Source organism: Lepidochelys kempii, chromosome 3 (genome assembly GCF_965140265.1).
Source record: "Lepidochelys kempii isolate rLepKem1 chromosome 3, rLepKem1.hap2, whole genome shotgun sequence".
Classification (NCBI taxonomy): domain Eukaryota; kingdom Metazoa; phylum Chordata; order Testudines; family Cheloniidae; genus Lepidochelys; species Lepidochelys kempii.
Window position 1 is genome coordinate 177,489,662 of NC_133258.1, and position 72,089 is coordinate 177,561,750.

General features: G+C 43.2%; 1 protein-coding gene across 2 annotated transcripts; it reads left to right on the top strand.

The window, feature by feature from the left end:
- The first annotated feature begins 5,115 nt into the window (after positions 1 to 5,115).
- On the top strand, positions 5,116 to 53,067 carry SOCS5 (suppressor of cytokine signaling 5). 2 transcript variants are annotated; one of them, XM_073339136.1, is made up of 3 exons: positions 5,116 to 5,268; positions 44,900 to 44,943; positions 48,873 to 53,067. In XM_073339136.1, the coding sequence occupies exon 3, from the start codon at positions 48,885 to 48,887 to the stop codon at positions 50,493 to 50,495; it is 1,611 nt and encodes a 536-aa protein (XP_073195237.1). In that variant the 5' UTR covers positions 5,116 to 5,268; positions 44,900 to 44,943; positions 48,873 to 48,884; the 3' UTR covers positions 50,496 to 53,067. The 2 variants fall into 2 exon arrangements, with proteins under 2 accessions (XP_073195237.1, XP_073195236.1); XM_073339135.1 differs by lacking the exon at positions 44,900 to 44,943.
- Positions 53,068 to 72,089: the final 19,022 nt, after the last annotated feature.

Below are 72,089 nucleotides of genomic sequence, written 5' to 3' on the forward strand. Positions count from 1 at the left end.
CTGATATCAACTGTCGTAACTGTTCCTGCTGTACCAGGTTGAGCTACTGGCCTCTGGCTGCCGCCTCTGGCTCTGCCGGTTCATCAGCCAATGGCCCCAATTCAGGTTCTGGAAGGTACGGGGTGATCATCAGGCCTTCCTGGTCTCTCCAGGCCTTGAGGAGGTTCACATGGTATACCTGAGTGTCTTTCCTTCGCCCTGACACCCAAACTTCGTAGTCGACAGGCCTATTCATCTGGTCACCTTGAAGGGACCTTGCCACTTTGCTAACAGCTTAGATTCAGAGGATGGTACCAACAAGAGGACACGATCCCCAAGCTGAAAACTCCTTATCTTTGCCCCCTTATTATACTGAGCCTCTTGATGACGTAGGGCCTGCACCAGGTTCTCTCATGCCAAGGCTCCCAACTCCCAGAGCTGCTCTCGTAGGTGGAGGATACATTGAATGGATCCTCTGACCCGGTCTCCTGTTCTTCCCATGTTTCTTTTAGGAGATCTAAGATTCCCTGGGGTTTCCTCCCATAGATGAGTTCGAAGGGGGAAATCCCTGTGGAAGCCTGTGGCACCTCTTGCATGGCAAAGAGGAGTGCTGGGAGCAACTTATCCCAGTGCCAAGGGTAGTCTTCCACGAACTTTCTCAGCATGGCTTTCATGGTGCCGTTAAATCTTTCTACCAATCCATCTGTCTGAGGGTGGTAGACTGAGATCTTAAGGGCATGGATATTTAACAGCTGGCATAGCTCCGCCATCAACCTAGAAGTTACGTTAGTACCTTGCAAAAAGAAAAGGAGTACTTGTGGCACCTTACAGACTAACCAATTTATTTGAGCATAAACTTTCGTGAGCTACAGATCACTTCATCGGATGCAGTGAGCTGTAGCTCACGAAAGCTTATGCTCAAATAAATTGGTTAGTCTCTAAGGTGCCACAAGTACTCCTTTTCTTTTTGCGAATACAGACTAACACGGCTGTTACTCTGAAACCTGTTAGTTCCTTGGTCCACCAGTATCTCCCATGGCAGACCGACATGAGCAAAGATTTGCAGGAGCTTATTGGCGATGACCGGGACTATACCGCCTCTGGGTACTGCGTGGCATAGTTGACCACGATGAGGATGTACTTGTGGCCCAAACTGCTCTTTTACACGGGCCCCACACAGTCCAGGCCAATCCACTCGAAGGGTGTCCCAATCACCAGCAAGAGCAGAAGGAGGGCTTTTGGTACCCCATTTGGCCTGGCCGTCTGGCATTTCGGGCAAGAGGCGCAGTAATCCTGCACCTCTTGATGGATGCCCGGCCAGAAGAACCTCTGGGCCACCCATTGCAGCATTTTCTCCCTCCTCAGATGCCTGGTCCAAGGCACTGAGTGAGCCAAGTGGAGTAAGCTCCTCTGGAACCACCACGGGACCAACAGTTGGTGCAGGTCAATTGTGGTTCCTGGACCACCTGATAAAGTTGTTATGGATCTCAAAATGGGGGCCGTGCTGTCGGTGTCAGGGTGGGTCTTCCTCCTCTGGGGAGTCCGTCACCTGCTCCCAGGCCCAGCTGAGGGTGGTGTCCCCCCTTTGCTCTTCTAGGAAATCAGCATCTGCATCCAGTCATCCCTGGCCCTCCCTTGTCGGTGCCTCGGCAGGAGTTCGGCCTCCTTCGGCTATCTTGGGATTCTCTGAGGGCTCCTCCAGGGGGCCGTCCAATGCTGGTTGGCCCAGTAATCCACGCCTCTCGGCCCGCACCCGTCTTTTCCTCGCAGGCCGGGTACCCCACTCCTGCAGGAGCTCAGCGAAGCCCAGCCAATCGCATCCCAGAATCACTGGGTATGCTAACTTTGGGGCCACCCGTACTAGGCACCGCCCGCCTTGCTGAGTAGTCTTAAGCTGCAGCCAGACAGTGCAGTAGGGTTTCATGTCCCCATTAATACACTGCAGGCCTATGGGGGCCATGGTGAGGCTGGTGGGTTCTACCAGCCCAGCCCGGATGACGGTCTGGCTACATCCTGAGTCCACCAAGACCACGGTAGACATCCCATTCACTTTCACTGGTACAACAATCTTATCCAGCTCCCACTTCTGGTCACATTGATCGGCGGCCCAAATCTGTTCATAATTACAAACCAGGTACGGGCAGTCCCTCCGGATATGCCTTATCTGTTTGCACTTGTAACACCGGTCTTGCTTTGCTTCTCCGAGTGAGGTGTTTCGGAAGGTAATCTGCCTTCTGCCTTCCCGATGAGTCATCTTGGCCCAAAATGAGGTTCACCCTGTTGGATCCCTTGCACTGAGAGCTGGTAGGGTCCCCGATGACAGGGTATACAAACGGGGGCTCCCCCCTTCTACTACTTTGCACGCCCCCCATGCCGGGGTTGGGTTCCGTTCACCCGAGTTCCCCAATTTGGAGCTGATCTTCTCCCCTCCCTCCACTGCCATGTAATCCTCCATTAGGGAGGTCATGTCGGTGAGGGTCCTCGGTGGTACCGCTGCACCCACTCCTTCCCCCTGGTAGGTAGGGTCTGGAGGAACTGCTCTAGGGCCGCGGTCTCGACTACTTGAATGCTCATCCGGCATTCTGGTTCTAGCCATCTTCAAGAGAGGTCACGGATTTGCTGAGCCATGGCTTGTGGCCCGGCCCCCAGCGGGTACTGCTCTCGATGGAATCGCTGGCGGTAAGTCTCAGAATTGACGCCCGTTTGGTCCAATACGGTTGCCTTGACCTGAGAGAACTCCAGTGCCTCCTGCGGATTGAGGTTGCGATATGAGGATTGAGCGGGGCCAGTTAAGTAAGGGGCTAAGATAGTGGCCCAATATGTGGCGGGCCATTGGACTGTGGTTGCAACCTGCTCGAAAGTCACGAGAAAGGCCTCGGGGTCGTCCCCAGACTCCATCATTGTTAGGTGCACTGGTAGTCCTCCGAGGTCATCCCTGGCCCCGCCCCCGGCCGAGCCTGAGGGAGGACTTGGTGCGTGTATTAGCAAAGTTGCCATCTGTTGAAAGAGTCGCCCCTGGTTTGCTGTTGTTGGGCAGTCAGCTCCCGAATCAGCAGCTGCTGCTGTTCTTGCTGCTGTGCCACCTGCAGTTGCTGTTGTGCTGTGAGCTGTTGGAGCAACTGTGCTTGCTGCTGCTGCTGCTCTTGCGCGGCCTGCTGCTGTCGGTTGTCCAGCAGCCATTTCAGCAGCGTCTCTGGCTCCATCTTGGGTGTCTGGGTCCTTCCTTCAGGCCCTGATCGTTGCCCACATTCTCCACCAGTTGTGGCAGGCCTGGCACCTTACCGCTCCTTTGGGGCAGGGAGCGGGGGAATGGGGTGTCGGGACCTCGCCACTCCCAAGTTCGCGGGCTCGCCTCTCTGTGGGTGGCTCGATGGCCTCCCTCCCTGCAATCACACCTTGGTCAGGGTAGTGGGCCCTAGCAGCCGGAGTCCATATAACTTGCTCCCAGCATCGGAGGGGTGCGGCCCCATGGCCAGAGTCCATAGAATCATAGAATATCAGGGTTGGAAGGGACCTCAGGAGGTCATCTAGTCCAACCCCCTGCTCAAAGCAGCACTGATCCCCAATTAAATCCCCAATTTAATCATCCCTTGCAGGCGGGGTAGTGCGGCATAGCAGCCGGAGTCCATGTAACTCGCCCCAAACATCAGGGCAGTGTGGCCCACTGGTCAGGGTCCATGTAAATCACTCCCAGCGTTGCAGCAGTGCGTCTCAATGGCCAGAGTCCATATAATCCCCCTTGCAAGCCGGGTTGTGTGGCCTGGCAGCTGGAGTCCATGTGGCTCATCTCAAGTGTCAGGGCAGTGTGGTCCAATGGTCAAAGTCCATATAATCCCCCTCACAAGCAAGGTACTGTGGCCTAGCAGCCGGAGTTCATATAATCACCCCTCACTGGTGGGGTAGTGTGGCCTAGCGGCCAGAGTCTGTATGATTCCCGTGCTAAGCCACCCCCATGACCCGGTGTTGGCTGGAGCCACCAGGGTCCCTTTTCTACTGGGAGTTCCAGTAAAAAACCGGACACCTGGCCACCCTACCAGAGTGCCCTCCTGCTCCCTGAACCCCTCATCCCTGGCCCCAGCCCAGAGCCGGCACTCCCAGCAGGAGCCCTCCCCCTTCCTGCACCCAAACTCCCTCCCAGAGCCTGCACCCCCTCCTGCACCTCAACCCCCTCCCCCATCCTGGACCCCCCTTCCACACCCTGAACCCCTAATTTCTGGCCCCACCTTGAAGCCCACACCCCCTGCCAGAGACTGCAGCTCCTCCTGTACCCCAACCCCCTATCCCATCCCGGAGTTCCCTCCCACACTCCCACCCAGCCGGAGCCCCCATCCCCTCCCGCACCTCAACCCGCTGCCCCAGCCCGGAGCCCCTTCCCACACTTTGAACCCCTTGCCCCATCCCCCTCCTGCAGTCAAATCCCTCATCCCCAGCCACACTCCAGAGCCTGCATCCCCTCCCGTACCCCAGCCGCCTGTCCCAGCCCCGTGAAAATGAGCAAGTGAGTGAGGGTGGGGGAGAGCGAGCAAAGGAAGGGGGGATGGAAGGAGTGGGAGGAGCAGCTCAGAGAAGAGGCGGAGCCCCAGGACAGGGGGTGGCGCAAGGGTGTTCAGTTTTCTGCCATCAGAAAGTTGGCAACCCGATCAGGGCACCTGTACCAGATGCAATGGTTATTTTAGTCTCCAGGCTCTGCTGGGCACTGCCGGCGGTTTCCCAAGGCATAAGGTTGGCCAGGCCTCTCCTGTCAGCTGGAGGCCAGGGAAGGCCCTTGATGCCCTTTACTAAAGATTACTTCCTACCAGACCCAGAACCAGGCCATAGAACATTCCAGCTAACGGTTTCCTCATTTAATTTTACTCCCACGTGATCAATCCCTTTGGCTGGGTTTATTGCCCGAATCCAAAATGGCCGCTGACAAGACCACTCCAGGACTGGGCAATCTGCCTGAATCCAAGATGGCAGTCAACGGAGGGTCGCTAGAGCGGTTCTAGCGGGGCCAGTACGAAAGCAGAGCTCCTATAGGCTGGATGTGGCCCCACCTCGATGCCTGTACTGTTCCTATTGGGCCTATGAAGGTACAGGTCCCCTGTGATTGGTTGTGTCCTTGTCACTCCCCCATCCTTCTCCGCCCCTGGGCCCGGGGAGCTATTTTCCATTCGGTGGGGGTTCTGGCTGGGGTGCGCCGTCCTTGCGAGGCAGCGGGAGCCGGCTGGGCCCGGGAGCAGATGATGCTGGGGCCCCGGGAGGAGCCGGGACGGGGCTGAGATGCGCCGGCCCCGCCGCAGCTGAACGGTAGGAGTCTCCCGGCTGGGGCTCGGGCTCCCCCGCCTGAGGAGCGGGGCACTGGGGGGGGGGCCTGCTCCGCTCCCGGCCGCCGAGAGGCGACCCGCCCCCCGCGGGCTCGCTCGCCTCGGCCTGTCGGAGGCCCGCTCCCCCAAGGGGAGGCGGGGAGCAACCGCGGCTGCCGTCTCCCTTCCGCCCGCGATCAGCGAAAGCCGAGGGGAGCGGGGTGGGGGAAGGATGGGGGCAAAGGGGCTGGAGGGTTGCGTGGGGTCAAGCTCCACTGCCAGGTACAGTGCCCAGCCCCGTCCGTGCGCGGAGGGGTTGCTGCAGGGCGAGCAGATCTGGGGGTGCCCTTAGAGCCCGGCGCTGATGGGAAGGGTACCTGGCTTGCGGCGTCTGCTGGAGGAAGAGGGGCCTGCTGGAAAATTTTATAGTTTAGAGAGTGGCCACTTTTGCGGAGGTGGGCAAACTCGGAATTGACACTTCCACCAAAAAGTCAGAGCAGATCTTCTCCTGTCTTTAACTTTCAAATTAACCCACAAACTAAGTCAGACAAGAATCATATACAGTATGTCAAATTTTAAATGTCTAGGTAGAAAGGGAAAATTGACTTGCTAATACCATATAGTTAGATTTAGCATAATTCAGAAGCTAATACAGGTTATTGATGGTATTTTAGAAATTTTATATACATGTCTGTATGTAATATATACACATATATTAGCTTTGCAAAATTGTGTCTCAGATGTTTACTATCTACTTGCGCGAATGGTTATAATGGGGAAAAAAGATGGTTTACTTGCCCCAGGCATGTGGATGAGAGAAATTTTGAAAAGCTGATTTATGTGTGCATTATTATGAATACTTCCTTGGAATTAAAGAGGTAATGCATAGCTCTGTTTCTGCTGTCACAAGCTTTTGTAATTTAATACTTGCACTGACCCACAATAGCTTGCTCCTATGGTGTACATTTGTATCTGCGATGTCCATATTTATTTCAGGGTTTTGTGTTTCATCTGATCATTTATATATATTCATACCATATAACAGTCAAGGTGTGGGCAGTTTCATCCCATCATTCACTTAACTGCAGAAGGCTGCTCTTTTCATCTGCTCATTGCATTTTTTAATATGATATGTAGCCTTTGAAGGAAATTGTAAACCTATAGATTAAATAACTGTTTTAATGGTAGATGATTTGAATAGAAAGTAACTTATTTAATAGTAATCTTGTATTTATGTAACTTCATTTTAAATATTAATAAATAAGACCCTGAAAAATTGCACAGATGGCTTGGTCTTGTTTTAAGTTGATCCATGGAAGCCAGAAGAATGGTGAGCTAGGGATGTGCTCTGAATAGTGAAAAGAGAAGTGAAAATCCTGTGAGCTTTTTCATGACTTTTGAATGTAATACATAAGGCTAAGAACAAAGTGCCATTTTCTACTTTTAAGGTTTATCACAGTACTGCAAAGCCCATAAAATTTATGTTAATATTCTCTACTGTTCTTGAATTGATATTTAATCATAGTTAAAGACAGCCTTTGTTAATTTCTTCTTTAAAGTTGGCATTTTTAATTTAAACTCTACAAGACAAGTTAACTACATTTCAAGGCACTTCTGTGTATTTCTGACATTCTTCCTATAAAACCCACAGTTACATATAATACAGTATTTCACTAGATTATTGTAAATCGTACATTTCAAATGCTAACAGTTTGTGTGGTGTTTTGTTTTTGTTTTTTTAACTTCACTAATCAGATACATCTTAAGGTTGGAATTCTCTTCTTTTTATGTATTGAGAAACATTTTTCCAATTTGTCTTCAGCCTTTAGGAAAGGAGTGATTCAGATGTCACTATTTCATTGTTTATTTAAATGCTCAAAAATATACTTGGGACCCGAACCTGGAATGAAATCTGCCTGGGCACAGGAATATACTAGCATGAAACTCCTTGCAGGATGAGGTTTTTAAACCATCTCTTAAAATAACCTCAGAACTTGTGTGTGTAGTGTGGGTTTGTTTTTTTTTTTAAATATATCAAGAGGTTTCATAATCAGTACTATGGTTAACACTTTCCTTTCGTATAAAATTAGTTACAGTGAAGTATAAGGACCTTGCATCAAGATATAGTACTTGATCAAGCAAAAAGAGCCTTCTGGCCTTTTTTTATTTTTTTTTTTCTGTCCCTACAATATGTTTTCACACAACCTTGCTCTAGTAACTTACAGCCATCAAAATTTCTGAGTTGAACAACTTCTTGTTAGAAGGATACTCCTGGGGGCATTCTGCGCCTAAAAATTCTGCAAAATTCTGCAAATTTTATTGTCAAAATAACACTATATAATAATACTAGTTTCAATTCTCTTGCAAAAAGGAAAGGATGCATCCGATGAAGTGAGCTGTAGCTCACGAAAGCTTAAGCTCAAATAAATTTGTTAGTCTCGAAGGTGCCACAAGTACTCCTTTTCTTTTTGCAAATACAGACTAACACGGCTACTACTCTGAAATCTGTCAATTATCTTAGTAATTTATTTCAAAATACCAATCGGCAAGTATGTTTGTAACCCCCCCCCACACACACACACACACATACACACCGGAGTAGAGAGTTAAAGAAACCCCTACGACAACCCAGTTCCTGTTTCTCTGCCTCCTCTCACACTGAGCCCAGCGGGGGTAGGGGGACAGACAAAGACACACCTCTCCCCTCCCCCCCAGAGCCCGTCTGTGGGGTCTTCCCAGGCCAGACTCTCACTCCCTATAGGCCAGCTGTGGGCCCCTCTCCCCAGCCCAGACACTCACATTCTCTACCCCCCCAGAGCCCAGGGATCTAGAGGGAGAAACAGCCTCATGATGAGTCCCAAGCTTGCATGGAGTTTCCTTTGCACAGCTGCCTCCTTCCTTCCTTCAGGGCATGCTGGGATATGCAGCTGCTGGGAACCCTCCAGTTTCCTCCACCTCCCCCGACCCTAGTCTGCTATTTGTGCGCTGGCCTCTGCCTGGTCCAGTGGCCCCTAGTGGTGGCCAGCAGCACTGTAGCCCATTTTGGGGTGGGGGGAGGAGGGGCGGAAATTCTGCCTTGCGCAGTGCTGCAGAAATCCCCCAGGAGTGGAAGGAGAAGGGAATGTCCTTTCATAAGTCAGCAGTGGGGAGGGATGTTGGGGATGTGTTGCCATACAATAGCCATATAGTAGATCATATCTACAAAATGCAATCGGTCTTCTCCAGTAGGAGAGACTCCCAAGTTCTCTCCTGAATTTGACTTCTGGCATATTCTGCAGTCCACCAAGATAACTGTCTTAAAGTTTCCCTGATTAAAATTGTTTAAAGGCCCCATAGAAAGAGTGAGTTCTTAAAGTGTGGCTCATCTGATCTCCTGTGACAGTGAATTGTGCAGATGAGGACTTTCCACTGAGAAATGTCCTATTCCTCTCATTTTGAGCCTGAGCTCTTCCAGCTGTAGCATCCATGTTCAAGCCAGGTTTACACTAAAAAGTTAAGTTGATCCAGTTACATTACTTAGCTGTGTGAAAAATGCACACGGCTGAGTGACATACTTAAGCAGACCTAACCCCTGGTGTAGACTGTGCTAATGTCAGTGGAAGAATTCTTCTGTCAACCTAATTAATGCTTCTTGGGGAGGTGGCTTTGGCTGCAGAGAGCTGTTACACTGTGGTGCTGCAGCTGTACCGCTGTAGTGTTTTAAGGGTAGATGTTACTCCTAGTGGAATTCTGCCCCTCAAAATTAAAAATTCTGCAAAATTCTGCATATTTTTAATGTGAAAATAATGCAGTATAATCAAGCTGATTTCAATTATTTTGGTAATTTACTTAAACTACAATACAATGGATGGTGAATTGGAGTGGGGAGCATTGGGGGAAATCACCAAACCCCTTCTGCCTAATAGTGAATGGGAGCTAGGTTTGACCCTTTATTTCTAGTTATTAGTCAACAAATATATGCAGCCATATGCTCAGTGTTACATCATAGGAAAGTGAGGAGCAACTGAGGGCTGGGGACTCAAACTCTCAAATTTATACTGGCTACTGACCGTCTCCAGAAAGGTCAATAGCAAATAGTTCACGGAGCACATTTTGATAGGAAATTTTTTCAATCCAAAAATTTAGACCTGTTCTAATCACTAAAGCACCATAAGCATTACTAAGACCATACTGTCCTTTACGCCGCTCTGGCAATGTAAAGGAGCCTTAACATTTTTACACCTCTTTTATACTCCTGGGGGAATTCACTAAGAACAATGGGAACAATTCACTGAGCAGGCAGGTGGCTACAGTCTCCTCCACCTGAGGGAACAGAGCCTGCCCTGTGCCTACCTCTTCAGAAACACCCCAGAGCCCTGCCTCCTCCATGCCAAGCATGCTGCAATAGTGAGCAAGAGGGACAGAGTGTCTCTCTCTTCTCATCCCCCATGGTGATTTACATTTCTACCAGCTGCTCTGGGTGCCCAAACTGACCTGCTGCACTGCCAGGAAGGGGGTACGTGACCGCTCTTGCGACTTCACTTTGCTTTCCCTTTAGAAGTCATTTTTTCTGCGGGGAAGCACAGAAATCTGCATGGGCCATGAATTCTGTGTACATGCAATGACGCAGAATTCCCACAGAAGTAAGATATAGCCTGAGTAAAGAGTAACAGCCTCCAGGTTAACCAGGCCCTAAGGCCCATTCAGGAGTTTATAGATAAACATCAGGACATTGAAATGAACCCAAAATTTCAGTGGTAACCTAGGTGGGTCTTGATGCAATGGTGTTATGTGCTTTCTGATATCATCAAAGGCTGGAAGGTAGAGTGTTGCATGTCAATCTCTCTGTAGTTTCTGGATGCCTTCTGTGTCAGTCCAAAGCAGAGTGCAAAGAACAGATTCTGGGGTCTAACAGACTGAGCTGCTGAAATTCTGTGACTGTTGGAAAATTATACCCACAATGTTCTATTCCAGCTGAAAAACTGAATTTAAAAAAAGAGGATTTCCCTGAAAACTACCCAGTACCTCTGAGTTTCATTGGACAAATATATTGAAAACATGAGATATGACATCTGTGATCACAAAACCTTTGGAGGCTTTAGTTACTAGGTATTCTAAATTCTTGCTCATCGTAGGTGCCAAAGAAATGTTGATTTGGGGACGGAAACTTAATGGATGCAATGTTACCATGAATAGAAGTATTTATATCACTAAATGTTACAGTAATGCCCAGAGGCCCCACTCATACTAGGCACTGTTCAGACACCTAGAAGGCCTGGCTCCTGCCCCACAGAGCTTACAGTTTAGGAAACAAAGTGACATGAGCAACAACATTTAGGTTCTTTGAAATGAAGGGTAATGGGAGTTGCATACCATTGTTCATTTATCAGAATGTGGCTCAAAGTTTCAGCCATATATCTTTGGCCAAAGTTTCTAAACAAATCTATAAAATTATCCTCAGCTTGCTCCATTATGCTTTGGTATTGCAACACATATACAGTAACAATAGCCTCTCTGGATGAAATGACTTAACTTTCTAGAAGTTGCTGTAATATCACTTCATATAGTCAGTAATGCTGAGTAGAAGTTACTCCTGGGGGAATTCTGCACCACTGTGCAATGCAGAATTTTGCAGAAATTAATGTGCATGTAGAATTTCCACACACCCCCAATTGGCTGCCACTAGGGGCCTCTGGACCCTGCAGAGCCCAGCTCACACATAGAAGACACTGCCCTGGGAATGGGATAGAACTAGAGGATTCCTGGCAGCTGCAGTTCCCCGCATGCCCTAAGGGAAGGAGACAGCAACGCGCAGGAAACTATACAAGCCTGAGATCCAGCATCAGACTGTTTCTCCCTCAGGATCCCTGGGCTCTGAGGGGTAGTGGAGTGGGTATCTGGGCAAGGGGGAGCGTGTGGCTGGGCTCTGGGGGGGGGGGGCAGGTGTCTGAGCTGGGGGGGGCAAAGCTGGGCTCTGTCGGGGAGGGATGGGTGTCTGGGCTGGACTCACCCCACAGTTGGGCTCTGGGGGCAGGGGTACAGGTGTCTGGGCTAAGGGGGAGTGGGTGCTGTTATCTGGGAAAGTAAGGGGGTCTGGGGGGGTGAAGAGGTGTGGTCATCTGGGCTTGGGGGGACCCTGCAGCTAGGCTCTGGGCGGGAGGGGATTTGGGTGTGTTAGCTGGGGGCGGTGGCATGGCTAGGTTCTGGGTGTCTAGCCCCCAGGTTGGGCTCTGCGGGGGGCATGGAGGCAGAGGAACAGGAACTGGGTTGTCATAGGGGTTTCTTTAACTCTCTACTTCTGGGGGAATTCTTGTTCGTCTGTATTGTTACAGACATACTTGCCGACAGGTATTTTGAAATAAGTTACCAAAGTAATTGAAACTGGTGTGATTATGTAGTGGTGTTTTGACAAATACAATTTGCAGACTTTTTAAAATATTGTGTGCTGAATTTTTAATTTTTTGGTGCAGAATGCCCCCCAGGAGTAAGAAGTACAGTTTGCAAAAATTACCAGAAATAAGCTTAGTTCTGTGAAGAACTTACTTTTAATAGCCTCTGGCTGATGAAGCTTTGATAATCAAAATTCCATATTTCAGTTAAACTAACACTTTAAGGGTCAGATTTTGCCACTCTTACACTGAGGAAGATTTTAACACCACAAATAGTACCATTGAAATGCAGTGTATTGAAATCAGTGAGACTTCTTGTGGTGGCAAGGCACTACTCAACATAAGGCTGGCACAAACAGGCCCTAATCAAGCATGTTTAAACATAAATACTAGGCATTTGTTTTTGTTTTTCCTTAAATGTAGGAACTAGGTTTGAGTTCTCCCGCCTCTCTTCTTAGTAGAGGGTGTGTCTATCTCTGTCTGAGACAGACAAACACTATTAACCTGCCTTGAAAACAAAATGAATTTAAAATTGGGGAAAAAACTTTGTGGATTCTGAAATCATAAACTTGGATGGATAGTTGATGCTTCATTTGCATAGCCCCCAACTTAAGTATTGCCAACACTAATGACAGTAGGGCTAAGAGATGTATATAAATATACACGCACACGCTATTTTGGAATTCTTTCGTGAGCACTGTTGTATAAAATATTGATGTAAACAGGTTAGAAATGATCTTTTGCTTGTTTACACTTAAAATTGTGTGCTAGAATATTCATTAAGTGTACATAAACAAGTTCTCAGTATTTTCTAACTGGTCTAAATGTCTTAAATCTGTTTTTGTATTTGTTTGTTTTCAGAATTGCAGTAGTAGTTTAGCCTCTTGGCATATCTTGTAGTGTACAACTGCTTGCCATAGCTTCGTACACCTGATGACATTGGATACGTGACTGTTCCAGTCCCTGGAGGGTTACCTAGGGTTTCACTGTTACAGCCATCAAATGGCTACAAGCACAGCTAAGAAGAGCTGATTGGGGTGGGGGACGGGATTAGGAAGAAACCATTCCCTATTTACAAGTTCCTGCATAACTATTCATTATGGGTATTTTCACCTTCCTCTGAAACGCTGCTGCGTCTCACTTTTGGAAACAGGATGTAGATGACCATTAATCTGGCGAGGTATAGTTGTTGCTATGTTCCTTTAACTCAGGAGTAGTCAATAGGTGGACTGTGGGCCAAATCCAGACTGCCAGATGCTTTTGAACAGACTGCAAAGTCTTTTATTTACTTATCATTATTGCGGTGTGAAAAATGCTTCTCCAGAGTCTGGACCTTGACTGTATCTTGACCAAGAAATTTGGACCTTGACAAAAAATGACTACCCCTGCTTTAACCTGTGAATAGTCCACAGTGTTATAGTTCATTTTTCTGAACTCATACATTCTATTTAGATTTTATGTAAGATTCATATTTTATATATCCCTAGTCAAAAGACTAGGAAAATGAGTATGAGGGTAGTTTACTGTGAATGATGCAATCCTATTAAAAGAAAGCCATAAATCTTGCTACCTCTGTCCATCATGCCCTGGTACTTAGCTACTTAACTAGTTGAAGTCTCTGAAGCTTTTGTCTGTGTCTTAGGGTATGTCTACACTACGAAATTAGGTCGAATTTATAGAAGTCGGTTTTTTAGAAATCGGTTTTATATATTCGAGTGTGTGTGTCCCCACAGAAAATGCTCTAAGTGCATTAACTCGGCGGAGTGCTTCCACAGTACCGAGGCTAGAGTCGACTTCCGGAGTGTTGCACCGTGGGTAGCTATCCCACAGTTCCCGCAGTCTCCGCTGCCCATTGGAATTCTGGGTTGAGATCCCAATGCCTGATGGGGCTAAAACATTGTTGCGGGTGGTTCTGGGTGCATATGATCAGGCCCCCGTTCCCTCCCTCCATGAAAGCAAGGGCAGACAATCGTTTCGCGCCTTTTTTCCTGAGTTACCTGTGTAGACGCCATACCACGGCAAGCATGGAGCCCGCTCAGGTAACCGTCACCGTATGTCTCCTGGGTGCTGGCAGACGCGGTACTGCATTGCTACACAGCAGCATCAACCCATTGCCTTGTGGCAGCAGACAGTACAGTACGACTGGTAGCCGTCATCGTCATGTCCGAGGTGCTCCTGGCTACATCGGTCAGGAGCGCCTGGGCAGACGTGCACAGGAACTAAATTTGGAGTGACTGGACCAGGTCATTCTCTTTAGACCTGCAGTCAGTCCTATTGAACCATCTTATGGTGAGCGGGCAGGCGATACGGATTGCTAGCAGTCCTACTGTATCATCTTCTGCCAGGCAGGCAAGAGATGAGGATGGCTAGCAGTCCTACTGCACCGTCTTCTGCCGAGCAGCCATGAGATGTGGATGGCTTGCAGTCCTTCTGCACCGTCTGCTGCCAGCCAAAGATGTAAAAGATAGATGGAGTGGATCAAAACAAGAAATAGACCAGATTTGTTTTGTACTCATTTGCTTCCCCCTCTTCCCCATCTAGGGAACTCATTCCTCTAGGTCACTCTGTAGTCACTCACAGAGAAGGTGCAGCGAGGTAAATCTAGCCATGTATCAATCAGAGGCCAGACCAACCTGCTTGTTCCAATAAGAACAATTACTTAGGTGCACCATTTCTTATTGGAACCCTCCGTGAAGTCCTGCCTGAAATACTCCTTGATGTAAAGCCACCCCCTTTGTTGATTTTAATTTCCTGTAAGCCAACCCTGTAAGCCATGTCATCAGTCGCCCCTCCCTCCGTAAGAGCAACGGCAGACAATCGTTCCGCACCTTTTTTCTGTGCGGACGCCATACCAAGGCAAGCATGGAGGCTGCTCAGCTCACTTTGGCAATTAAACATTACACGCATTATCCAGCAGTATATGCAGCACCAGAACCTGGCAGAGCGATACCGGGCGAGGAGACGACGTCAGCGTGGTCACGTGAGTGATCAGGACATGGACACAGATTTCTCTGAAAGCATGGGCCCTGCCAATGCATGCATCATGGTGCTAATGGGGCAGGTTCATGCTGTGGAACGCCGATTCTGGGCTCGGGAAACAAGCACAGACTGGTGGGACCGCATAGTGTTGCAGGTCTGGGACAATTCCCAGTGGCTGCAAAACTTTTGCATGCATAAGGGCACTTTCATGGAACTGTGACTTGCTTTCCCCTGTCCTGAAGCGCATGAATTCCAAGATGAGAGCAGCCCTCACAGTTGAGAAGCGAGTGGCGATAGCCCTGTGGAAGTTTGCAACGCCAGACAGTTACCGGTCAGTTGGGAATCAATTTGGAGTGGGCAAATCTACTGTGGGGGCTGCTGTGATGCAAGTAGCCCACGCAATCAAAGATCTGCTGATATCAAGGGTAGTGACCCTGGGAAATGTGCAGGTCATAGTGGATGGCTTTGCTGCAATGGGATTCCCTAACTGTGGTGGGGCCATAGATGGAACCCATATCTCTATCTTGGCACCGGAGCACCAAGCCGGCGAGTACATAAACCGCAAGGGGTACTTTTCAATAGTGCTGCAAGCTCTGGTGGATCACAAGGATGAACCAACGTGGGATGGCCGGGAAAGGTACATGACGCTCGCATCTTCAGGAACTCTGGTCTGTTTCAAAAGCTGCAGGAAGGGACTTTATTCCCAGACCAGAAAATAACTGTTGGGGATGTTGAAATGCCTACAGTTATCCTTGGGGACCCAGCCTACCCCTTAATGCCATGGCTCATGAAGCCGTACGCAGGCAGCCTGGACAGTAGTCAGGAGCTGTTCAACTACAGGCTGAGCAAGTGCAGAATGGTGGTAGAATGTGCATTTGGATGTTTAAAGGCGCGCTGGTGCAGTTTACTGACTCGCTTAGACCTCAGCGAAACCAATATTCCCACTGTTATTACTCTCACAGATATTGTGGAGCACACAGCAAGCAGTAAGGTGGAGACGTTTATGGCGGGGTGGGAGGTTGAGGCAAATCGCCTGGCTGCTGGTTACGCACAGCCAGACACCAGGGCGTTTAGAAGAGCACAGGAGGGCGCGGTACGCATCAGAGAAGCTTTGAAAACCAGTTTCATGACTGGCCAGGCTACGGTATAAAAGTTCTTTGTTTCTCCTTGATGAAACCCCCCGCCCCTTGATTCACTCTACTTTCCTGTAAGCTAACCACCCTCCCCTTCTCCCTTCGATCACCGCTTGCAGAGGCAATAAAGTCATTGTTGCTTCACATTCATGCATTCTTTATTCGTTCATCACACAAATAGGGGGATGACTACCAAGGTAGCCCAGGAGGGGTGGTGGAAGAGGGAAGGAAAATGCCACACAGCACTTTAAAAGTTTACAACTTTAAAATTTATTGAATGCCAGCCTTCTGGGTTTTTTGGGCAATCCTCTGTGGTGGAGTGGCTGGTTGGCCGGAGGCCCCCCCACTGCGTTCTTGGGCGTCTGGGTGTGGAGGCTAAGGAACTTTGGGAGGAGGGCAGTTGGTTACACAGGGGCTGTAGTGGCAGTCTGTGCTCCAGCTGCCTTTCCTGCAGCTGAACCATACACTGGAGCATACTGGTTTGATCCTCCAGCAGCCTCAGCATTGAATCCTGCCTCCTCTCATCATGCTGCTGCCACATTTGAGCTTCAGCCCTCTCTTCAGCCCACCATCTCTCCTCCTGGTCATTTTGTGTTTTCCTGCACTCTGATATTATTTGCCTCCACGCATTCGTCTGTGCTCTGTCAGTGTGGGAGGACAGCATGAGCTCAGAGAACATTTCATCGCGAGTGCGTTTTTTTGTTTTTTTTTCCTAATCTTCACTAGCCTCTGGGAAGGAGAAGATCCTGTGATCATTGAAACACATGCAGCTGGTGGAGGAAAAAAAAGGGACAGCGGTATTTAAAAAGACACATTTTGCTGTTAACATTACGTACATAGCACATGTGCTTTCATTACAAGGTCACATTTTGCCTCCCCCCTCCCTGTGGCTAACAGCGGGGAACATTTCTGTTCAGCCACAGGCAAACAGCCCTGCAGGAACGGGCTCCTCTGAGTGTCCCCTGAAGAAAAGCACCCTATTTCAACTCCAGGTGACCCTGAATGATATCCCTCTCTCCTGAGGATAACACAGAGAGATGAAGAAGGGATGTTGTTTGAACGCCAGCAAACATACACTGCAATGCTTTGTTGTACAATGATTCCCGAGTACGTGTTACTGGCCTGGAGTGGTAAAGTGTCCTACCATGGAGGACGCAATAAGGCTGCCCTCCCTAGAAACCTTTTGCAAAGGCTTTGGGAGTACATCCAGGAGAGCCGCGAATGCCAGGGCAAATTAATCCTTTCACATGCTTGCTTTTAAACCATGTATAGTATTTTAAAAGGTACACTCACTGGAGGTCCCTTCTCTGCCTACCGGGTCCAGGAGGCAGCCTGGGTGGGTTTGGGTGGTACTGGCTCCAGTTCCAGGGTGAGAAACAGTTCCTGGCTGTCGGGAAAACCAGTTTCTCCATTTGCTTGCTGTGAGCTATCTACAACCTCATCATCATCATCCTCTTCTTCATCCCCAAAACCTGCTTCCGTGTTGCCTCCATCTCCATTGCAGGAGTCAAACAACATGGCTGGGGTAGTGGTGGCTGAACCCCCTAAAATGGCATGCAGCTCATCATAGAAGTGGCATGTTTGGGGCTCTGACCTGGAGCGGCCGTTCGCCTCTCTGGTTTTCTGGTAGGCTTGCCTCAGCTCCTTCAGTTTCACGCGGCACTGCTTCGGGTCCCTGTTCTGGCCTCTGTCCTTCATGCCCTGGGAGATTTTGACAAAGGTTTTGGCATTTCGAAAACTAGAACGGAGTTCTGATAGCACGGATTCCTCTCCCCAAACAGCGATCAGATCCTGTATCTCCTGTTCAGTCCATGCTGGAGCTCTTTTGCGATTCTGGGACTCCATCATGGTCACCTCTGCTGATGAGCTCTGCATGGTCACCTGCAGCTTGTCATGCTGGCCAAACAGGAAATGAGATTCAAAAGTTTGCGGTTCTCTTCCTGTCTACCTGGCCAGTGCATCTGAGTTGAGAGTGCTGTCCAGAGCAGTCACAATGGAGCACTCTGGGATAGCTTCCGGAGGCCAATACCGTCGAATTGTGTCCACAGTACCCCAAATTCGACCCGGCAAGGCCGATTTAAGCACTAATCCACTTGTCAGGGGTGGAGTAAGGAAATCGATTTTAAGAGCCCTTTAAGTCGAAATAAAGGGCTTCATCGTGTGGACGGGTGCAGGTTTACATCAATTTAACGCTGCTAAATTCGACCTAACGTCCTAATGTAGACCAGGGCTTAGTTGATGTCATGTAGCTTTCACATAAAACAGAGGGCTTTTCTGCCCTTAAAATGCTACAGTGGTGCTGCTGCACCACTATAGCGCTTCAGAGTAGATGCTGTCTTTGCCATTGGTAATTTACCTCCCTGAAAGGCAGTAGCTAGTTGACTGAAGAATTCTTCTGTCAACCTTGTGCTGCCTACACGAGGATTTAGGTCAGCTTAACTATGTCACTTGGGTGTAGATTGTTTTACTCCCCTGAGCAATGTAACTGGCTCAACCTAATCTTCTAGTGTAGACCAGGCTATACGCAAATGTATTTAAGTTTTGGTCTTCCATTTAATTATTAAACTGGTGATGTTTACTGTTTGTTTTTGTTTGTTATATATATATAAAATATGATTTTCCAGGTAGCAGAGAGAAGTATCAAATCTAGAAGTTCTATTTTTTTCCACTGGAAAGCTTGGAATCATTTAAGTTCGTATGTCTGATAAGTAATTTTGGAGAATGATCAAAACAATTCTTGACACACAGCTTGGTCATAAACTCATAAAAACCTTCATTAATTGTACTAGGATTAACGACTTCATATCCAAATTGTCATAGTGTTATGAATAATACATGCTTCTGCTTCACCCTCCCTCCTCCCCAGTGCTATGCTTGGTGTCTCTCTCCACAAAGGTCAGTCTCTAAAGGAAAGATGACTTTTTCTTATTTTTTTTATTACTTAGAATTACTATTGCCTAGAGGCCTCAACTAGGCCATGTGTCCTGTTTGTTGGATAGTGTGAAGTACATCCTTTCTAAATATTTTAAGTGATATTGGCATGCACTGATTGTTCTCAAAGACTAATCATCAGTGGTTCACTGTCAAAGTGAGTCTGTATCAAGTAAGATCCTGCACAGGTCTGTCCTATGTCTGGTACTATTCCATGTTTTCATTAATGATTAGGATGGTGGAGTGGACTGCATACTTAAAACAAAACAATCAAATAAACAAAAACAACGTGCAGGTGACACCAAGCTGGGAGGGGTTGCAAGCATTCTGGGGGACAGGATTAGAATTCCAGGTGCTCTGGATAAATTGGAGAATTTGTCTGAAATCAATAAAATGAAATTTAATAAAAATGTGTGCAAAGCTCTTTACTTAGGAGGGAAAAATCAAATCCACAAATACAAAAGAGGGAAATAACTGGCTAGGCAGAAAAGGCTGGAGGTTGTAGTGGCTCACAAATTGAAGGGGTCAACAGTTTGATACTGTTACACACAAAAGAGTCCATCTGCGATTGTATGCACATTTTATGTAAGACATGGGAGGTAATTATCCCTCTCTATTTGGCACTGAGGAGGCCTCAATTGGAGTACTTTATCCAGATTTGGGCACCACACTTTGAGAAGGATGTGAAGAATTGGAAAACTCCATAGAAGAGCAGCAAGAGGTTTGGAAAACATGGCCTTTGAGGAGAGGCTGAAAGAATTTGGCTTATTTAATCAAGAGAGGGCTCAGGTTGGACATATTTCTTCAAATATGTGAAAATTGTTATAAAGAGGACAGTGATCAATTGTTCTTCATGTCCATTGAAGGTAAGATAAGAGTTAATCATCTCAGTTTGCAGCAAGGGAGATCTCGGTTGTATATTTTAAAAAAAGTTTTCTAACTATAGTAATAGTTAAGCACTAGAACAGATTACTTAGGGAGGCTGTGGAAGCCTCCTCCTGGGAGGCTTTTAAGAACAGGTTATATAAATATCTATCAGAAATGGTGCTGATATACTTAATCCTATCTTAGCATATAGACTAGAAGATGACCTCCTGAGGTTCCTCCCTGCCCTACATTTTTCTAGGATTCTATTAACTGGGATGCATAACTCCCATTCGGTTTGGAGGTATGTTCCTGTGGTGGTGGTAGATGTGAGGGGAAAAAGCTTGCTTAGTACAGGAAACTGAAGTGTGACACAGTGGGTGAACGTGTGTGTAATTTGGGTGGGGTTAAGTTATGGTGTTAGACGTTGATGGGAGTTTTTATAACTTTCTGCTGGCAGATCACTGTAGTATATTGACTATAAGCTTTTCAAATAAAAACAAATGGATAAATTTTTAAGGATATCTATTTTAATAGAAGCAGCATTTTGACTTGTATACCTTATCTGAAAAGGCATAATGGTAACTTCTCTAACAGTACCATGCTGCAGTATTAACTTTCAGACTAACATGTCATTCTCCTGTTAATCTGAAAAATTAAAAATATGACTAGTTAAAATGGCTACTTTATGTAGAACTGCATTTTAAAGCATCCAACCTTCTGGTGAGATTTAAAGTATAAATAATTGAATACTGTCCTAAAGCTATCTAATTCTGTGGCTTGGGTTATTGGGCAGGTCGCTTTAGGTTTTGAGATATATCTTGTTAAAATGTTACCTTTTTGAAGTTTGGTAAATGTACACTGTCCCTTCTGGAATTTACTCTTAATACTTGACAGCTGTATAAATTAATAGCGACAACTGCACATATCTTCCACCTACACTAGTTGATGATACCTGAGTGAAATGGAGAAAAATTATGTACACTGGTGTATAAAGCTGGACACTAGTAAATTTTTTACAATACTGAAATTTTAACATTTGGGTTTTAAAGCTTAGTGACTATGCTAACGGGTAACTAATTTAACATGCAGTTTAGTTTCAGGAAATGTGAAATGGCACACTAACTTCATGGTTATAAGATGATGTAGACTTTTGAAAACCTCGGTGAGAAAATGTATGTAGTGTCTTTAATAGCTGTCTAAAACTCTGTGTAGCTTTACATATTCCTGTTAGTTTCAGGGTGGATAAAAATGGATAACATTTTAAAAATCAGATTTTTTTGTTTTAAATCATAACTTCTTTTAAAAAAATAAACCTTTATAAAATCTGAATTTAATATAAAATACATTAAGGCCTAAACTTATTGTAATCTCTTAAAACCTTTAAATAAACAATATGCTAAATCCATAAGCCTCTAGCAAACTCTTTAAGTTAACATTAAACGTTGCTTTTCTGAATAAAGAAAGATTTCCCCCCCCCCGCCCACTCCAAGTCTAATTTTTGAGATCAAGTTTTATAAATGTGGCACAATAGTTCAGCCTAAGTATCTTTTGGGTATGTATAATCTAGAAATGCTGCAGCTTTCTTCCACTGCTGTAATAAATCCACCTCTCCTCGAGGTAGTGGTTAGATTGATGGACAAATTCTTCCATTGACCTAGTAGTGTCTACACCTGGGCTTAGGTTGGCTTAATTTACGTCTGGGGGAATTGTGCCACAGCAAATGCGGATTTCTTTGCTTCCCTGCAGAAGAATGACTTTCTGAAGGGGAAGTAAAGGGAAGCCACAAGAGCAGTTGTGTGACCCTCCCCAGCAGTATGTTTCGGGTGCACAGGGCAGCCGGCAGAGAGGTAAATCACTGTGGGGCAGGGGACTGGGGAAGACCCGCTTGGTGGCTCCTACCCTGGGCTGGGCTCGGGAAGATAGGATGACTTCTTCCTCTGCATGGCATCCGGGGCCGGGTCAGACCCACCCCCAGATTTCTCCCCCAGCTGTAGGAAGCTCTGCAAACTCCTCCCCCCCCCCGCCCCATGCTTCCTGCACCCATCGTTCTCAGGTGCAGGTGGAGGGATCACTGTAAAGGCAGCTGTTCCCCCATCTGCCCAACCCCCTTGCATCCAGACCCTCTCATACCCAGACCCTCCTGCTGAGCCTCACCACCCCTGCACCCATACCCCACCCCGAGTCCCACTTTCCCTGCACCACCCCAATGAGCCAGCTGCACCCAGATCCTCACCCCACTGAGCCCCAGCCAGCTGCACCTGGATCCTCACCCCACTGAGCCCCATGCTTCTAGCATCTGGACCCCCCACTGAGCTCCCGACACCCAGACCCCCCCCCCCCCCCCCCCGCTGAGCCCAGCCACCTTCACCTGGACCCTCCCGCAGAGTCCCATTACTGTTGCACCCAAAAAAACCCAACAAGTCCCTGTGCGTCCAGATTTCCCCTCCTCCTCCCCCCCCGCACCCAGATCCCCCACTGAGCTGCCTGCACCCAGATTGCCCCACCTGGAACCCTCTCACACCACACCTGGATCCCCCCCACACACACTAAGCCCCTCCACACTTGGATCCTGCCTTGCTGGTGTACCTGGCATGGAGGGGAAGGGCCCTGGGGTGTTTTCTGGGGCAGGCCTGGTCCTTGCACTGTATCAGGGTTGGGTGCAGCCTTGTAGCTGAGTCTGTGTCGTGGGTGGGAGCTGCACAGTGATCTCCCACCGCTGTGCAGCCAATGGCCTGTGCTCCCCAATGCCATGCTGGAGCCTCCACGTTTATTTGACAAATAAAATTTGCAGAATTTTAAAATGTGTGCAGAATTTTTATTTTTTGGTGCAGAATGCCCTCGGGAGCACTTCATTAGGTTGCACGAAGTGTAAAATTTTTCAGTCCTGGGCTGTGTAGTTCAGCCAACCTAACTTTGTATAGTGTAGATCAGCCCTTAAAAGACGGTCTCATTTTCAAGAGACTTAGGCCAGGTCTTCACTACAAAGTCAGGTTCATATAAGCTGCCTGGCGTTGAGCTAGTTGTGCATGTGTCTAGGCTTAAAATTTGTCCCCCACCAATGTAAGTGCCCTGTTACGGTGATGCAGTAACACCGTCTTCCCGAATGGCATTGGACCATGCTTGATGTAGTGCAAGGGTAGACACTGTTTCCTATAAAAGCGGCAAAGAGTCCTGTGGCACCTTGTAGACTAACAGACGTATTGGAGCATAAGCTTTCGTGGGTGAATACCCACTTCATCGGATGCGTGAGACGTTACCTATGTTGACCCTAACAGTACTTCAGCAGATGTCCCACAATGCCTGACCCTGACTGCTCTGGTCATTAAATTGTGAACTTGGCTGCCCAGGGGTCACGAAGACCAGAAGTGTGCCTTTTAGAGCCCTGCAAATTTTTGAAATGCCATTTCCCGATTGTTCAGCTTGACAAGCACACCTAGCAGCTTTCCATTGTTATGTGCAACTAGCCAGCATGGTCAGCTGGGCATATGGTCCAGATGTGCTCTGGCTCAGAGTAAAGACAAGATGTTGGATCTCCTGGGCCTGAGGGTAGAAGAGGCTGTGCAAACACAGCTATGGACCAGCTGTAGAAGTACAGACATCTGTGAGCAGATTGCATGGGGGCTGCCGGAGAAGAGGTATGACAGTGATGAGCAGCAGCGTCACATGAAAGCGAAGGAACTGTGGCAGGCATAGTAGCAGACTAGGGAGGCCGACAGTCAATCCTGTGTCAAGCCACAGACCTGCTGCTTTTATGAATAGCAGCATGCCATACTTAGGGACTGCACCACCACCCTCAGACCACTAAGAATACCTCTGAGGAGCCCAAGAGACAGACCACTAGTGTGAACAGTAAGGTCGAGGAGGATGGGGGACATGTGCCCATGGGTTCAGCTATGCTGCGAGCCAGAATCTGTTTGAGACTCCACTGCAGTCCAGTCAGTCAAGCACAAGCAAGCCCAGTGCAGGGGAAGGAACCCTGGGTAAGTGTAAATATATTTCCCATTACAATGATGTACTGATTTTACCCCCAACATAGCAGGATGCAGTTATTGTCTTTTCATTTAATTTACTCTCTAGATTAGAAGAGGTAGAGAAACTACCTCTTTGTGTATATCTGTTTTTCATTCACCTGTAGAGTTAGGCAGGGATGGACATGTGGAGCAGTTTATGTACCTAGGGATGTCCCTTGAATCCCCTTCTGAGAGCTTGATGAAACATTCATGGAGGTACTCTGCAATTCTTTCTTAAAGGACATTGGGGCTGGCAGCCTTATTTTTTTTTCCTTCACAGTAGGACAATTTCCCATGTCCGTCTGTGATAACTTTGGCAGGCACCATTGCAGAAAACAGGCGAGTGGCATATGGACCCAGGCAGATTCAGAACACCAGCAGCAGCTATGCTCTCTGGGCCTTTTTTACCGTCAGAAGTGAGATATTGGCTCTAATCATCACTACCTGTGGAAAATGGTGCCAGTATTCAGTGCCATTGCCCTACATAGCTTTACAACAACCAAGCAATTCCCTTCTCATTTCCCTTGCCTCTGGTGGGCCATACTCTTCTGCAGGCATCTTTCATTCTGGTGTGCCTGTACAGGAGGTCTGGGGTGAACTCGGCACATAGGAATGTGACCGTACACATCTGAAAGTTCTATAGCCACTTCTCATCCCAAACTTGCTTTACAATGTGATCCCACCAGTCAGTGCTCGTATCTCAGGCCCAGACATGGTGCTCCACACCAACTACCTTGAATTGGCTTGTGCTATGTCCCACAGCAATAGGTCCTACACAAAATCATTGTGTTCTCTGCTAATGCAGTTCTGCAGATACCAGAGGCTCGAATGCCGCGTGCTTGCAATGCTTATGACAGTAGTGCAGAAATGTGCTGGTTCCACGCTTCTGCTAGAGATAATGGACAGTGGGGTGGAGGGGCTGCATGGGTTTGTGGGATTTTTTTAAAAAGATGCCGAAATTATCGGATACAGATGACACGGGATGGAGAAAGTTGCATACTGAGAATTTGACACCTTGATCTGTCACTCCTGCATGATTTGTTTCTGCCCCACCATGTATTGCCACAAGTTCCCAAAAGACAGTGCACTGGACAGTGGTGAGTTGCTTGCAGGGATAACCCTAGCTGCACGGATAATTCTATCACACTGTGCATCAATACAAGCACTCCTGGTGAGTGTGCACCCTGCCGATGCAAGGAGCAAAGTGTGCACGAGCAATATTCTAAATGTGCCTGCCAAAGTTTGTAGTTTACACATGGCCTTAGGCAAATAGGAACTCAAGTTCCAGCTTTTGCTTAGGCATATTTGAAAACTTTCCCTCGCTGATCATAAATAATCAGTTTAATTCACTGACTACTGTTAATCCCTCTGTTTAATAAGTCTTTTAATTTTAAATGTGAAACATGTTTTGATAAGTGTCCAAAATGTTTGTTTGTTTTTAATAAAAATATATTTTATATGCTGTTTTGTTTAAATTCCAGTTATCATAATGCAGCTTGACACAAGTCATGGCTAAAAAGTTAATTATTTAGTAAATAAGCAATATATTCTTGACCATTTTCTAACATACTGAAAATGTACAACTAAGAATCTGAAAATATTAACCTGTATAATTGCTTCAATAAATGTATATAGTTATAGCATACCCCCTTAAGTAGCAAAAAGATGTACCAATCTAGTGGAAGGGCTCTGTTTAGTTGTAACTCAACCTGTTTTATGCTTTATATTAGCCATTGAGAATGCAGCTTTCTTTAGAAAATAACTAAAATGCAAATGGACAAGTGGATTAAAATGGATTTAGATCTAGGCTGTTCACTGATTTAAATCATCTTGACTTTTAAAACAATCCACCCTGTTTAGTGTATACAGTTGAAACTCTACTAAAGAGTTCTCAAAATATTATCTTTTTTTCAAAAAGACTGAATCATTTGGTTTATATGCAGTCAAGGGACTCCTCTGGATCCCCAGCTGCTCCAGAATTCCTAAGTAATGGTAGTCTCTGCTTTCCTGCCAGTACTTTTACCTAGCTGTTGTCAATAAACTGGTCCAGCCCATAGCTTAAATAACTGCAAAGTATTTTATTTTTGGGTCGACTTTTAAAAGTCCACTCTGAGGCTTCTGCTAGCTAAGAATAGGGGAGCTGTAAACTTAGCTTTAGAGGCCACATGAAACATCTATATATATAAACACACACACAATATGTATGATACTCTAGCTAGAGATGGTGTCGGAAGCTGAGAATGAGTGACAGGGAATGGATCATTTGATGATTACCTGTTCATTCCCTCTGGGACACCTGGCATTGACGACTGTCAGAAGACAGGATACTGGGCTAAATGGAGCTTTAGTCTGACCCAGTATGGTCGTTCTTATGTATGTTGTTCAAGTTATTCTTAATCAATACAGCCATGTATGGTCTGGTCCTGGCTTTTCTTCAGTCTGTTACCTCAGTCTGTACTACTTTGCCAGTTGATATTCCCTTGATTTGAATTTTTGGGATTGCATGATAGCTGGTGAAGGATCACCAATTCTGGAATTTGCTTTTCTTGTTGGGCTGCTAGAGTAAGAACTTCGATCTTTCACCATGCCTTGAAGCTCATCACTGTTTTTTTTTGTTTGTTTGTTTTTTGAGAGAGCTGCTTACCCTTTTTGAAGTTGAATGGAGAAGAGCGGTCAGATAGAACAGCAATACTACCTACTATTGCAGGCATGTCGTCTTATAACTGATAGTTTTAATTATTTGTTTTATCTTTGGAAATGCACCCAGAGACTGCAATATGTGCATATTTATAAATTCTCAAATACTTTGAGGTTAAGTACACAGGGCAGATTATATTTAAAAAAAAAATTGTATGTATTTTTCAGTTCACAGCTGAGCAAGTGAAGACGCGAATGGCAAGCATGAGACTGTGTGGCCTTAATAGGTGGACAAGTATGGACAGACCCCCAGTAGGGATCTATTTTCAGTGAAACTGAGTCTGAGGGGGTTCTGTCCCTGGTAGACAGGGACTTGTATTCAGCAAGATTGACAGAGATAGTGGTTAATCAGTGTCAAGCCAAAAGATCTGACCAGGCAGCCCCCTTGGATATTCCTCAGGAGTCAGGTGCATGTTATTCTGTTGCTGGCCAGACTAAGACTACAGGTTTCATAATCTCTCATAAAATTGGTGAGGGGGTCCTGTAGAGGTACAGACAGTATCTCCTATGGAATAATTTATAGGACCTTGTACACCAGTTTCTACTCCTTCACTTTTGGGAGAGGGGCTTATGGAGGATGACTTATCTGATGGACTTTGAGTCATGAGGACTACTGTAAGGCACTTGCCCTCCCCCCATTTGGGCTCCTTGGATGAATGTGTGGCTCCAGTAACAAACAACAATAGGTACAGTCTCTTCATGATGATGTGACTAATAGGTAGCCTGACCTCACATTTGTATGTGCGCCTAGAATGTATTCTGTATTGTCCCTTGTGATGGAGTGCACCCCTGAATTCACACCCTGTACACTATTGTAATAAATTTTGTACAAAGCAAACCTTGTGTGGCATAATTTGAAAACTCATAACTTGCTGATCGGTACTATCATGGTAAAATGCATGTAGCAACATTGTGTAAAGTTATTAACAGAAGCTGAAATCATGACTGAAGTGTGTTTCCCAATAAACCTGGGGAGTGGCTTAAACCAATTTCTCAAAGACAAAGGACAAGTTGATGCCCCAGCCAGGTGTCAACAAAGCTGATGGGCCATTGCCTCTCAAGTAGCCGTTCTTTAGCAATAAAGGGAGCAAGGACAAAAATCTGCATCTTAGCAAATAAACAGCATGAGGTCTCCTTCCTCCACCATACCCTGTATCTCTTGGTTTTCGGTTGGAAATTTTTTTCAAAGAGGAACTGCAACTATAAACCAGGGGGACAAACACCCCAAGAGACCCCCTATCTCCCTGCCCATTTCATTCTCCACACCTGAGAAGACAAAGGAAACAGCCATTGGACTCTAGTGGGTGGGTCCTGACTGAAAGTTTAGTTAGTAATGCTGTTGGAAGCATGTGGTGAGAAACTTAGCTTTGAATCCAATATAGTTTGTTAAGACAGGCACCAGAAAGCATTTTTATCTGTATTTTCTTGTAACCATTTCTGACTTTTATGCCTAATTGCTTATAGTCACTTGAAATCTCAATCTTTGTAGTTAATAAACTTGTTTGATCTAATCCAGTGTGTTTAAGTTAATGTCTGGTTAACTCTATTTGGGGTAACAAGCTGGAGCAGGGGTGTCCAAACCGTGGCTCGTGAGTCACATGCAGCTCTTTTACAGTTAAAGTGCGGCTCCAAAAGCCCCCCCCCCCCCCCCCCGACAGTCTGGTAGGCTAAAAATTGGGGAGCTCCTGCCCTGCAGCGGGGTGGTGGGGCTAGGGGCTTCAGTCGTCTTTGGCAGGTGCCTGCTGAGAGTGGGGGGTGCACAATTTAATGGTCCACCTCCCCCGCCCCCCCCAACAGTTTGAGTCACACACATCCAGACACACTCCCCCCGCCTTTCCCTTAACGACCCCTCCCTTCAGCTCCCAGGTATTAGCTCTGCGTGGAGAGGCAGTGGCAAACAGCTGGGAGCTGCAGGGAGGGGCTTCTGCTTTAGTTCCTTGGGGAGAGGCAGCGGCAAAAGCAGTGGCTCTCCCTGCAGCTCCCAGCTTTTGCTGCTACCTCCATCCAAGAGGCAGCTCCAGCTCTCTGGCTTCAACAGCTTTCATGCAGAGAGGAGGCCCGGTGGCACCACATGTCACCAGCAAACCTTGGAAAAAATCTGGTGGAGAATGAGACCCCATGTGTCTCCTTCACTCATTCCCTCTGTGGGGAGGTAGGTCTCAGAGCTTCAGCCCTGTGGGAAGTGCCTGACAGGGCTGCAGCCCCGTAGGGTGTGTACGCCAGGGCTCAGGGCTTCAGCAGGAGTGAGACAGGCACCTCCCTGCAGGGCTGAACCCTGAGCCCAGGCAGGTGCCTCCTGGGGGGCTGAAGTCTGGCAGTCATGCCCCAGCTCTTGAAGTTTGGAAGATTTGTTGTATGCAGCTCAGAGGGTCAGTAAGTTTGGCCACATCTGAGCTAAAGTATATCATTCCCTTAAAGGAATAACTGACTTGATATATTTGAACTCTCCCCTCATACATTTTTAAGGGGAAACCTGGGGCTGGGAGTGTTTTGGGCTCACCCTGCAGTATAACCAGGGCTGGTAAGAGCCAGAGAGTAACCCAAGTCTGGCTGGCAGGCTGCAGTTACTCAGACTTACATGCTGGAAGGCTGTCTGTAAGCATCCCAGGAGGGAGCTAGTACCAGCAAGGTATTGTAAGGCTTGCATCTGGATTGCATCCTAGTATGTCACACCCCTCCTCTAAGTTTATCATCAGAGCACGTACTTTGTTGCCGTCAGTGTTTGACTCTAGGGAAGTTAATGGAAATGGTGTTCAAAGACCCTTTAGAATTCATGGAAACTTTTTATCACTTTGAGGTTATGTAGAGGTGGTTGGTCAGTCAATACACCTCTACCCCGATATAACGCGACCCCATATAACACGAATTCGGATATAACGTGGTAAAGCAGTGCTCTGTGGGGGGAGACGCGCTGCGCACTTGGTGGATCAAAGCAAGTTCGATATAACGTGGTAAGAGTTTTTGGCTCCCGAGGACAGCATTATATCGGGGTAGAGGTGTAGCTTTTCCCAAAATCTTAAGACGTATTATCCCCTTTGTATCTACTAACTCAAATAGAGTATTTGGTATTCTTTTTGATTCAGAAGAGCTGGACTATTTTCTGTTATGGCTCCACACCTAATGCAGACTCTGATAGAGTGGTGGGCTGGGAGACAGTTTGTTCACGCAGCTCCCATTGTGGGAACGGCGAACTGCTGCCATTGGGAGCTGCGGACGGTCAATGTAAACAAACTGTCTCGCAGCCCGCCAGCGGATAACCCTGACGGGCCGCATGCACCCATGGGCCACAGGTTGTCCACCACTGGTATGTTCCAGAAGGGTAATCAATACTCAAACCTCTTCTGCTTGTGAGGTAAGAGAGCAGCCTCCCGTTTCCCCACAAGTTTTTCCAACTTTATTTAATTGAAAGTATTACGGTTTCAAGATTAAGTAATCCAAATCGTATGGCCATATAATTTATTCACCAATTTGAATATATAATCCAATATACATTTGAAATTATGACCACCTAACTTTAATTTTTTTTAAATTGAAATATAGATACTAATTTAAATTTGATTCTCTCTCAAATCAGCTAGCGATGATCAACCCCTTCAGCTGAACTTCATGTTGGCTGCCTGCTGTCTTTAGTGTGGAATATAGGCCCAGACAGTGTTCCGTCCCTGAACTTGAAGCTGTAATTTCAAGGCAAATTAGTGGAATCCTTAGTCCAGCTTAAAATTAAAGAGAAACTTGCAACTAACGACTAGTTAGCCGTGAAGAACCACTACTGGACCTTAAGGATGCATTACAGGTCCATATAGTATTTACTGATAGAGATATATATTTTTTTAATTACAGGATGACTTGGCTACTGATAGGGGAATATTTTCATTCCCCCCCCCAAAAAAAAATCTGGTATGATGTCGATTGTTTTGGTTATAACTAACAGTTTTGGATTATGGCAAAGGCTGTTAAATATAGGGGTTCACCATATTTCGCTAGGAAACTAGTTATTTTTGGAAAGATGATCAAACAAATTGTTAAATAAGAAAGTTTGATCATCAGAACTCCCTTGGGAAGGAATTTGAACTTAGTGCTGCTTGTGGGGTGGGGAGAACCTCTTATTTTGGAAGTTGGTGGTAATGGGCAACGGTAAGATTAATGTAGATATTGAAGCTCTTATCCCAAATACTCCTGGGCGAGAGATTTTTCTGCTCTTTTTATAATATTATAACCACGAGGGCACTGGTATGGAGTATTCCAATAGACTTTAGCTGTTGTGCTTTTGCCATTTTGGAGGTTAAAACTTTAATAAATCAAAAACTTCAGAGCTTCTGGTGAACACTACCCTACCAGAACTTTTATCCTGAATTATTTAACTAAGGAGGTTCTTTATGGCTCTCCGTCTTCTGACAGTACAGTCAGTGTGTTTAGTGGGGAGGTATATTGGCACTGAGAGGAGTAACTGTTTATGTACATGAAGTTTTGGCCATGTTGAATACTTGCCACACTATGTACTGTCTTGTAACTTTTTTTAAGAAGTAGTGGATGTCTCCAATCTTAGAAGTCTTTTGCCTCATTGACTGACTTAAAAATTAGAATTGTTATATAGCCACAATGTTTTGGTTATATAGGCTGTTACCCTATTTGCAGGGGCAAAAATAAGAAAAGAGCTATATGAAATTAATTTTCTTTGACTTAAGTTGATGCATTTTTTAATGTCTGTAACTTCATTTTTTTCACACTTTTAAAGTATAAATTGAGTTTAAGAGAACGATTGACTTTTATCTCATTGTGGTTTTAAGACTTTGTACTTACTTTGAATGTTATGGTTAGTTTCTAATATGTTGTACTAATAAATCATACTCCATATACATAATCCAGGCATCTAGCAGCTAGCTTGCTGTCATTCAGATTCTGTTTCTCCCTCTTGCCTATAACAGGGGAAAAAAGTTCTGGCCTCACCTAGTTATATAATTGGCAAACTTTGAACTACATCCTGAAATTTCCTGACGGAGAATCTCTGATGCTTTCTGTATTTTCACAATATACTTTTGGCTCCTCTATCTTTTTATTTTACATCTGCCCTGGATAACCAATGAGCATCTGTAATATACAGATAAATGGTTGACAAAACTGTCAGTACACAAAGAAATAAACCTGTTGTAAAATACAGTACAATCTGTTCAGCAGCAATATTACAAAATCAGTTCAAACTGTATTGAACCTTCTTGTGAATATTGCTCTCGCTGTTAAATCTTATTTTATTTGGCACAGCCAAGATGTGCACAAACACGTTTTTGCTTTTTTGTTATATGCAGTACAATTCTAGAAAGGTGTCATTTAATGTCTTTGGGTGGGTTACTCGTGTTAGTGGTAAACTTTTCACTTTGTTTTTCAAGTTTAGTTGTTGTGAGCTTAAAGCTAGATTTTTTTTGTTGTTGTTCTGATGAATGCCTGTCTCTTTTGTTCTGTTGCTCTCTGAATCCCCTCAATTTGCACAATTATAGCTTGCTGCTGCAATTTTAGTTTGGCTGATTTGATCAGGGTCGATAATTCAATTCCAGTTCTTGTTTCCAGCAAGGTTGAGATTTCCAGCAGTCTTTTCTCATCACAGATCTTGTTCTATGGATCTGTGATATTAAATTTCATCCTTCAGAGAAAATTATTTTCTGCCAAAATCAAATGTAGACATATGTGATGGTAATGTTTTCCCTAAATATTACCTAGAACAATAAGTAAACTCGTGGGAACTACTGTTTGTTTGGTTTTGGTTTTTAAATTATATCATTTAGTTCTTTTGCCAGCTAAGCACTGGCACAATTTGGCAGCAGCAATTTGAAACTTACTTACTTAGAAACTTACTAATATATAGAGGGTACAAGTAATGTTGAATTACAGCTAGAAAATGTACACTGCCTCAATATCTCAGGTCACCAATGAGTTATCTTTAAAGGCACAACACTACATGTTTCAAACTTAATTTAGTATCCCCTCTGAATTTAGAATCCATATTGAGAAGTGATAGCAAAAGTTTAATTAAATCACCACCTACTTCATCCGATGAAGTGAGCTGTAGCTCACGAAAGCTTATGCTCAAATAAATTGGTTAGTCTCTAAGGTGCTACAAGTACTCCTTTTCTTACTTCATCTCTGGTAATGCATATTTGTTCGAGACAGCAGCTGCAGCCAGCAAGCTCTCTCTGTCCTGAGCCCTGTTCTGTCCCCACCCTGCCCTATATGGAGAAGCGGTAAGTGGGGGGCAGGAGTAGGGGGGAGGGGGATACCCTGACATTAGCCTCCTTCTTTTCTCCCCCCCCCCCCCCCGCACAGCAAGCAGGAGGCTCCCAGGAGCAGCACAAAGGCAGGGGGCGGGAGCAGCTCCAAGGTCGGGGGGGAGGGACAGCTGCTGAGCGGGAAGCTGATATGGGGGGGGGGCTGCTGGTCCACCCTGGTTCCAAGCCCCCATCAGCTAGCTCCAACGGGCTGCTCTTCCTGCAAGCAGTGGACAAAGCAGGCGGCTGCCAAACGACATTATAAGGGAGCATTGCACAACTTTAAACGAGCATGTTCCCTAATTGATCAGCAACGAAACAAGTTAACCAAGACTACTTTAAGTGAGGAGTCACTGTATTACTTCTTGCTAACCAGGAGGATATGCTATAGTTGGGCTTGGCAGAATTTAATTCCTATTTTTTTATATATATATATAACTTTGACCAATAATATCAATGTTTATTTTTAAGCATGTTCCCTATTTTTATCAACTCAAATTTTCACAAAATTTACACACAATTTTGGTGGGGTGCAGACAATAATTATTAGACAAAGGACCCTGAGATTCAAAATGTAAAAGTTTTATCATAGTTAAAACATTGTCAACATCATATGTCAAAATACACAAAGTAAATTTCTTAAATTGAAGTTTAGGAACTCCGTTTGATTCATCATAAATGGAATTTTTTGGTTTTTTGTGTGTGTAGTGAAACTGACATTTATTGACATTTACCATTTAAAAACCTAATCCTTACTATGGCTTGGCTTGGCAGATTTCAATTTTTGTGTGTGTGATTTTGGCTATTCATTTTTATTTTTTAACTATTTTAACTTTTACAGTTGGGGGAAATTAAGAGGGTGTTGGGGTCAGGGTAGCATTTACAGGTGGGCTGCAGGGAGTCCCTAGTGCTGTCAGTGGCTTCTGGGGACTCCATAGCCATGAGGCCCAAGATATCTAGGCGAAAGGTGTGGGGAAGGCTAGGGTCCTGGCCTGGTGGGCAGAGACAGCAGGCCAAGACTTCAAGGTGGAGGACAAGCAAGTGGTTGCAGGGGAGGCCACTGCACTGCCAAACAGTTCTTGCCTGGACACCACTCCCATGCTCCTCGTTGGTGAGGGAGTGAGCAGAGCCTTGACAGTGGAGTTGCAAAAGGTTCCCTGTATGGCCACGGGGCAGCTAACACCTGATCTCTCCAGGCACAAAGTGCAAAGGGAGGCTGCACTCCTGCTGACTGTTAGAGCTTGTCTTCGCTATTAGGAGATTGACACTGCTACAATTGATGCAGCAGTTGTCGATTTAGCGGGTCTAGTGAAGACCCGCTAAATGGATGGCAGAGCACTGTCCGGTTGGCTCGGTGCTCCAGCTCCCCGAGAAGAGTAAGGTAAGTCCACCAGAGAGCGTCTTCCGTTGCAGTGAAGACACTGGGGTAAGTCGACCTAAGCTATGTCCACTCCAGTTACGTTATTCATGTAGCTGGAGTAGTGTAACTTGGGTCAATTTACTCCAGTAGTTGAAGACAAGCCCATAGTGGTGAATATTTTTTGTCTATTTTAGTGTCTGCTGAAATAGACATTTACTGACATCTATGGATTTAAATTAAATCTTGCCAAGCCTAACTATGCTATATACAGATTTATTTAAACAACTATATAGCTTAAATTACAGTTAATTCAATTTCCTGGTTTTTACATTTAATATATTAAAAAATGGTGAATGATGCTTTTCTTATTTAGTAGATTAGTAGATTAACTTCTTTACTCCTGATTTGCAACAAGAACTGTTTGGATGGAAATTGGAATTCAGTTTAAATTGTACAAATGGAATTTGAAATCTCTCTTTAATTAGTAAATAAAGCCACTTTAGGTCTGGATACATGAGAGGACTTTTGCATTTAAAACTAAGTTAATTTAATTGTTTCTGATTGCCATGTTCTTCAAGATTTTAGAAGTAGACATGTCATCCTCTTGCACCTAGTTTTTTTCATAGCTTGGAAGAGGACAACAAATTTTCCTGTTTTTTCAACTTCCAGTTGGTTTCTTAACTTTGAGCAGTCATTGAATTGTAACAGCTGAATAAACTGTAATAAAGAAAATATTCTGTCTGCACCTGCAGAAGAGGCTACTGCCATGAGAAGATGATTTAGAACATCCACAGACCAATTCCAGGTGCTCAGGCAGTGCCTTCCACCAATTCAGTGGTTAAACTTCCTTTAAAACTTAGCAGTAAACTTGTATTGCTTATTGTATGTATATTTAAATTAAACAGTTAACATATTAGAATAATTTAGGCCTTAATGTAGGCTGTCCATTTCAAATTTAAGTAGGTTTATTTTTAAAAACTATCTTTTTAAAAAACAAAAAAAATCTGATTTAAATAAAGTGTTTTTTTTTTTGTTATTGAATTTTATCCATCCTACAAAACAGTTTCCCTATAAAACCTCTGTTTTCTCGCACACTCAATTCTGAAGCAGTCACCTTTTTGACTGAAATGTCTTGTACTTAAAACATTTCCTTTCAGGTACAGACTAATAGAAAACTGAGCAATATACCTAGTCACTCCTCATGTTATGAGAATACTTATACTTCGTACAATTTAAAATTATATGAATATAGGCTTAAACAATACTGCTTAACTTTGAAAGTTGGCATGAACATAGTCTTTGAGCACTAGTCCTTTAGTTTAGCACTAGTTTGGTTTTAAGAACGCTTGTTTTGACTTACTAGCATTGAGCATTTGAAAAGTGGAAGCAAACGCAATTAAAAATAAATAAATCCTGAAATGTACTAATATGCAGTTAGTTGCATGTTAGGTGCACGTTTGTTGCTTCAAATGATGTACAAGTTCTGCGAGCAAAACTAACAAGCTGATTATCTCTGGACTCTTATGTCTACACAGGGATTAAAAAAAACCCTCAGCTTGCCTGGGTTTAACAAAAATTAGTGTGTAGACCTTCAGGCTTAGGAGTCCCAGATCTCTGGCTCCAGCCCAAGCCCAAATGTCTACACAGCGATTTTTAAAGCCATGCAAGCCCAAGCTAGCTGACTTGGGCCAGCCACGGCTGTGGCATGGGTCTTTTAGCCCTGTGTAGACATACCCAGAGTCGTCTTCTCTTAAGATCTGACACCTTCCCTCCCCAAACAAAAGCTTAAATGCACCTTGCATTAATACATAGAAACTTCCTCACTTGAATGCTTGGTTTGCCACCAAATACAGAAGGGTGGTATTTTCAAAAACACCTAAATGATTTAGGAGTACAAAGTCAATGGAACTTTTAACCCTCTTGAGTCTTCTGAATAGTCGTTCTGTAATGTTAATTAACCATGTTTTCCATGTGTTTTCTTTTTGTCGTTGTCTTGTTAAATGTGAAATATAACTTACTCTGGGCTATTCATTCTAGCACACTGCACATTCTGTATCTTTTATATTGTGAATTACCATTTCCAGAGCAATTTCAGCTTCTGGAATTTCCCATCTTTAAGGCTGTAAAATCAAGCATTCAGCTGTGGCATTGATGTTAGCTCACTCTTGTAATAGTGGGGTGGGGTGGTTGGTGCCACAGTGTAAAACGAACCTGCCACAACAGGATTTCAATTGGGCACTGAGGCAGGTCAGTCTGTGTACAAAACAGTAGAGTGCAGCTTCCTTTCGCCCAGTGTTCAAACGTAGCGAAGAGCGTCTCTTGTATCTTCAGCTTTCTGCAGGCTAGGACAGAGCTGCCTGCAGGTCCGAGTGAAGGCATGAAACAAGTTAGACCTGGTTGCGCCTCCCAGCATTTTCTTCCCTGCAGGATTTATAGTCTTCTACCTACCCAGCCACTCTGGGGAATGAGGGGTTTGTTTGCCAATTAGTAAGGCAGCCAGAGCTGCTTCTGACCAGCATGACTGCTTGTAGCTGTAGGGCTTCTATCTCAGACAGGGTTTTAACCCCCAGTTTGCTGGGTAATATGCATGTTAAATTTCCAGTCTCATTCTAAAACCATTCAAACATCCTGCTGTTTGATAGCATCATTAGACATGTGAAGTGTATGATACAGAAATCGAACTAACGTATGATGTTAGAAATGGCATTCAGTAGGAGAGAACTGATGATGGTTTGGGATCTGTCCAGTTGAGATCTCTTCCCTCCCCCCACCCCACCCCCCGTTCAGGACCATTGCAGTTGTATAAGAATTGGTGCTCAGGCTAATGCTCCCTACCTTAAAAGTGCAGGGGTTATTGGAGGGGAAATTCTGAGAAACATTCCCAATTTTGGAGTTTGCATATGGGCGCACACACATACCCAGGAGGTCTGGTCCATCTGAGCCTGGATTTATTACCTTTCCAGGCACACTGAAGCATTTAATTCTGAGCACTGAGGAAGGCATACCTGAGATTATTAAGGGTAAATACATCCAGTGAGCTGTTTGTCTTTATATTTTTGTAATATTGTAAAGTGCACAGACCTTGAAGTGTTCAGTAAAGTGAAAGAAATTGAGTAACTTCTGCTGTGTTGCATAATACATCTGTCTCCCCCCTACCCCCCATCACTAAAGTTTTTTACAAACTTTCATACCTGTGGTGTAGGAAGGCTTGCCATCTTCCAATGTGAAGAAATTTACAGTCTTCACTGCTAACAGTGAACAGAATAGATACTATCTGTAAGACACCATTGCATCTCTAGACTGCTCACAATACATAAGCAGAAGTTTCTGAGTTGAAGAACTTTAACACCATTGCTGTTCAGAGACGTACATTGGAACTGTGTAATGGTTTTTGCAGATGTATGTTAATGTTATGCTGTGTGTTACAGATGGTGACTGTGTTAAATTTTTATTATCTTGTTTGCTGTGATCATATTGAAAAGTGAAAAAATAACAGCATTATTAAAAATGAAACTCCGCTCAACTTCTCTGCATCCATCAGAACAGCTGAAATCTTACTGTTTTTTTGACTGGAAAATTTAATTTAATTTTTCATATTTTTAAAGATTTTTGCTTACCAAACTTCTCATTTAAGAGTTTTCCCAAAGCTGTGCCCTGTACAATACTTGCTCACAATCTTTTAAATTGTGCCAGCAGAAGTATTTCCCCATAATTCTGAAACCAGTATTACAGAAGAGGGACTAGATCAAATATCTGATTTGAAATTAGCTTTCTGTTGCCTTGTCAAAACATGTTTGTTATACCTCCATCAGGTTACTGACATATGTTAGCTATTGGACCATTCTGACATTGAATAGACGATTCCAGATAATTCTACCAATCTAGTCCATGAAATGCAATAGGAAGCTGACCTACTTCTTCCATTTTCCCTTCCCACCCCCAACTCTGGGCTGTTAAGGCACAGGCATTAAGGTATCCATCCTCTTTTGTTGTTGGCGGGAGTGGTGGCGGTAAGCAAGTTCTTGAAATTAATAAGTATGAACAAACCATTGTTGCAGGTAACTTTTTTTTGCCTCAGGTTATGAAGCATATTTGTATTTTTATCTTCTTGGTAAAAGAATAAACTTTCTTGGTGACCTTAATGGAAGTAGAAATAAATTCTACCATGCTATGAGAAAACTCCAGTAGATAGTTAGTTATCCTCAGTATAGTTGTGACTTTTGTAAAGGTCATCAAAAGGGTGTCTATACTTGACTTGCACTGTGTTTCCCTCCATCCCCCTCATTTTTTTTTAATTTTAGCAGTTTAAATGCTAAGAAACTTTAACATTGCAGTACACAAAACATTATTTGAGTCCTGTACCGCTCTCTTCCATATTAAGTACCTTACTATGCTCTACTGCATGATCCAATAAAAATTCATAACTAGCTGCAAAAACTGGTGCATTAACACAATCACAGGATGTGAAACGTTTTTGCTATGGTGTTTGTTTGACTGGCCTACTCCACCTGGCAGAAGGGTTACATTAGTACAGATTTAAGTAACTGTTTTGAGTAGACTGAGATGCAGTGGTACAGAAGGACCTAGATTAAAACACAAGAATTTCTTAGGAAAGTCTGTAGTGGACAGAGATCATCCCCTGAACCATGATTAAGGCTACGATTTAGTCATGGATATTTTTAATAAAAGTGTCCTGTCCAGGATTTATAGTATAAATACCCCTGACTAAATCTTGGGGGGGGGGGGGGCGCAGCGCAAGGGGCCACCGTTGAGCAGTGGGTGCTCCTGCTGGGGGCCGCCCGAACAGCGGCCAGTGCAAATGGCCCTGGGGACGCTCTGGCAGCAGCCGGTGTGGCTGGCAGCAGAGTCGCTACAGCAGCAGCAGGTGGAGCTGTCCTTCACCACACCCCACTCACTGTAGATGTCCTTGGTCAGTGAGGACCAAGGGTTCAGAGGTGCATCTGTGTGAGTTCACCTCCCTCCCAGGGAAGAAGACACCTTGCTTGCTCCACTCTCTCTGCACTTTCTCTAGCCAGCCGCTCCGCCGGCTGGCTGCTTGCTTGCTGCTCCTGCTGGCTGCCTTCTGCTATGACCTCTGAAAGTCAGTCTCTTAAGGTTTCACCCAGCTCTTAGTGATTGTCAGCTCTTGGGGGAACCTGAAGCAGGGTGGGCAGAAATGCTGTCCCACCACAAGTGATTTCAGCTCTAGTAAGCACTTAACATAACAAAAGGCTCAAAAGTTAGAGCTAAATAGGCTCCATAGAACAGAGGGGAGTAACAGGTTAAACCAGACCGGGGACCCTTAGGCAGAGTCCAAACTTTCTGGCTGAGGCACCTGTCCCCACCCCTCTTACTTTCACAGGGGTCTGGCGTTTGAGCCCCTGGCTTAGCGAGGTCCTTTCAGCTGAAGGTGACCTCCTCAATCAGGACAGGTTAAGCACTGTTCTGCTCCGCTTTAGTCATACAACAAAGACAACTACATTGATAACCTTTCACTACCCTTGCATTTAGTACTAAAGTGATTTGTAACCCAACACCAGCCAAAGTTGATCATTTTGAGCAACACAGTTCTATCTGCTGGATATCGAGGCAGAGTAGGTGTGTTCATAGAAATACAGTTTGCTCCTGAAGTCTCTCCACCTCCCAGCTAGCTGTTAGGGGAGAGCTCACTCAGACCCTGCTTACACTTAAAAAAAAATCAGTGGTGTCTCAAACTGGTCCTACAAGACCCTCATGAAACCTCTGTAAGAGACATCTTCCCTCTGTTTGTTTTATAGCAGCTATGGTTGGCTAGGAGACTATGTAAGTTCGGAAATTTGTCAGTTTAAATAACCCTATCTTCAGAGACTGTTTGTTTTTGATACAAAGTATCACTTTCAAGTAAAGCAGAGAGTTCCTCTTAAAACAGAGGTCACCAACCAGTAGATCACAATCAACTGGTCAATCTTGGAGCTTCTGGTAGTCTATCTCAGTCTAGGGTTGCCAACCTTCCTGTAGCTGAACTGGGAGATTGGCTGCTAACAGTCCTGCAGCGCAGCAGGGCTAAGGCAAGCTCCCTGCCTGCTCTGGCCCCATGCCAGTTCCGGAAGCAGCTGGCACATTCTTATGGGCCCCTGGCAGGGGAGGCAGGAGGTCTCTGCGTGCTGCCCTCACCTGCAGGCACCACCCTTGCAGCTCCCATTGACCAGGAATGGGGATCTGCGGCCAATGGGAGCTACGGGGGCAGTGCCTGCAGACGGGCAGCGTGTGCCCCCTTCCCCCATCCAGGAGCTGCTGCTGGACATGCCAGCTGCTTCTGGGAGCAGGGCCAGGTCAGGCAGGGAGCCTGCCTTAGCCCCACTGTGCTGCTGCCTGGGCGCCACCTGAGCTAAGCGGCACCTCGCTGGAGCCTGCACCCCAAACCCCTCCCATACCCCAGCCCGAACTCCCCACTGCATGCAAACTCCCTCTTAGGGCCCGCATCCCCTCTTGCACCCCAACCTCCTGTCTCAGCCCCCTCCCAGAGCCTGCACCCTGAACCACCTCCTGCACCAGGCTCAGCCAAGAGCCCCTCCCACACTCCGAACCTCTCAGCCCCAGCCCAGAGCCCACACCCCAACCCCCTGTCCCAGCCTGGTCAAAGTGAGTGAGGGTGGGGAAGGGAATGGAGTGAGTGGCGTGGGGCCTTGGGGAAGGGGTGGGGCAAGGGTATTTAGGTTTGTGTGATTACTGTTATTTGTACATTTTCTTTGAGGTAGATCCTGGGTTGCACTTAAATTCAAAAAGTGATCTTGTGCTTAAAAAGGTTGGCGACCACTGCTCTTAAAACAACCAATTATTTGTTTTGGAAGGATATGAACTTGCATATATGTTTTGTCATTGTGTCACCAATATTGCAACAGTGATTCATTATTTTTGGAATTTGAGAGTGGGGAAGGAACTTGCTGTTTCATAAGTTTCAATTTCAGCCTCTTCCTCCTTTCTTCAGTCACACTTTAGATAACCTGTCTGTTTCTTCCTTCATTTACCTTTCCACTCTCCTTGTTACCCAAGATTGGAGGGGTGTTTGAGGCAAATCATGTGAAGGCCTTTTCAAGCAGCTTAGCCATACAGGCCAAAGTTTTCTAAGTAAAGCACCTTAATAAAAGTGGGCTGATTCCTCTCCCTCTCCCCCCACCCCCCAAAAAAGGAAAAAAGACCTGAGTCCCTGGACTGTTCCTATCAGGTTTCTGCCATGTGACTGTAATAAAGATTTTAGCTGCAGTTTTAAGTTTTATACAATCTGGATACTGCAGAGGACAGTCAAATAACTCCCATATAGTGCTTTATTTTTTAAAAAAATCATGCTAGATAAAGTAGGGAGCATGCTGATTCCTTTCCTCATTCCTTACTGGGAATTAGCAAACTAAATTAAAAATGTAGTGTAATTCTGCAAGGACAAATTTTTTAATTTGTATGTGGGGGGAAGGAAATCTGTGGTCACCTGTGTTGTCTGCTGTGGAAAAACTAAAGATGAAAGTAGGTAAATAGGGAATTTTTATTTTGTCTTGAATACTGAGCATTGTCATTCTTTGTAGTGTTCCCAGTTCAGGCATACCCTTGGGAAGTAATTGTGCACCACCAATCTAAGAAGAGTTTAGCCCATTTTTCATATCTCAGATCTTACTGTATGTGGTTCTTGGAACTAGGTTTTTGAGAGCCTCCATATCAAACACTTTGCTTTGTTTTGGTATCATTGTGCTTTTCAGCTATTACTTGTCAACGCACTCATTGGGGGGCATAGGTGAAGCAGTTGAGCCATACTATTTCATCCCTGCCTTGCCAACCCTAAAATGATTTGCTACAGTGCCGTTAAGCATTTTATTCCACTTGGCATACTTTTGTATTGAACCCTTGTACAATTTTTTTTAGAAGATTAATTTTTCTGATGCAACAAAGCCATAACAATCTGTCACTTGTAACCTGATCCATGTTTAGTGTAAATATAGATATGTTTTTAGAATTGACTTATGAGAAGTTGCTTTACCAGAGTTTGAAATAGTTATCATGTGACTGAGAAATACAAGAACTAAAACTCTGCCTTTTTTCAATATGCACAGTTCTCTATATTAGGATTACATTGAGGTAAGTTATTTTGGCTTTTGTGGACATGATACAGTATACAATCTTTGTACTTTCAGTTCAAATTTTATTTCCCATCTCAACTAATTGGAGTCAGGTAAACTTGCACCTTTTTGACAGACAACGGGATAAACAAACTTAGCACAGAATTTTCATAGTAGTTACAGCTGGTGTAGCAACTAATTACAGAAAAGGATTGAGAGAACAATCCATAAGAATTAGGACATGATCTGGCAGGACTCCTAACAGTCTTGTTTGCTTGCAGCATAGTTAGGGGCAGGAGAAAGGCAAAGCATGGGTCTGCTGTGTTCTGTTTTATACCCTTCGTCCATGTGCTTGGAGAATACAAGTTGAGGCATGTCTGGCGGGCAGTGCTGAGTCCCCAGGCAAGGTTGAGCAATTTCCCTTGTGTGGTCTCATGCAGGTGAGTCACTGAGTTGTAGCTCCCTTGCTGGACAATGGCTGGTGATGGGTTGTTTTGACACCCTGCCTGGGCATTGGTTACTTTGCTGTTGCCTCTGGGGAGCTAATATCTGGCTGATTCTCCAACTTACAGCATGTTTTAGTGACAACCATACAACACAATTCTCATAATTTCATGTCCATTAATGCTGTACCTGTATGGACAGAAAAATAACTTTCAGCAGATCATAATCTTTCCCCTGATATCTGACACGACCTGCTTTATCTGCAAGATCACAATTATATATAAATGAGGAATATGGAGATTACAGGGCGGTCCCCCAAGGTATAGAATGTCACACTTACATCTGTATGCACTTGTGCAAAGTGGGAGTAAAACATGACATTACAGTGAAACATTATGATGCTAACATTTTATACTCACTGTGTGCTCATTTTACACAGGTGTAAATGACTACACATAACAGGTAGTGAAAACTCAAGGAAGTGTAGTAGAAATAATCCTCTTGCTTATCTATTTTATAAAAGGTATTTGAGGGTTGTTTAAAAACTGTACTGCACTGCAGTGAAGATCACAGATAGCAAGTACATTCCAAAAGATTAGCAAGTTCTGGCAAATTGTAGAGTGGTGTTTTACACCCCAGCAAAAAAAAAAAAAAAAAAAACACTACTGGCAATGTTAACTTTTTATGGAGATGGCTTTTGAGCTGCTGAAGAAGTAATCCATGTTTTGTCAATGTAGTGGCAGCCCAGGAAACCCTGGAAACAGAAAATCTGTTGAACTTTAAAATTAAGCATCTGAAATTATTTGAATCTGGCTTTAAATACTATTTGAAGAAAGACTTGAGCCTTGTTCCAGTATGGGACACAAAACTTTAACTCTGATAAGTGCTCAAGTTCCAAAAACTCTCTTCAATTAGCTAAGATGGGTTACCAAAGTAGCCATTCTGCATGGTGGTCTCAGAAAGGCTTGTAGAGCAGGCCTATGTCAAAGCAGCTAATAGTGTTGATAACTTATAGGAAGTGAGTTGCTCCTTCACCTTTTGGAGCAGGTTTGAAGAATGAAGGGGAGACAGGTAAGGTTTAAATAAAAATATTGTTAAATCCAAAGCTTCAAGATAAGATGCCATGCATTTTTTAGATTTTAATGAATTAAAACAGTGTGTAATCAGCCTCTCTGCCAAATGTATTCAGTAGAGCAAATGTTTTAAGTAACATAGGACTTTCATTTGTGTAAGGCAGATATGCATTCTCTTTAAAATTCATAAAAACCTGTCTGTCTCGCACTTTTTTGATAGTTTTATATTTAAACAGGTTTTCTGTCCAACAGTTTAATCCAGGTTTTACCACTATTTTATATTTGTGGTTCTTTGGAGGGGTTGTTTTGGGGGAAGGATGTGTTGGAAAAACTTTAAGATTTTCACTGGTGGCCTGACTTTCAGATGTGCTGAGCAACCTCAGCTCCCACTCAAGTAAATGGGAAGTGAAGATGCTTAGCGCTTTTGAAAATCTGGTCTTTTTAATCACTCTGGTCCATAGCCCCATCTGTGAATATTCATATCTTTTTGATTCTTTAATTGCTATGCCACATTCCTAATTCTGGTAAATCTGCCTTTTATTCAAATAATTCCCTTGTAATTCAGTAATATTTTAAGTTCACTCTTACTACTACAGGCTGGGGGTTTGGGGTGAGGAATCAGTAGATTAAATCATTCAGTTGTTAGTCCTGCCTGTTGCCATTAAAATTCTATCTAGCAGCTGAGAGTATTGAGTACTGTTCTCCTCCTGAAATCCTCTTACCGATTCTTGGAGACCAGAAATGAAACATATACCATCATTTTGGAAAACCCACCCCTAAACTTTCATAGTATACTGTGACCTCATCTTAAATAGATTTTTCTTGTGGCTAACCTTCCTTGCCATATTTTAAGTGCATGGGTCACCATCCCCTCTGCTTTACAATGAATAACATCCATGTGGCAACTATAGCAGTTGCTTACCTGGAAGAGTAACAGTAGGAAAGTATATATTTTTAGCTGCCTTTTGATGTGGTGTAGCAGCTGGAAATAAGGAGAGCCAGCATCAAGTGATCAGCTAGCTCTTCAAGCCACCAAGTGCTTCTGTAGACCAGAGCTTGGGAATCACTGCTTTTAGATGTGAGACCAAATGTATAGCAACATTTCCCACAAGGTCTATACAAGTATGTCCACAGCTTTAGAAGCCTCAAGGATCCAGATGCTTCTAGCCTTGATCTGTTTAAAAAGATTTATTTTGGGATCTTCTGCAAAGTCCTGTCTCACTACAAGTATTAACAGACTTAAAAAAGGAAAAGCCTTCAAGGTTTTTGTTTGGTATGATAAACTGTCTGAACATAAGCCGTTGCATACATAAGTTTAAATATACTTTATTGTAAAGTCTCTTGATAGTCTGGTGACAAATCTTAAATTTCTAGGTAAAAATATATATTTTAACCTACTCAAAATATCATTTAACTGTCTTTCTTTTTATAGTAATCATGTTATCCGCAGCTTGGAAGGAGTCCAGAACATACATGGTGAGATACAGTCTCAAGACAGGACATAGTGGTTTATATGTCTTTTCTGAGTAAGAAGGGTATCCATTATATTTAACACCACTTAGAAGCAAATAATCTCTGGACCTAATTCTCAGAGCACCAATTCAAAAGAGTACACTTTCTGCATACCTGCAATCACTTCAGAGATAGCTATAGGGAGGAACTTGCAGCTCACATAGTAGTTACAAGAAATTTCAAACACATCAGACTTATCCATTTTAGTTTACATGACTTGACTAATAGCCTTACAGGAAGTAAAAGATGCCACTCTCTCTAGCTCTGTATCGTTTTGAATCCTGGACAACTTCCCATGTGGTATCTTCATAAATCAGCTTGCTTAGAAAATGCAATTCTGAATTCATTGCACCCTCATAAACATTTCTTCTGTATGCTTGGCCTGAAGTTAAGGTAAAAAGTCTTCCTGTTTTAAAGACTTTCTGAAAAGGGACCTGTTCCCTTCTCTTTGTGCCTTATTCTGTCAGGCTTAAATAAGGGGAGAAGTTTATAGGATCTTCTTTAGGTTAGGTTCCAAAGAGGATGAAGCTAGGCTGTTCTCAGTGGTGGCAGATGACAGAACAAGAAGCAATGGTCTCAAGTTGCAGTGGGGGTGGTCTAGGTTGGATGTTAGGAAAAACTATTTCACTAGGAGGGTGGTGAAGCATTGGAATGGGTCACCTATGGAGGTGATAGAATCTCCATCCTTAAAGGTTTTTAAGGCCTGGCTTGACAAAGCCCTGGCTGGGATGATTTAGTTGGGGTTGGACTAGATGACCTCCTGAGGTCTCTTCCAACCCTAATCTTCTATGATTCTTAAACTATCTCTTCGCTTTCATAGCAGCCGCTAACATTGTCATCTATGTCCATAATGATAAACAGTGATGTCTCTCCTTTCTCAGTGATCTTTGTTTTCTCTCCTTTTATGCTCTTTTACTAGGTTGGATCTTTAGCACTATGTAGTTGCCAAGCATTGGGGACTCAGTGTTTTAGATAGTTTGTTCCAGAAATTTCAGGGAGCCTAATAAGTATTAACATTTTAGCTCTAATTTTATTTTTCCAGAATCTCCACTCAATGCTTATATTTTTCTTTTTATGAAGTTGTATGAAGACTACTGATTTGCTCTTTTTATTCCTTCTCAAGATGTTTTAGCAGAAGCTTCTGTTCCTGTTGCTTGGGACTCCCACAGCAGCCAGTAGGGTGCTCCAAGTTTGTTACTCTGGAACTGTGACACAAGGTTAAACTATACATTTGACCCCTGACTCAATGTCTCTGTGAGCAGCTCTTTCAAGATACAGGCCCATGCCTGTACTTCCCTGAGGAGAATCCCTTGACTCATCCCATTCTTAGGCTGGGTCTCCAGGCTACAAACACCCCTGTTTACCAATCTTGTTACCTAGCGGGTCCAATTGGATTTGGCTCCTGCTAAAGACTTCCCTCAGGGAGCTGTGAACAGTATCAAAATGCAGTTGCAGAGAGTAGCTTATTTGCTAAGTTCCTATAATTTTTTTTTAAATCAGAGAGAGGTTAAAACAACAAGCCTAACTACCCATTGTCTTAGCTAAATTTAGCATTTTCCTCCAAATTTAGGTAGGCCCAGCTTAGCCTTCGTATAACAACCTCCCCTCCTTGCTCCCCAAACTTCCAATTCTTTTGTGGACCAAGCTAGTCTTTCTCTGTAGACCCTGTGTCTGTTTCTCAAGGCTGCTATTTCTAGGACTCGGTCTACACTGCACAGTTAGGTCACCGTAAGGCAGCTTACATCGACCTAATTACATCAGAGTGTACACTACAGTCTTGTCCCACCAATGTAAGGGCTTGTCTATATTACCTGCTGGATCAGCGGGCAGTGATCGATCCAGCGGGGGTCGATTTGTCATGTCTAGTCTAGACGCAATAAATTGAAACCCCCCCCCTTCCGCCCCCCGAGCGCTCTCCCGTCGACTCTGGTACTCCACCGGAGTGAGAGGCGCAGGTGGAGTTGACAGGGGAGCGTCAGCCGTTGACTCACCACAATGTGTTCAATGTGTTCACAATGTGTTCACTACATTATTCAGGTAGCTGAAGTTGCATAACTTAGATCGATTCTCTTTCCCCCACCCCCCAGTGTAGACCAGGCCTAAGTGCCATACTACATTGACATAATAACTTCTCCTCCACAAGAGGCTTACGTTCATGTAGTTAGGGCTACGCAGTGTCTGTGTGGACACAGTGTTACTTACTTTGGCTGTTAGATCTCTTGTCAATTTCACAGTTCCAGTGGAGCCATGAAATTGACAAGAAAGCAAGCAGGGCAGCCAGAGCCCAGCCGCCCCCTGCTCCCTTGGAGAGTTGGACCTCCTGAGTCCGCTTCTCATGTCCTTTGTTCCCATTTTCTTCCACCTTGATTCCTCCTTTCCTTGGAGTCACCAGAGAGACTTGATACTTGTATTATCTTTTGAATAAAGCCATTGTCTTTCTGCCCAGTGTAGTAGAAATTAACTCTTTGGTAGCAAACAATACAATAGCAATCAAACTAAATGAACATATGATTCATAAAAATATTCCAGACAGCTCCCATGTTCTTCATGCCTTGATTCTAGGTTATCAATTTTGGCTTTTAAAGCAGCAACTGCAGTGTGGATGCTGCTAATATTTGTATTAGTTTTTGACAGTGTTTTGGAGAATGGCCGGCTATGACCTCTTGCTCCCTCTGCAGAGCTAGTTCTGTATAATGCTACAGGTAAAAACAGAAGTTCCATGGTTTTCCCACTTCTTTTTGTTTTTTTTAAATAATCACTGAGAAATGCTGGTTTTTGTTAAGCAAAGCCTCAACTATGAAATGCCTAGGAGTCAACTTCTAACTATAAGCTTTTGTGAGTATCTTGCTGCTTCTCATGGGAATTGACTCTTGTCTGCTTTGTAGTCTTACTATCAAAACTTTGAATTTTGAAGTTGGAGTTCTCATGTCTATCAAATACAGCTTGAAACTTTCTGTACCATGGCCTTACTTTTCAGTTTAGTTTGTGAATCTAACTGTTTTTGCAGAGAGGGCCACTGCTCTTTCAGGGATGGAAAGTGTGTTTGTGCCTGATTTCATAACTGCTCTACTGGAGTCTACTCACTGGCTTTATCCTTAATTTTTCATTATTTGTTTTACTACAGTTTCTCTAGGGAGTCAGTTAGAATCATAGAATCATAGAATATCAGGATTGGAAGGGACCTCAGGAGGTCATCTAGTCCAACCCCCTGCTCAAAGCAGGACCAATCCCCCAATTTTTGCCCCAGATCCCTAAATAGCCCCCTCAAGGATTGAACTCACAACCCTGGGTTTAGCAGGCCAATGCTCAAACCTCTGAGCTATCCCTCCCCCCCTAATATATGACACTCAAAATAAAGACTTGGAAACTTCTAAATATATTGTAATTAAAAAATGTAAATAACAAACTAGGTTTGAATACACAATTAACCTCTGCAATAGTGGCTTTATATAGTTCTTCCATGGTTTTCTATACGGATGTTTAAGTGCCCATCAAATATAAATACCAAAATGGAAAACTTACCATTATGCTTGTTTCCTCCATTAATGCTTTTGTGGGCTTTTGGCTATATTGGCGAGGTGGGGGGCCTTTTTGTAAGGTGAGATGTTCTTTATTGCACATTTTTTTTGGAAACTAGTCGCGTGTGCTTGACTGCATTCTTTTCTTTTCTTTTCTATGCTCTGTTTCTGAATGTGCAAACACTGCAATGCAGATAGCGCTACAGAACTGTGCAGGCCCTGTAACTGTTATAGTTAGCTGGGAGCTAGATCTTCTCCATACCTCTGACTGACTCGTTTGAAGGGTTTTGTTTTGTTAATTGAATAGGTGTCTTTTTATTTTTAATTTTTTTAACTTTTTGATTTAAAATCTCTTCATCCCCTCTTTGAATTTAGGTAACATAATCCATGGATCAAGTGGGAAAGATGTGGAACAACTTCAAATACAGATGCCAGAATCTCTTCAATCATGAAGGTGGAAACCGAAATGAAAACATAGATGTAGACTCCACTCGATGCTCATCTGTTAAAGAGAGAAGGATCCATGTACCCGATTTGGCTCCACAGCAACCAAGCAGCCCTTTAAGAGAGAACATTGCCTTACAACTAGGTTTAAGTCCTTCAAAGAATTCAGTGAGGAGAAATCAGAATTGTGTCACTGACATCCCTCAAATTGTCGAAATAAGCATTGAGAAAGATAATGACTCGTGTGTTGCCACAGGAACGAGACTTGCACGAAGGGATTCCTACTCTCGGCATGCTCCTTGGGGTGGGAAAAAGAAACATTCCTGTTCTACGAAAACCCAGAGCTCCTTGGATAATGATAAAAGATTTGGTCGAACACGAAGCGGCTTGCAAAGGCGGGAGCGAAGATACGGTGTGAGCTCCGTTCATGATACGGACAGCGTATCAAACAGGACTGTAGGTAGCCGTACTCTGCGACAGCGACTTCAGGATACCGTTGGGCTATGTTTTCCCATGAGAACTTATAGCAAACAGTCCAAACCTCTCTTTTCTAATAAAAGAAAGATTCATCTCTCTGAATTAATGCTTGAGAAATGTCCTTTCCCTGCTGGATCTGATCTTGCCCAAAAGTGGCATCTGATTAAGCAACATACAGCTCCTGTGAGCCCTCATTCAACTTTTTTTGATACATTTGATCCTTCCTTGATTTCTGCAGAAGATGAAGAAGATAGACTTAGAGAAAGACGTAGGCTTAGTATTGAAGAAGGGGTTGACCCCCCTCCTAATGCCCAAATACATACATTTGAAGCTACAGCACAGGTTAATCCATTATATAAACTGGGACCAAAGTTAGCCCCGGGTATGACTGAGCTTACAGGGGACAATAGTGCAGCACTACAGGGAAACTGTGATTCTGAAGAGGACACAACAACCCTCTGCTTGCAGTCACGCAGGCAAAAGCAACGTCAGGTGTCTGGAGAGAGCCATGGCCATAGCAGCAGACAAGGGGCTTGGAAAGTACATACTCAGATTGATTACATACACTGCCTTGTGCCAGACTTACTTCAAATAACAGGTAACCCATGTTATTGGGGTGTGATGGACCGCTATGAGGCGGAGGCACTTCTGGAAGGCAAACCTGAAGGCACTTTTTTGCTCAGGGATTCTGCACAAGAGGACTACCTCTTCTCTGTGAGCTTCCGTCGTTACAACAGATCCCTCCATGCACGTATTGAGCAATGGAATCACAATTTTAGTTTTGACGCTCATGATCCCTGTGTATTTCACTCCTCCACTGTTACAGGACTTCTAGAACATTATAAAGACCCTAGCTCTTGCATGTTTTTTGAACCATTACTTACTGTATCTCTGAACAGGACTTTTCCTTTTAGTCTGCAGTATATCTGCCGGGCAGTAATCTGCAGGTGCACTACGTATGATGGAATTGATGGCCTTCCTTTACCATCAATGTTGCAAGACTTTCTAAAGGAATATCACTATAAACAAAAAGTTAGGGTGCGATGGTTGGAACGGGAACCTATTAAGACAAAGTAAACAGAATCTAAAGTCCCCAGCAGGCTTGCTAGAATATGCATTTTTTTGTGTGCATTAGTTTAACTCAGCAAGCACATCAGCTTTTTTGCAATACCGTATTTAAGCTTGATGTTTAGTATCATGTCAGATGCTGTCTGCTGTTACACAAATCAAGTTGCGATGCCTCTTGAAACAATAAGAGACAAAGCGACATGTTTTTCATTAAGACCGACATAAAAATAATTTGCTAACTTCTAAATGTTTTCCTTTTTTGTAGCTGTAGTAATTGGGTGAAGCAACTATGGGGCATTCCATCTAATGCTAAAGAACAAACGTTAATTTTTTATTGGTTGAACATTTTAATGATTTGAGTAGTGTTTAAATTTTTTCAACAGAATCTTTCCTCCTTTGAAAAGTTTAATTGTTCCCTTCAAACAAGTTTCCAAATGTTAATAAATAAAACATTTCAAAATGCAGTTTAGCAGCATGAGCAGCCTGTGTTCCATTAAGAATTTTTTTATACTAAAAATTAATCACAGTTAGTGCACCAGGTTTCCTAAAGATGAGGGCTTGAATATGTCTGATCAGAAGTGGACTTCTCTTTAAAACATTCATGGATTTAAGTGACATTATTAGTAAGATTAATACAATCTTGGACAGGCAGTTAAATACCTGCTACTTGAAATTTTAAAAAAATGAAAATCTGCTTAAATTTGATTATTGCCATTAGTTAACCAGTCTGTAAACTTTGCTAAAAACTAAATATAAGAATTAGTGACCTGACAACTATCTGTCACAGTTGCAAATGACGTTGAGGAGAAATGTTTAATTTAAAACACTATTTAACATTGTTTATGCTGAAAGTGTTCATAGCTGAATTATAACCGATGAAGTGAGCTGTAGCTCACGAAAGCTCATGCTCAAATAAATTGGTTAGTCTCTAAGGTGCCACAAGTACTCCTTTTCCTTTTGCGAATACCAACTTACACGGCTGTTACTCTGAAACTTAAATACAGTTTCTAAACAAAAAAAAGACTAACCTGCACTAAATAGCAGGTTTCAAAGGTACTATTATTTTTATTTGTAAATAACATTTTTCCATTTAGCACCTTTTTGTGATATTTAGAATGGTATGTGCTGATACCATGTGAACAATCTACTTGGAATTGAAATTCTAAGTTTGACTCCATTTATTTTTAATATTGGACAGAAGTTTCCAGTATTAAATTGATTAAATAAGTTTGATTCACTTAACAGTTTCCAACTGTTCTGTCCTTGACATTTTTGCACTAAACTTGTGTTGGAATCTCCAACCACCTTTTTAAAAGTTTTTGTACCACTTAATAAGTGCTCCCTAGTTTCTTTACCAGCTGCTACGGTATGTTGTTACTTCTCCATGGCAGTGACTGTGTGAGTTAGGGAACCTTTTGGCTGCAAATACAAGAAAGTTTATTCTTGTATGCAACACTAACCCTTCTATCTGTGTATTTTTCTGCTTGCTGTGCCTTGTTATGGCTTTTTTGTGCTAATAAAGTACAGTATGTTCAGTGTTATACTTGTATATCTGATCTGTTTTATATTTGCCTAGCTTCTCTTGTAGCAGTTAACTGAATTTTTTTTAATATCCTTTACCTAGTACATATTGTAGTTGATGCACAAATACTGTGCAGTTAAATATTGGTTCATCTTTGACTCTGTTAGGTGACTTTTCAGAATCCTAACAATGTTTCTATAGTCACTGCTAAATAATAGACTGGCTACAAGTATTTATAACAAAAGATAAGTGATAAAAAACAATTCTTTTCAACAGTACTATTGATTCCCCTGTTGTAGTTGCAGATGCTGTCTCAGCCAATTATAGTTGATTACTAAATTAAGTTAATTTTGATATTCCTCGCTAAATCAGGAATAACTGACTGTTGTACTATCAATTTACAGCAGTCATCACTGAGACCACTTCTTGATAAACGCACATACATACAAAATGCCCCAAATGTATTTTTACCAAAGAATGCTGTCAATGTCTTCATTTCTTCAGCAAAGTTAAGGTGGAGGACGTGATTTCTGTTGCATCAAATATTTATCCCCAACTAAGATTTAAACCAAAGTATTTGAGAACTTCATCTGAACTTGTTTAAGTATTGTATGCAATTACGTTGGAGCATAAAAATTGTGTACGAGTAAAAGTTCATCATAGTTTTTGTGAATTGACAATGCACCTGCAAAGAGATAAGTAAATGATTAAAACAATTTTGTAATGACTGAAAGAATGCTACATAAGATCATATTGAAAGGAGTTAATTAGAAATACCCAGAAAGTACTTTAAAATGTGTTTATGCTTGTGGAAAACTGATCCCATTATGCATTTTTTGTAGTAGCTGATATGCTTTCATGTGTTAAACTTCAACTGTTAAAATGAAACTTTTTGAACATGTAAATACTTCTCACTAAGGTTATGTAAGCATGTGTACAAATGTGCTAAGTCACTTACGTTCTGATCGTGTGTATTGATGAATATGCAACTTTTGGTTTAAAATCTGCTCTGAGACTAGCTACTTACATTAAACAAAAAATCACCAGCATGAAATTGCACCTAAGTGTACCTTCACTGTGTGTCTCTGTATTCCCTCATTTGGATTTAGATTCCAGATGAGCTTTCTTTATAGCTCTTGTAATAATAGAGTTCTAATGTTAAGTCCCATCCAAGTTTTGTTCCAAAATAGGAACCTGCTCTTTGCTTTATATCTACTGCCATCTCTACATGCTGTGAATTTTAAAAACTAACATTGGAAAACTTGTTCTTACATTTGTGTAAACAGTCATTAGTGCTACCTGTGTAGAGACAATTTATTGCACCTCTCCTCTCCCCTCCCCCCAATAAATCATATTAGAGTAAGGTTTTTTTAAAGTACAGAACGGTTTATTTTATTGGCAGAGTTGTTTCCAAACTTGAAGTTTCTAAAACAATCTTCAAAATTAAATTTGATTTTAAGTGTTACAGTAGATTTAACTATTGACTATGTGCTGAAAGGTACTAATGTTTCAGATTTTTCAATAACATTGAGTTCCTTTATTTTCATTATAAAGGGGCAAAACATTTGATGTGTTGAATGCTACAAAATTAGACTGACTTTGTAGCTGACAAATTAAAATGTAAGGATAAAAGTGCCTGCTTGATCTTTAACTTTCTGGATTTTGTTTTTATAACTTTTCAAAATTTCCCTCTTTAAAGATGTGGACAACCGACTTCTGTAACATCTCTTTCTTTAGGTTGGTAACATACCCTGGCATAATTTCAGTCCTATTGGGCAGATATGTATTTGGGCTTCAATCCTATAAAAAAATCCTCACCTCTGACATTTATGGAAGGATTCATCCATGGGGTTTGCTTCTTAAGATCTTGGCCATAGTTGAAAAAAAACATGATGATGAAGCATTAGTGAAAATCTTTGAACATTTAAGAAGAATTCATAGTGTTTGTACAATATATTTGTCACACTTTTTCAATTATGTACATTGGAATACTTTTAATGAGATTAACATCTAAAATTTGAGAGATGGAAATTTTATAGTGAACACCACAATGGTTACGTATATAGAATATATAACGTTTCTTATGAAAGATTGTTCCCTGTATGTTTAGCAACAGTGTCTGTTAAACAGAAATATATTAGCTGGCCTTAATGTTACACAATGTCAACGGGTATGTCTACACCACAACTAGACACCCACAGCTGGCCTGTACCAGCCAGCTCAGGCTGCAGGGCTATTTCACTTCTGCGTAGACTTCCGGGCTCAGGTTGGTGCCAGGTCTCTAGCACGCTCCCACCTTGCAGGGTCCTAGAGCACAGGCTCCAGCCCGAGCTGGGAAGTCTACACAGCAGTGAAATAGCCCTGCAGCCCATGCCTGAGTCAGCTGGGATTGGCCAGATGTGGGTGTTTTAGTTGCTGTGTAGACCTACCCAGAACGGATAATTGCTTGCCAAATATCACTGCAATCAGAACTTCCATGGCAAAAGTAGTATTTAAACAATTTCTTTCCATGAAGATCTCCTGAAAATACTCTTATTGTAGAAAATATGGGACAAACTGCTTCTAGCAAGTAGAAACTCCTTTTAGAACTTGTTTTTTTTTAAAAAAAAAACCAAGATCAAGTCATGTTTTGCATTAATGTGCTTTAAACTCCTGTCATGTATATTTGAAGTGTTCCTATTACATGTTTCACGATAACAGGTAATGTTGCATATTTTTATTGTTTGCTGCATTAAGTTTTGAATTAAACATTTCAATGTTTCCTCCCATTTTTAGCAAATAACTAATGTGTTTACTTGCCATCATGTCACCTTTTTAATTTAAATCAATGGTCTCCAACCTGTTTATGCCCAAGGTCACTTTTTGAATTTAAGGGCATCCCAGGATCTATCCTTCCCCGAGGCCCCGCCCCACTCACTCCATTCTCCCTCCCACCCCACCACCCCCCCGTCACTCCATCCCTCACTCACTTTCACCAGGTTGGAGTAGGGGATTGGGGTTCAGGAGGGGGTGCTGGCTCTGGGCTGGAGCAGAGTGTTAAGATGCTGGCTCTGCTGCTAAGGCAGGCTGCCTGCCCCACGCTGCTCCCGGAAGAGGCCAATGCAGTCCCTGGGGTGGGGGCAGCATGTGGCTCCACACACTGCCCCTCTCTGCAAGCACTGCCCCATAGCTCCCATTGGCCACAGCTCCCATACCCAGCCAATGGAGGGAGACCCCTGCCCCTCCACCCCCGGGGCCATGCTGGCCACTTCCGGGAGTGGCGTGGGGCCAGGGCAGAAAGAGCCTGTCTTAGCAGCAGCCCCATTGTGCTGCTGGGATTGTGATAAACTGGTTGGTGACCACTGTTTTAAATAGTAATTGCCAGTATTTAATAACTTAAAATTTTCTTGAAGTACTGTAAAGTCCATTATTTGGTTCCACATAGATAGGGGCTGTATTGCTAGTTGCTGTAGTAGAGGCAAATGAAAGATCCAGACGGAGAGCTCTAATAGTGATTTAGACTTTATAATGGATGAATAGTGTCAAAGAGCTTGCCAAGTAGTAATCTTTGATTTCAGAAGCAGTTCATCTTTTAAAAGGCCTACTTGTTTAATCTTACCATCTGGTAGGAATTGTTGTTCAAGATAGCACTAAACATCATCCTCATCTGCATTTACATGTATTATTAAATCAATATTTTAACTGCCTGTTGCTGCACCCTTTGGGAACAAGCAAAGATTCTGAATGTAGCTTCTTGAATCAAGTTCTGGGGTGCTTTATGCTCCTTCATGTGAACTTGATTCTTACTGAGGATTTGCAGAAAGTTTGGGAGCCTTTATCTGATATTAAACCTGCACATAGGGCTCAATCCTGCAAGGTGCTGAGTAAGTCCTAGATGTACTGAGCACTTTACAAGGTTGAACCCCTAGTGAGCATGCTTAGCCCAGGAAAGAAATAATAGGTTCCATTATTAGTAGATAACAGCAAACTATTTATAATTTCATGAATAAAGGACATGACTGCATGTGCTTTAAGTCCACCACAATACTTTGTGTCCCTTTTTATAACCCAAAATTTTAGACTACTCAAATATAAGTTTTGAAAGTATGTGCTTTCATTTTGGCTTGGGTTTCTCGTTTCTCTCATTCTTTTTAAGTAAACCACAATGTTTGGCACAGCTGACTGTGAAACTCAAAATGGACCATATATAAACCAATCAGATGGTATCTACAAACAAGCTAGTACATAGAGTAAGTTTCAAAAAAAGCCAACTCTAAGCCAGGCCCTTGTAGAGCTAGCAAAATATTCCAGTATGTAACAGTCTCATCTCTTAACCTTGATTTCCCACATTGACAAAATGGAGAGAGGAGACCATTTTATTTTATTGTAAGCTACAGTTATGTTCTACAGGTGGTCGTTCGTTCTTTTGCTATGGCCAAATTTGTATCTTAACTAGTCTGTTTTCTGTCAATGATTATCAGAGAAATCTGAATGTGTTATAAAATGAATAATTTCACTACAGTTGACATCAGCTCAGCAAACATCACTTGACGTTTCAAACCTTCTGAAGCAGAGATTAACAATTATAACACTTTTAAATTGTTAAATTTATTGCCATCAGTTGGTGTCCATCAAAGATTAACTTCAAATGCCTTGCTCAGTTTGGTGCAGTTTCTCACTTCTAATATAATAAAATATTTCTGTGAGAACTTTAAAAAAGAAACTAAGCCAATGTTATATTGTGTAAATATCTAAAATTTATTAAATGTTTGAACTATTAAAGGGTTATTTTCTTGTTTAAAAAAAAATCATGTTAAAAACAAATTTCCTCACCTATTTTAAGATCTGAGGATATAACAGAACCTTTTTTAAAAAAACAAAAACAAAAAACACGCTCAGCATTTATGCTATTACTTCTATAATTAACATAGATTGGGCACTGAAAATAGACCAGTCACTTTCACGCTTAATTCATCTGCTTGCACGTTGCTGTACTGCTTTGATTGCAGATAGGAAGAGTATTTGGATTTAAATAATTACACTGAAATCTTTTCCATTGTTCTTAGTTATGGAAATCATTTATTTTACAAAACTTAAATTTTAGTTCTGAATTAACCTGACAATGTATCTTTAAGGTTATTGGTATCTAACAAATTATTTGTATGTATACTTTTCTCTAATTTTCAGGCTAAATAAATGTTCTCTTTGTAAGTTTATATAACAAATCACGGTAATCATAAAACTAGCTTCTTAGGGTCAACACAACTTCTGCTATAAGCTGAAACTTTTGGTGCTTCATAATTTGTCTTAAATACAATAAATATATAATTGTACACCTATGTTCATCTTACAAATGTATATTTCTTATGCATACGTTTAGTGCTACAAACAAATTTACCTGACTAGCGTGTCTAAAAATAGAGGAACCTATAACTTTGCATTGCCAGAGTTATCACATAGGGGGCAGGGAAGGGAGGAAAAATATTTCATTGCATCTGTTCTTTTGTGAGAAGTTCCCAGGTACAAATATTACATTTTCCCATGTAATAAGTTATATAGTTTTTCTAATGCCCCCAGTTCTGTCACTGTTCAAGAATCATTCCTTTGAAAGACAAGAATGGTATATAAATAGTTACCTCTCTGAACTCTTGCTTTTATGGTTTCTGTTACAGAAGTGGTGCATATTTATTAGTACTCATCATATGGTGTCAAACTATTTAAGCATTGCTTTGTAAAAATTTTACAGAGATAGTAAATTCTTAACAGGTTTCAGGAAGCAAATATTGGTGCTGTCCAGATGCATGCAGATAGATGTTAAGATTAATTTAAAATCCACCATCAATATCCTTGCCAAAAGTCTTTGATTTAATAGTGTTGTAGGAATAATGTATAAAAACCACTACTGCTGTGGTGATGCAGTATTTGGCACATGTCCAAAAAAGTGGCACCCATATGGTCTTTTTGGACATAATCCCAACATTCCATCTGAAGGCTCCTACCACTGGAAACCTCATGTGGTGCTCCAGGATTTGTCTAAAAAGCATGTAGTACATAGTTGGCTGGAGTGAGCCAGAGTCCTCGAATGCACTGCTGTAAGCCAATAATGGAACTTGCTTAATGCCAGAATCCCGTAACTTCATGCCTTGTTAGTCTAAGATGTCACTGGCATTCATTGTTTTAGCCAACTGCAGCTTAAATGTTTCTCTACCCTGACTCCCTTTTGTTTTTGTAACTGGCTGCCAAACTATATTTTGCATCTTAGAGTAAGGAAAATAATGACTGTTGTATAGCCATAATCAATGTGATATACATGTCAGACACAGCTATCCCATTTTAAGAAATAGTAGTGGATTATGTCCTATTTTTTTTACATTTTTATATATCCTAATATTTGAACAAATCGTGTATTTTAAAGAGTTTGCCCCAAATCAGTTTGAAAATATAATTGACATTCAGCTGACAAACTTTTATTTGAAGTAGATAACTACTTGGCTTTTTAAGCAGAGATTATCTAATTTACTGCAGATTTTTTTACAACTATATTTAAAAATATGTTGAGAGCCAATTTCCAGTAATCTGATGTATCCTATTTAGATGCTCATCATATTCTGAAATTATTGGGCATCTTTTGCCCTTGAGATTTAAACTGAAATAGAAGGCTGGTATTGTGTCCAAATCAGGATTATGGACTGAATACACAACTTTATGTGCTATACCATCTTTCGTATAGGCTTTGCCCCCTGATGCTTTAGAATACAGCATTTAAATAGCTTTGCCTACCTTATTTTAATGTTTTTATCTTCCTCTGAATCATTTTAAAAAAATTCTGCTGATAGTACCTATTTTTAGCATGATTCGTGTCTTTTAAAAAGCCTAGAGATGAGTTACTGGATCCGGGAGGCATGTGTCTTGCTGACGATCTGAATCAGTTGTTTTCCACCTGTCCTCAGTTTCCTGTTGCCTAGAAAAAGTTGATACAAGCCCAAATTGACATGACTGCCTTTTTCATTGCAATGAAGTGTTCCAAAAAGGCAATGTGTGATTGTTTTTTCATTTTTCACCAATTTCCATATCAAGTTTTTACTTGGCAAATGGAAATTCGCTTTAATACTATTCAGTCCAGGTTCTGATACTCAGTTTCTGTCAAATGCACCATCACCAGTAGAAGACTCTGTGGACCAAATTATACCTTTAGCTACCTCTGTACATATTTCTCTTCACAGTTAATGATTCAGGCAAACTCATTAAAAGCTAAGGTAAGTACACAGGGGGCTGTGGGGGCATAATTTGACCTACAGAAGCTGTGCTAGTGGGAATGAAGTACGGGTTCTGTGTATCTTAACTGTCACTAGCCAATGTGAGTTGGGGAGCTGTGTCTTAGTAAAAATCTCTACTGGCCAACTGCTGATGCTTGCAATGCTGATACCCTAGCTGTATAGTAGTGATTATAGGGAGCTTCTGGTCTTCAGTGTGCTTTAACAATGTAAGCCTAAGGGTGTTGTGAGGAGTAAGAGGATGGATGCATGATCTACTGCATAAAGCACTGAACGGGTGTTCAGGTTCTGTTGCTAGCTCTGCTCTGTGCCTTTAGGGTGATCTTAGGCAAGTCACTTCCCTTTTTGTGCCTCAGTTTCTCTGCCTGTTAAATGGGGGTAGTCATACTGACCACCTTGGTGAAGCACTTTGAGATCTACCATCAAACACTGCTCAGTAAAAGCTTACAGGGAAGGGAGCTAACACAGATTTGCCAAAAGTCCATGGAGCAACTCGCTTACAACCAGGACAGGCATTCTGGAATACCTACTTCAGATATCAGTCATTCTACAGCAACTTTTGGGAAGTGCTTTAACATACAAACACAGGTGTGTTAAGTAAGATGGTCACCCACGGGCTTTTTCTTAAGGCATAGTTAAGTTAAACTGATGTATTTTGGTAAAATACATTCACTACTTTTGCCTGTGTATGCATCTAATAAAACTTCCCTCCTCAAAAAACAGTCAGTCCAGGTGAGGAGAGGGAGTCCAGGATGATCTGACCCAGCTGCAAGCAGAGCAGAAAGGAAAACATTCTAGTACTAACAGGCTAGAGCAGGGGTTCTTAAACTGGTGGTTAGGACCCCTCAGGGGGTCATGAGGTTATTACAATGCAGGGGAGTCAGGAGCTGTCAACCTCCACCCCAAACCCTGCTTGCCTCCAGTATTTATAATGTAAAATATATTAAGTATATTTGGGGGGGGGGGGTCACACTCATAGGCTTGCTGTGTGAAAGGGGTCACTAGGGAAAAAAAAAAAAAGTTTGAGACCCACTGGCCTAGAGCATTGCTGACAATGTACTCATTACTCTGCTAGTGAAGCATATAATTTGCTTTCTCAGGACAAATAAACTAAAGCAACTGGTATCTCTCAAGAAGGCAGTTAGCCAGGATGGATTATTTTCCTCCTACGAGGCAGCTGACTGTATCAGCAGAAATCTAGAATGACCTAGTCACCTTTTATGTTCTTTTGCATGTGCCTTATTGGTGTGGGCTTGAGAATAGCCCCATTCTCCCTATCCCCTATGTTAACATAAGACCTGCCCTCTGGGATCAGGCCAAAGGTCCCTCTAGCCCAGTATTCTGTCTTCCGACAGTGGCCAATGCCACATTCTCCTCCCCACCCTCCAGGGAATGAATAGAACAGGTAATCATCAAGTGATCCATTCCCTGCTGCTCATTCCCAGCTTCTGGCAGACAGAGACTAGGGACACTATCCCTGCCCGTCCTGGCTAATAACCATTGATGGACCTATCCTCTATAAATTTATCTAGTTTTTTTGAACCCTGTTATACTCTTGGCCTTCACAACATCCTCTGGGAAGGAGTTCTACAGGTTGACTGTGCATTGTGTGAAGAAACACTGTCTGGGACTTAACTCTCTTGGAGCCGGAAATGGTAGTAATATAGGAGCCATTAGGTTGGTCCTCTGCTACCTCCAGGGACTCCTCAATGTGCTGTCCTTTAGCTTAGTGCCTGTCCTATTGTTCCCAGGGAAAGGAGTCCATGAAGACTTCCTCCTTCATGGGGCTAGATTCCTCTGCTGCTGGGATATGGAGACAGTGCTTACTGGCTGCTCCCATACCTCCTTACTTGAATGGTCTGGCATTAGAGAGTTGGTGGTATAGAGCTAGCTCATTGGTGAAAACATTAACTCCCTTCCAGCTTCCTTGAAGTACACACTCTCCTCATTAACATGGGAAACAAGGTGTCCCTGGAATTAAATATAGATAGGGGGTTAGGGAACATGTTGGCTCAATCTTCATAGCCCCATGAGCACAATGTGCATGCATAATTTGTGCAAATACTACATTTGGGCATGGCCCAATAGACATCTTATCTGACTGGTTATTTGCATATGTAGTATCAATAACTGCATATGCTATTGTATTAATGGCACATGCCAATCATGTACAGTTATGGCTATCTGGGTCTTAAAATCAAGTAGGAAACTTGAACAGACTCTCAACCCGGAGGCCAGCATCAGAATGGAGTGGAAGAATCTTCTCTATCCACCCAGCACCTCCTTTTTGCTCCCCATTTGCCCCCAGTTGAAGGGATTATGGTTGTGAAGAAACAAACCCTGCACAGCAGTGCCTTCTGGCCTCCTTTGTGGGAATGCTGGGAATTAAACTCTCTTTTCTGCTGCCCGAGCCTCCAGAGGGCTCCCAGGGATTGAAAACCCCCTCTCAGCTCTGCCTGTTCTCCTCTGTCGGTACTGCTCCTCCCTGCGCTCTGAAGGGGCTTACTGGCTGCTTCAGCTTCCTGTCAAGCCTAGTAAGGTTTGCAGAGTAGCTGATGTGGATTAAAGAACCTACTAAGGCTCCCAGGGCCTGGGGTATTGAGCACAGTGAAGGGGAAGTTTTCATGGGCTGGAGAGCAGGAGGCAGACAGGCACATTAAGTAGTGAACAATGGCATGCCTGTTGGAAGGCATCCTGCGTGCCTGGCAAGAGTACTCCCTAACTACATTTTCCTGTATTGGCTGTGGTGCCATTCCTGAAGCCATGCCCCTCCATTGGTTTTCCTGACACATGAGAGGTGGGTGAGTCAACTAAGAAACTCTATTTTTTAAAATACATATTTGAATTTGAAATCACAGTTCGGGTCCAAGGTTCTCTCAGTTTCAAGGACATTTTTCACAATAGAAGCATCATCAGAAGCAGTTGTGCAGACCAGATTTAAAAAACAAACAAACTAGTAAACCTTCCAATACAAGGTTACAATTCCAGCATGGAGTTTTGTTGTTATTGTACATTAGAAAGAGAGGGAACTGGCTGATTTAAGGTATTGGTAAATGTGTTGCTGGTCTAAATCTAATCCAAGCTGCTAAAGACTGAAAGTTATCAAATTACATCCATGATGGCCTCCGGGTTGAGTGTCCTGTTCCAGTTTCCTGCTTGATTTTAAGACCCAGCTAGTCATAAATACACATGATTTGTCTATGGGTCTTTTAGTACTTACTGGAGTTTTAACAAAGCAAGTGTTGGCCATAATACATCACTTACATTTTATACAAATTTGTACAGCTGTTGTAACTAAAAAGTCAATATTTGCCAACCTTTGCTATGCAGTGGTATCAGAAATAACACATTTCCCCATTCTATAACTAGAATATTAAATAATTATACCCCAGATCCAGATTGGAAACCGTTACTAAACACTGACTATCAATGACAAATTTTATGCATAGTTCTATCTTTGTACAGTAGACACTAGGAGTCATAAAATAGTGAAATCTGTGACAAAGACAGCCCTTCTTCTGTCAGAAAAGACTGTTGCAAAGTATCTTCAAATGCCCTCTGCTCCATCTTTAATAGGAAGACTACTGCAGTCCCAGCACCTTATTTGACTATGAAAATGTGATAACTGTCTGCAAACAGCAGGCTAAGCACTCAGTTCTGTGCTTTAGCCTAAATTTTCCAAAATGACTAGCTTATGTCAGATGCCTTAAATTTTGGGTGCAACTTTGTAAAGGGGCCTGCTTTTTCAAAAGGCAGGGGAGTGATCAGCAATTTCTGAATATCAGGTCCCTTTAAGGTACCACAAATTTGACACCTAATAATTGAGGAACCCAAAAATCACTAGTTACTCTTCAAAATGTGTGTCTTTTGCAATTACTTATTTGCATATGAAAATATAGGTTTCTTCATGCACACCTCTGCATCACACACTCCACCCGTGGCTGAAAACGTGGGTCAGTAAGTCTTTCTGGACAATGAAATTTCATAAATCATAACCATATTGGACCCAATTCTCAGGTTTGTGCAGATGCAGAAGATGTGCATGTATTTTGACAAGCAATAACTGTGGTTGCACATGCAAGATTATGCAGGTCTATATGCAGTTCTAGAAATCTTCTGCAATTTCCAAAAGATCAGCAAGCAGGCAATATAGGAGGGCTTGCCTTTCTCTCTTTTTATTAAAAAAAAAACAAAAACAAAAAAACTTTTCATCTGAAAGTGATCCAGAACAGGATGTGGTTTCTCAGACAGAACAGAGACATTCTTCTAGGAAACGTGGGCAGAGAGACTGTCTTTTTAGTTATTGACCATGGGTTATTTATGTGCTTGTGTAAGACTCCATTCAAAAGCATATGAGAGCTTGCAGGTTCTCCACAATCCTTTTAGCTGAGACCAGTCAACTTGAGCTATCCTTCAGTTACCTGGTTAACTAATGAGCTTCATGTTAGCAGCAAGAATTAAGTGCAGGGTAGAATTTATAGAAAGTCAGAATCTGGGCCTGAGCTTGTGCCCCTGACTTTCCAATTGTACATCCTAGTACTTTAATGATGCATGCTAGTGCAGCCTACTCTGTCTCGGGTGTTATTTTTCTGTCTGATTAGAAATTGTATAGCAAATGGTATGACAAGATCCACCCAGGACAAAAATGGGCTGCTAATGATTAAGATTTTAAAATATCTATCAATGATTGTACTATTAAAATCATCTTGTTATAAAGATAACTGCTCCCAAAGAAGGGAGGTTTTAATCAAACTCTCAGCTATGTGATTTTCTTCCTCACATTTCAGCCCAAGTACACGGTTCTGTGAGAGACCTCAGCGTTGTCACGTTCAGTAGTGGAGCACATGTAAATCAAAAAGAATAACGTTGACTAGAGATCTCCTATAAAAATCAGCGGTCAATGCTTGTTCAACTAGTCAGTTTTATAGACCTATAAAAGGAGGTTCAGGAGACCTGGATTCTACTCCCACTTCTGACATGGGCCTGCTGGGTGACCTTGGACAAAACACTTCACTTCTCTGTTCTTCAGTTTCCTCGTCTGTAAAACAATACTGGCTTCCTTGCTAAAGCACTTTGAGATCTACCGATGAAAAGTGCTGTACAAGAGCTAGTCGTTACTAGGCAGCCTTTAGGCTCAGCTGTTTAAGGGCTTTGCCAGCCCCAGGGGAGACTGGAGGAAGAAATTGTGACAGAGGCATTTGTTCCTGGGAGGAAATAACTTACTGAAGCCGTTCACTTTCTTTTCACTCTATTCTCATTGGTGCCACTGATTCCCTGCCCACCTGGTCACAGGTATATAACCCCTGCTCCTCCTTCCCCTGCTTATCTGAGCTGCTGTGCAAGGGGCACAAACATGGGTGAACAGGGTGGCCTTATTCCCCTGAATGTGTGAGGAGGGCTGAAGCATGACCTAGCCCAGAGAGAGCACCAAATGAAGGTGTTATCTGATCACTTTGTTTCCTCACAGACTTACCCAACAGCCCTCACCTTCTCTGGTAGGAACTGCCCTTCTCACAAGGGAGTATAGCCAATGTAATATTTTACATGCTAACAGATTTAAGATCTGTTGCTGTCCTCACACTCTAGGGTGCAAATGGTTTGGTGGACATACTTTTGAGAAAAATAAACAGGTAAGAAAATTTATTTTCCTTTCCTGCCTTATGTCATGGCTACCCATCCTACTGTATGCAAGTAGGGTGACCAGATGTCCCGATTTTATAGGGACAGTCCTGAAATTTGGGCGCTTTTTTATATGGGCTCCTATTAGCACCCACCCCGTTCCGATTTTTCACACTTGCTATCTGGTCACCCTATATGTAAGTGCCAGCAGTGACCCTCTAATAAAGGGATGGAGTGAGATTAGATAACTATCCTTCCAAAGTGATAAAATATTTCAGCTATGTGCACTGATGATCTATTTCTAATAGGAGATCCAGCTGGGATAGACTCTGTGCCCAAACACTGTATCTCCAGGAAACTGCAGAAAATAGACATTTTGCCAGAGGTATCACCCCTCAGTCTATTCATAGATTCCAAGGCCAGAATGGCCTATTGTGATCTAGTCTGACCTCCTGTACATCATAGGTCATAGAACTTCCCCAAAATAATACCTACAGCATATTTTAGGTAAACAGCCTATCTTGATTTTAAAATTGCCAGTGAAGGAGAATATATCACCTTGGTCAATTGTTCCAAAGGTCAGTTATCCTAACTGTTATACATTTATGCCTTATTTCCAGTCTGAATTTGTCTCGCATCAGCTTCCAGCTATTGGATTGGAATTGAAGAAGAAGAAATTGACTGCTTTACATATTTCCTGCACATATGATCAAACTCATTTGGCCTGTATTGATGCCATTGCCTTGGTATGATGGGCTGTAATTCCTTCCAGAGGATATACACCATTATTTGTATAAGCATCTGATATACATGCTTATCCAACTGGAGACTGACTGATTTTCATGACCTGTCTTTGTACTTGAGGATGAAGAATTACTGATACTCTGCACCACTATCTAAAGTATGAGTACTTCTACTGTATAACACATCTACCAATGTGATATATGCCAGCATGTTGGGAATTGGCCACATCCACCCTGATTGAATTGGCCTCCTTAGCACTGACCCCCCCACTCCCATCTTTTCATGTGCTGTATATTTATACCTACCTACTGTAATTTTCACTCCATGCATCTGATGAAGTGAGTCATAGCCCACAAAAGCTTATGCCCAAATTAATTTGTTAGTCTCTAAGGTGCCACAAGGACTCCTTGTTTTTGTATAAGCAGTATGTCCTTGGTGATGTAACTGATATAAGAATGGCTGTTTGAATTACTGAATAAGAAAGTAAAACCAACTACATTAGTTCAAATGGACATGTTTGTCGGTGATTTCAAAATGATGGCCCTGATTCTGCAGTGAAGTCAGAGGGTCTGACTGCATGGAGCTATTTGCAGGGTCAGAACCTATATTCATATGTCTTTCAGGACATCTTTTTACATGAGTCAACGTTTGGAATCTATCAACTTGAGGATGATTAGAAAACTCTCCATTCTGTATAGGTTTTTATAGGTTCTTTGCAGTTCTAGTTCTCACACACTGTTCAGATGATAGCCTTAACCCCTCTCCGAGCCAATAGTGAGAACCATGGCAGAGTCAGTCCTGCAGGAAGTATAGAATTGTGAAGTACAGTATCTTGGGATGCCTAATTGCCCTTTGTGCCTTTAAAATCTCCCCCTTAGTCTTTTGGGATTAAGGCCTAGTGTTCACATTAAAGTTGTACTGGTATGTCAGTTACACGTGTGATCTCTCCCCTCCAAAAATAGTTATATTTGTACCAGCTCTCCTAAGGATGGAGTTGCTTATTCCACTTTCTGTACAGGAATAGCTATACCACTATAAAGCATCCTTATACCAATATAACCATGTCCACACTGGGGGTTGTACTGTTTTAGTTAACAGGTCTAGTTAAATCAGGACAGCTTTCTAGAATAGACAAGACCCAAGTCTTTACCCCGCCCCCAACCCCATGCACTCGTTTCAGAACCTTGGACATGTCACATATGATGACTGGCCTCTATCCCTGCTGTGGGTGCATTTCAGTATGTATATAAAGGCTGAAATGCTTATAGTTTGGACTGCTGTGTGTATCGGTTTTATTTTAAGTGGCTATGCTATTTAAGTTTTAAAGCTTGTGCCATATAGCTGCTTTACAGATCACTCCCTATCAGTTTTCTAGAACAATAGGAACACCATGGCACTTACATAAGCACTTTTACTATCTACAAAAGTGTAAATGTTCCTGTTTAATTGTACAGTGGTAGCCCGCTGGGGTCTTGCTGAGGCCTCTAGGCTTTTCTGCAATACCAGTAATAAATGATGGTAATTTGAGAATCCACTTACCTTCCTCTGGGGAGCAGTTCGTTTCCTTGGAATCTGGTGCTCCTGGACATGCATCTAACCCAGAACCCAACCACGTTTTGTAAATAACATGAGATGCATCTTTGTTCAGGCATTCTACTACCGTGCTGCTCTGCTTAGCCTGCTTGCTATCCAGCTTCTCTATGTTTTTTAAGATTAGCGAGTGTCGTGCTGCAGGCAATTGTAGTGTACATGCTTCTTTAATGTGGAATAATATCTGAGCTTAACTTAAATAAGGTGAAAGGCATGCAGCCACTGGGGTGATGGACAGCTTATAAATATATGTTGTAGTAATTTCACTGGAGGATATTAAAGCACTTTACAAGACTAAGCTTGTTGTGGCAGGGACTGTCTATGTGTGTATACAATGCCTAACAGAATGGACCTCCGATCCCTGAAGGGAACTAAGCACTACTGCAATACAAATAACTAATTAGTGCAAGAATTACAAACCAGATTAATTGCTTATTTATTAAACCAATTCTACAGGTATATAAACTGAACTGCAGAATAACTAAAAGTTACTTGTCAAAGGTCACAGAGTCAGTGGCAGAGCAAATGAGAGAACCCAACAGTCCTAGCTCCCAGTTCTGTGGTCTAGCTACTAGATAACACTTCTTTTCCTATACCAGGATTTATCTGTGCAGCATACATATCATGCGAAATTCATTTTTCAGTGGAACTTTGTGTTACTATTCACATTGTAACGATACCACTCATCTCTTTACTGTAAATAGGGGCATCATGTCAACATGTCATCATGTGCAAATCCCTGTCCAGTGAAATAGTTTGTCAGTGTAAAATAAGATTACACAACAGCTTGACAGTGATTCCCATTACATATCAATCAAGGGCTTTATTATCATTGTAGTATATATGAATACTCTGCTAGCCCAATATACTACAAAGTTTTTGCCACTCTCCCCCCTCTCCCCAAACACTTAACGTAAATAGCCACTAACTAAATATGTCAAATAGTGGAGAGGGAAATTACTTTAAGGGCGACGATAACAGAGTTCTCTTGCTTTTGTGGGTTGGAGACATTCCAAACGTAACTCACCACATTATGCTATTATATTACAGCATTTATGATAGAGGAGATTGCATCAGAAACATGTAATGTACAAGATCAGTTTCTAAAAAGAGGAGCTTGGTTCCATAAAGATAGTGCTAGCAAGTTACAGATGATACAGCCACTTACATGGCAAAACAAAACAAGACATAGGGCTAACTTGCCTGTTCAGGTCACACTCCACTGCCCCACTGTATCCACCCCTCAAATCAGAAGCAACCATTTAAATAGCAGGGAATCTTCTTTTGGAACATAGCTCTCTTTATAATTTTTTTCACCTTAAAAAGGACAGCTTTCTTTTCCTACCCTGGCTCTTTTTGAACATGTTAAATATTAATGGTCAGTTACCAATGAGTTTTATTTTAAAACAAATTGAAAATCCTTTCATATAAAGTGTACAGTAAAAGTAATACTAATGCACTTTCAATGGCAGCTTAACCCCACTAGCTGGGTTCCAAAGCCGTGTTATAGGGTTGCCAGGTGTCCAGCTGTCGACTGGAATGCCTGGTCGAAAAGGGACCCTGGTGGCTCCGGTCAGGCCATTAAAAGTCCGGTCGGCAGCGTAGAGGGGCTAATGCAGGCTCCCTGCCTGCCCTGGCTCCGCACAGCTCCTGGAAGCTATGGTAAGTCCAATCTCCAGCTCCTAGGCATAGGGGCAGCCAGGGGGCTCTGCCCACTGCCCCCACCACAAGCCTCTACAGCTCCCATTGTCCAGGAACCATGGTCAATGGCACCTGCCAACGGGGCAGCATGCAGAGCCACCTGGCTGCACCTTCACATAGGAACTGGAGGGCGGACATGCCACTGTTTCTGGGAGCTGCTTGAGATAAGCGCCGCCCAGAGCCTGCACCCTGACCCCCTCCCGTACCCCCAACCCGCTGCCCCAGCCCTGATCCCCCTCATGCCCTCCGAACCCCTCATCCCCAGCCTCCAGAGCCCCCTCTTGCACCCCAAACCACTCATCACCAGCCGCACCCCAGAGCCTGCCCCCCCCAGCCCAAGCCCTCACAGACCCGCATGCCCCAATCCCCTGCCCGAGCCCTGATCCCCTTCCTGCCCTCTGAACTCCTCAGTCCCAACTTGGTGCACCATCTTGCACCCCAAACCCCTCATTCCCAGCCCCACACCAGAGTCTGCACTCCTAGCCAGAGCCCTCACACACCCAAGAAGGTCAAATTCTGTGTAGAGGACCTTTAATAAATAAGCACCACCCTAGCTGTTAACTGTCCAAGAAGCCTAGCAGAATGGGAGCCCTCTAATATAAAGGTCAAAATTTCCAAGCATCCACTGATTGAGCGTTTAAGTTTGCTCAAACGTTTAAGGGTGCTCAATTTGAGATGCCTAAAGCCTGACTTTCAGTGATGAGCACCCACAACTTCAGATGAAGTCAATTTGATCTAGCTGCAGTCAACTGAAGAGGTGCTCCACACTAACTAAGCTATAAACATTTTAGAAACAAAGAGATGAATGCCTACTATCACCTGGATCACTGATTGCTTGTGACATCCCTTTCTCCCCTCTCTTTTTTTTGGGTCAGCATAAGACTTAGCTTTTCAAGGCAGGGACCTTTTTTTTAATTGGTAAAGCAGCCAGCATGACTTGCATGCTAAACAAATGATTAGAAGACTAGGAGTGCAAATCCTATTTTAAACTAGAGACACACAGTACAGTACTTTATCTAGCTGTTCGCCCACTCTCTGGTCAACAGTAGCTCCTGAGATTTGCAGTGTTAAAACAACTCCTGGAAGGATCCCACATTATTTGTTTGAGCACTACAAATTACAATCACATATCAGTTGCAGAATTTAAAATTAAAGGGCCCAGTCTTCGGCTGGAATGAATTACTGCAGCTTCACTGTCTTGGTGCTATGCCAACTTAAACTCGTTGAGGATCCGGCCCAAGGTGTGTGTTTTCCAGTTCACACTAAGCTCAACATTCCTCAAATGCTGTGAGGTTTACTGTTTGCTAATTCAAAAGTAGATGAGAGGGTGAATGAAGAATCAGTTGAAGGAAAAGGAAAAATCCTTTTCTCTGCATCTCCAGCACTCCTAATAGAATGAGTCATTGCACTGGATGGTGGCGAAAGTGCTGTCCAATAACACAAGTACTAGTAGTTAACGTTGTCAGCGTGATGACCTAGATTCCTCCAGTTAAATCCCTTGGCAATTCTCATTTCCTAACTAGGCTAGAATCTCTACCTTGAGCCTTGCTCCTATGTTGTTCTCTGCTCTCAACACACAACTACAATTGCTCTTGTGGGTTAATTATTAAAATTTAGGGTTTTATTTAATAAATTAAAGCTAAATGTGCCTTGTCACTTGCCTGGTTATTATTTGCCATGTAGAGCACCTAGGAGCCCTGGTCATGGACCGGGATCCCACTGTGCTAAGCAAACAGAACAAAAAGACTGTCCCTGCCCCCAAAAGAAAGCTATTGTACTCTTATGTTCTCTGTAATGGGGTGCCCCACCCCTACAAACAGTGAATTGGTGATCATATATTAACATCAACACTAAACAGCTAGTTCAGTTCCACCTCAGACTAATAAAACGTTCAGTTCCTACAGCTAATGGATGTTCTGTAGCCTACGTAAAATTAATCTGTGGCCTTAATCTGGATCCTAGTGGGCAAGCCATAAAAACCACCACCAAAGTTAACACTATATAGTGTCTTTGTTAGGGGACTTAGAGAGGCCCAAGACTGCATGACATTTTTTGTAGTATTACGGTAGCAGCTGGGAGGCCCCTAGTCCCATTGTGCTGGGCACTGTAAAAATATACATAACAAAGAAAAGGAGGACTTGTGGCACCTTAGAGACTAACAAATTTATCTGAGCATAAGCTTTCGTGAGCTACAGCTCACTTCATCGGATGCATTCAGATGTAGCTCATGAAAGCTTATGCTCAAATAAATTTGTTAGTCTCTAAGGTGCCACAAGTCCTCCTTTTCTTTTGGTGAATACAGACTAACACGGCTGCTACTCTGAAACATAAAGATAGTATCAGTCTCCAGGATCTTGTAATCCAAGTGTAAGCCCTGTGGCCTGACACGGTAAAGGGTAGGGATCTCACTACTATTTGGTAAACAGGGAAAGAGGGGATAGAAGCGGGGGGCGGAACAGGGGGAAGTGCAGCTAGAGAAGTTTATTTGCATAAGTTTCGTCTCAGAAACCCTCCAGTGATACTGTGGGGAGACTGTACCCAGACTCCACAGGGGTGGGGTCATGGGAGTGAAGTGGGAAGAAAGTGAAAAGGGGCTCTGCCTTGTGGCACAGAGTTCATCCCTAGTGGCAAGGGCTCTGCTCCAAGGTCCTATACGCCATTGATCCCCCTCCACTGAAGATTTTGCCAAGACACAAGGCAGAGGTGACTTTGTGATGAGAGAGACAGAGGCAACTTTATAGTAAGAGATCAACCCACCAGCTCTTCAGTGGAGCTGCAGAGCTGAGTGAATGCCAGCAAGGGCCATCCTCCCAGCACTAATTGGCTGAGGAGTACCAATGTAGCATCAAGTCACAGCATTACAGGAGGCATCACCTCTTGTACCCCCGGATAGGCACCTCTTTAGCCATAATGTCCTGTCTGAGTCTTCTGTAGCCTGGCCCTCCAGCTAGGTCACTTAAAAATTCAATCACCTTTCAGAGTAACAAAAGGGTCCAACCCTAAGTCCAAATAAATATCTAAACTGATCATTCTTCAGCTCCTCTTAGGCTACACTGAAGTTCTCTGCTTCTTGGCCCCTACTCCCAGGCCCTGCAGAGCTTTCTCATATGCTACTTCATTTCAGCAGGTTTTCCCCCACCGCCTCGCTCAGGTACACCATGGTGTAATCTCTTC

What these genes read in the sequence shown, in the direction of transcription:
- SOCS5 (XM_073339136.1), top strand. Translation starts at nt 48,885, where the DNA reads ATGGATCAAGTGGGAAAGATGTGGAACAACTTCAAATACAGATGCCAG.